This window comes from Meriones unguiculatus, chromosome 6 (assembly GCF_030254825.1).
Source record: "Meriones unguiculatus strain TT.TT164.6M chromosome 6, Bangor_MerUng_6.1, whole genome shotgun sequence".
Lineage (NCBI taxonomy): Eukaryota > Metazoa > Chordata > Mammalia > Rodentia > Muridae > Meriones > Meriones unguiculatus.
Window position 1 is genome coordinate 18499841 of NC_083354.1, and position 71466 is coordinate 18571306.

Here is a 71466-nt window from a genome sequence, read left to right on the forward strand (position 1 = left end):
CACCCCTATGTCTGGCTTAGAAAAATTTTTGTATTTATTCTGTGCAAGTGTGGGAGCCTGCATGAGGATACGTGTGCTTCATGAGCTCTCTCTCTTTCTCTCAAATGTAGCTTCTGAGGATGGGATTCCGGTCCCCATGCTTGCAAGGCCAGCACTCTGTCCATTGAGCCATCTCCTTGTCTCCCTCAGATATATCTTAAATGGTGGAAATTCCCACAGAGCCGTCTGCCGTAGGATTGAATTCAATACGTATTTACGACTGCGCACCAGGTGATACGGAAAGAGAAATAATCTTACTAAAGGAACGCTTTAAGTCAGATTTCCACGAGGCAGGGCTTAAGGCCATGACCTCCCGGTCACCATTGTCTTTTTACACGAGTCTAGTTATTTGATTAATGTGTGTTAGGCTGTAATGGCCAAGAGAAGAGCAGAGTCCTTCTCCCCTTCTCCTCCTCCATCTTCATCATCTCCATTTCTCCTTAGAGCTAAAGCATAGTTTATAGCATTTGGCAGACATTCAATATATACAGTTACTCTCTCTCTCTCTCTCTCTCTCTCTCTCTCTCTCTCTCTCTCTGTGTGTGTGTGTGTGTGTGTGTTGGGGAGTTATTACTTTACAGGTGAGGAAATTGCAGAACACACAAGACCACACATAAATAACTACACGATCGAGGATCCCAAGACCAGACCTGTCCAAGCGGCAGCACAGCCTGCGTCCCTCCCAGCCTCTCCTGAACTGAGGGGCTTGCGGAGAGGCTGCTACACAGAAGCACCCGCACCGGGGTAAGCTCTTGCCTCTACGTAAGAGCTGTGAACCAGACGCAGCGAGGCGAGCAAAGGTGGGATCCCCGACTCCGCACAAATCCCACCTACGGAGAGGAAGCGAAATTGTGAGTGGATCTGCTGAGAATCCGGCACCAGTGCGAAGGAGGGCAGAGCCGGGACTCTCTGGGAGCGAGCAGAAGGTAGGAGGAGGGATGGGAGGAGAAGCAGGGTCCTGCCTCTTGGGTTGATAACGCGCGCAAGGCACGGTGATTCCCTCACACACTTGTCGCCTGGAGGCTTCCATCACCTGTGCAGGTGGGGCGACGGAAGGAGCCGTTTCCCGGACCGTGGTCTCGGCCCTAACTTCTCCCCGGGTTGAGGTGGAGAGAGCAGTGAACTATTTTGGTGGGAATCAGGCTTTGGTACATGAGGGATGCTAGGATTCCCGGGAGAATGACGGGTGACATTGACCCTGAAAGGCTGGTTTCCGTCTGGAGCATCCTTCCCTACACCTACCTCTGCCTCCAAGTCCACAGGACCGAGGTTCCTGCGAGCAGGACCCCGCCCGCCGACTCCCTGCTGCGGCCTGGGTGGGGACCCGAGGCGCCGCAGCAAGGCTATTTTGGGCGTGGGAACGCGGCGGGAGGAGGGGCGCCGGCGGGCTGGGCGCGGGCGCGCGGGGAAAGCCTCCAGCTCGGGCTGCCACGGCAACCGCGTCCAGGCAACGCGCCCGGAAGCGCCTCTGGGCGGCGCGCGGCGGCTCGCGCCCTTCCCGGGTGGGGGAGCCGCGAACCCCGGGCCGGGCCGCGCTCGCGCCGATTGGAGCGCGGGCCCGCAGCCGGGTTCGCCCCGCACAGCCCCGCGCTCGCGGCCACCGCACCCAGGGCGCCAGCGACGACATGGGCAGCCGCGGCGCGCCCGATCCGCGCGCGGGTGAGTCTCCGGGGGTGTCTCCCCTCCCCACCGCGTCTGGGCGTCCTCTGGCTCCAAGCGGCGGGCGCTCGCACGGGGACCGTCGGTGTGACCTTGGAGCCGCCACGGATGGGCACGGGATAGTGCTGGGGAGAGGGGGATGAGGGGTGAAGCTGCGCGTGCCCCATGTGACACCCTGGGCGCGAGGGGGTTAACTGCATGCTGACGCGAAGGGCTGAAGTTAGGCGCAGAGCCCAAGTGGCATTGCATCTTCGCGGGGGCTGCGAGCTAGCAGACAGCAGAGATCCCCGAGGGGCTGTCTGAGAAGAGCCAAAGGAGTGTAGAGTTTGCCAGGACGGTCGTGGCCAGTTGGAGCTGAGTGACCTTGGGTGGGTTGGCCACACTGATCCTCCACGCGTTCCGTGGTTCTCACCCTTGAAGGAAAGACTCCGGTTCTTAGTGGCAGCACAGCTCAAGGCTGTTTGGCTGGTACTGTGATCTGAGGAAGGGCCCCTCTGGCTTTGCAAGACTTAACCGTGTTTATTCCGCTCCTGAAGTGGCAGGAAATGTTACCGTTTTATGGGAGGCATTGGAGGGAACAGTCTGTGGTCCAAAGAGCCCCGTGAAAATGCATAGGCTAAAATCCCTTCGGCGCCCTTAAGTCCTGAACCCAATCCGGAATCAAGCTACTGCCTACTTTTTTTTCCCCCTGTAGTTGATCTGATAGGAAACTTTGTGTCTGAACAGGTAAAATCAAAACCCAGTAGTGGCAGGCAGTGGCAAATGAAGTGAGTCATTTCTTCAATGTGCAGAAGCTGTGTGTGTGTGTGTGTGTGTGTGTGTGTGTGTGTGTCTCACGAGCGCATGCGTGCACTCAGCTTAAAGTCTATATGCTGTTGTTGGAGGTTATTTCACAGAAATAATGGCAGACTGCAATGGATAGAAGCAGGGGCAAACATTTGCATCTGCTCTTTAAAGGTTTAGGGGAGGGAGCTGGCAAGATGGCTCAGTGGGGTAAATGCCCTCACCACCAAACTTGATGACCTGAGTGTGATCTCTAGAACTCACGATGTGAGAGGAGAGAAGCATCTAACTCCCCAAGTTGTTCACACACACACACACACAGCACATAAGCTAAATGGATAAATGTAATAAAAATAAACGAATTAGGGCTTCTGAGACTAAATTTGTTCTTTATTAAGAAACACACATTATCTCTGTCTTGGGGTGTGTGTGTGTGCGTGTCTGTAGAGGTGACTTACAGGCTGTGGTATCTCTTCTAATTTTAGCACTGGCTGGTACTAAAAATTACACGGAGGCGGTTTCCATATTTTCCACCCATAAACTTCTCTCTCCGACAAAGGGCCACAACGGCGTACCCATGATTCTTGTCTCCGGACAGTCGAGATGCCTCTGACTCTGTGTTTCAAGGACACTCTTGATGTTTGCAGGAACCTGACTTCCTCTGTGTGAGAATGTGGGCTGGGGCGCCAAGTTTTCAGTGAGTGAGTAAGCTCCTGCCAGCTTGCCTACCTGAGGGCTTAGAAATCTTTAATGTTTACATGTTAGAAATCCGAGTAGCACACAGATACAAAAACCATTGTCCAAGAATTCCGCCACTGAGCCTTCAACCCTTTCATGAGACAGGCGTCCCCGACCTTAGAGCCTTCGTTGGCAAGGAACTCGTTTTCCAGCCTCTGCTGACTGCTAACCCAGGCCACCCTCTGCCAGTCAGCATCTCCTTTCTGCATCTTGCAGCCACACTCCTGTAGTCTCATTTTCCTGTCTCTGAGCCCATCTCCCCTTTTTCCTTATAGCAACGTGGGAGCCCTGGACTTCCCTCAGAACACCCCTTTCTGGATGGGCTCTATTCATCAGAAGAACCAGGATGACCTTGCCCTGGCTCCTTACTGTCTTCTCCAAGCCATTAACTCTTAGCAAGGACTGAGCCAGAAGCATAACTAGGAGGGCCTTGAGAGACAGTCCTACATTCTAAGCCTGGTGACCCTTCAGAATCACTGGGCACGTTTTGAAAAAAGACAGGGCTCAGATAGACTCTCACAAATATCAAAATGGAATCATTAGGATGGTGTGAGACCTTAAAAAGCCAAAACCAACCAGCCAACCACCAACCAACCAAGCAACCAACCAACAAACCCCTTTCTGTAGAAAGCAAGAAGGCTCAGCAGATAAAGGCACCTGCCATCAAGATGGACAACCTGAGCTTGAGTCTCAGAATGTTTGAGCAGTACCAGGAAAGAACTGTTTCTTCCAAGTTGTTTTCTGACTTACACGTAATTTCTGGGATGAACATACACACCACACACACACACACACCTTTTTGTTGTTGTTGTTTCTGTTTGTTTGTTTTTGCCTTAAAAGAAAAGAACAAGGAGTGAGGAGGAGAGAGAAAACGGCTTGTTGGGTGACTGTTGCTCACTCAGGCAGGGAAACCACTTCACCTGAGGCTGGAAAAGAGTCGTAAACAAAGACCCAAGAGCAGCTAGTTCTCTGTGGGTTCTGCTGGTGACTGAGGCTGGTCCTTCTCAATGACCTTGAGTGCCTCAGCCTTGACCCCCATGGCTCCACGGTGACCCGCAGAGCTCTTCCTGTATCTTCCCTCAACTGCTAATGTGCTGAGTCTCAGAAATTTTTCACATTTGAGAGCTAGGATTTTGGACTTCCTTCCAGCTACTGTGCCTGGCTTTAACCATCACCGAAGACCCCTTCATCCTTGGCATTGTAATGCTTCAGCAGGTCTTCAGGATGCCAAACCTCCCGTTAGCATACGGTCTTGACAGGTCTTAACATGTTGTGATTTTTTTTTTTTTTTTCCCTGAGTCAGGGTCTCACTATGAATTCCAGCCTGGCTAGCCTGGAATTCACTATGTAGAGCAGGCTACCCTCAAATTCAGAGATCTGCCTGCCTCTGCCTCCAGAGTGCTGAAATTCAAGGAGTGTGCTTCTTACATCAAAGGCCTTGGACTTCATATATTCCAGCTTCTCATCCTCAAAGCACCCACACTGTCTGTATGTTCTTCTCCTTGCCTGCCAAGTTATCCAGGAGACAGTCACAAAGACCTTTGGACTGGCTCTGTTTGAAATTGACGCTGGCTCTAATTTCTTGAAGGCTTGCTGTTTTATAAAACAAAAGAATTCTGTTCCTCAGGCTGCATCCGCTTTGCTCTGTACCACAGCTTTCTATCCCTTAGACTTCAGGTTCTCTCTCAGAAAGTGACCTTTGGTGGATAAAGTGGAGGGCATCCACACCCTCCATTATTGCCCTCCACCTTAGTGCAAATCCAGTTGTACCCTCCTTTGCAGCTCCAAGTACGTCCTTCTCTATCTCTCCACATCCTTATTTGTTTATTTATTTATTGGTGTGAAATTCAGGAGCATCTCTGTGTCTGTCCTAAGTCTAGCCTAAACCCACTCACTCTAGTCCTGCCTGTCCTAGATTGGGAACTTGCTCCACTATTCAATTTCTCGTTCTTGCCTTTCTTTGCTCCCTCTTCCCTCCACCCCAGACCTCATTCCATTATATAGTGGAGAGTCATCCTTCCTGTGAGACACGGTACCAGAGTCTCCGTTCTGTCCACCAGAGGCTTCTCCATGAAGGAAGCCACAGTGGTTACTAATATGTGTTAGGAGCTCACAGAACATGACCAGTGTGACCAAGGACCTGAATTTTTATTCCTTTATTGGCTTATTTTGGGACAGGGTCTCTCTGTTCAGCATGGGCTGTGCCTGGACTCACAATGCCTCAGCTTCCTATGAGATTATAGGCATGTGCTACCACACCTGGCTTGAACTGAGTTCTCAGTTTACATGAATTTCCAGCGAACTTAAACTCCACAGGGAGCAGTTGGCTGTTGTGCGGTGAGGGCAGAACCTGCTTTAAAGCCAGACCTGCTGCTCTGTTGAACTCAGCGAGTTCCTCTTTTTGTGAAAGCTGCCTCCTCACAGAGCCCCTAGAGGAGTCTTGGCCGAAGAACTGAGCCTTCTCCCTGCCCTCCTCCTTGCTGGGTGCCATGCTGCCCTCCTGTGCCCATCTGCCATCCCACCCCTGCACCGCCATCTTCATGCCCTGCTCTGCAGGTTCCTCTCATCCCTAATTTGCTGCTTTTCCTGCTGGCCCCTGGCTGTGGAGATTCTGAACTTGTGCTCCCAGCGGGAGCTCATGTTCTCTCCATCTCTGTGAGGCCGACGCTTCTTGTTTTGTGGATGAAGACACCGAGGTAGGATGACTGAGGCAGGATGCTCAGGATGCTGCAGGATGACTCAAGGCAGTACTCAGGAGCAGAGCTGAGACAAGAGCTCCAGCCTGCAGACTCACTGTGGTCTTCCACCTCTGCTTTGCCTCTGGCCCCTAACATGGTTATTTTATCATTCTGGTTTCCTTAACAATTTCCTTCCCCTTAAAAAATTTTTTTTTTTAAAAATCTTAACTGATTCAGATTTTCGGAAATGCTTCAACAATAAGCTGAAAAGTCCTGATCTCTCTTTCAGCCGCATTCTATAAATATGAACTTTCAGCCACACTTTGTTTTATCTTCCTGGCACTTTCTCCCACTCTCTCTTTGCATCTATTTGTGGATGTGTGTGTATAGACACACACTTAGCCTGTAATTTCTCCTGCACCATGTCAGGGCAACAGGGAGATAATTGCTTCTGCACTGTCCCAAATACTTAAGCATATATCTCCCCCTCTTTAAAAAAGACTTACGCATTTATACATATGAGCACTCTGCATGTTTGCCTGCATGGCAGAAGAGAGCATTACATCCCATTATAAATGGTTGTGAGCCACCATGTGGTTGCTGGGAATTGAACTCAGGACCTCCGGAAGAAGAACATCTAGTGCTCTTAACCTCTGAACCATCTCCAACACATAAGTCTTTTTCTTTTAAAAGGACATTTTCTTATATAGCACTTGTCAAAGTCAGGAAATTAAGTTTGAATCAGTGATATTCTCCAATCTACAGATGTAATTCAGATGTTGTAATGGTGCTTTTATATAGAACGAGAGGACACTCTCTTTAAAAGGCTTTGGTTTAGGAGGCAGGATCCAATCCAGGACTTAAAACAATCCATTTGTGTGTGTGTGTGTGTGTGTGTGTGTGTTCTGGGTTGGGGGTTTTCTTTTTCTTTGGGGAAAATTAGTCAAGTTTAATGAAATGTTCAGACTCACTGGCCTGGCTGGTGTAGACTACCAAGAAAGCCGTGTTTAGGCAGTGCGTGGGGTGAGGCAGTCACTGAGAGAATGCTGCCCCAGGCCTGTCTTCTAGAACTCTGGAGCTCTGAGCAGTCAGAGTAAACCCCTACACCATCCGAGGAATGTGCCGATGCCCGGAGCCATCATGCGCTCATGGAATCTCTGCCAGATTCCAGAAGGAGACTCTAGCCAGGTCCAGGGACACAAGGTTTGGGGACACCAAGCCTCCGTGGGAGCTTCCTGAGGCTCAGAAGACCTCCTGGTGGTTCTGTCCATCAAGGCAGAGTGAGTCACACCATGGTAGGCAGGAGGCAGAGAAGTGCGGCCTTTTCCACGACCTTCTCTTTTAAATGTTTCGATCACACATAGTAATTATACGTAATATACGCAGTGCCATGTTTTAGCGTGACATTTTTATACACGTACATAATATATCTCAGTCATATTCACCTCCCCCATCATGCTACATCCCCCCTCCGCACTGATTTCTTTCCTCTTTTTAGTGACACTTCTGCTGTGACGCCCCTCACTCTTCCTTATGTGTGAGCATGTGCATACGTGTGTGTGCATGTGTTGGTACATGTGTGCATGTGCATGTGTGTGTCCTTATTGCGCTTCACTGGGGTTACTTACAGGACTGCGAGCAGAGGTTTGTTCACAGGAGTATGGGTACCAGGAATCGTTTCCCCTTGCTAACCATAGACCCTCAGAGAGGATCAGAGCCTCCTGAGCGCACCCCCTCGGTATAGGAAGCTGACGGGCCTGGCCTTGCGCAGGCACCCGGAGCTGCTGTCCGCGCAACTGACCTGTCACGCACAGAAATCGGCACTCTACGCTCCTTCTCCAGCTCTTGCCTTCTTTTCATCCCTTCCTGAGCGACGGTCCCTGAGTTTTGGAGAGGGTGACGCAGAGATGTCTGGCGGCTGTGTCTCTGGCGGTCGTTTATTCTCAGCGCGTTGGCCAGTGAGGGGTCTCTGCTTTCACCACTATGTTCACAGCAGCGTTACCCGCAATAGCCAGAAGCTGGAAAAAACCTCCGTGTCTCTCACTGACCGCTGCAAAAGGAAGCGTCTCTGACCGAACCCGACTTGACTTTCATCTAGGCTGTCTCTCGCTTCCCTCCCTCCATAACGGCAATTTTCACGACTCTCTGATATAAAACCAGATAAAGTTTGGAGAAAAGGAAAAACGTTTTCTTTTTACCGTTGGACGATCTTGTATTGTTTCCTTTCCATGGCTTAGTAGTCGTATCTTCCTCTATTTTGTGGTTCTGGGAACTGAACTCAAAACATGCTAGGGAAGCAGTCCACCACTGAGCTACAGGCCCCCGCCTCCCCCCAGCCCCTTTGATCTTTTAGAAATGTAGTTATCGGTGATTTTTTTTAATAATTTATTTAATTTTACTTTATGTTCATTAGTATGCAGGTGTCAGAGCCCTTGAGATTGGCATTGCAGGCAGCTGTGAGCTGCTGGGTGGGTGCTGGGAATTGAACCCAGGTCTTTGGAAGAGCAGACAGTGCTCTTAACCACTGAGCCAGCTCTCCAGCCCCTTATCGGTGATTTAAAAAAAAAAAAAAGTCATCTAGTGGGATATTGTTTGTCCTTTCTGTTACCTCAGGAAAGTGATTGAGGACGCGTTGCCTGAGAAGCGTCAGATGGCTTGAATGAACCTTGGGTGTCTCCTGAGCAAACAGCACCTAGCTTACAGGGTGGTGAGCACAGGAGGTGGCTGGCTGCTGCAGGTGCCTCCCTCCTGTGGCTGTGGCAATGACGCCCTGTGTGGATGAAGCTGGGGGGGTGGTTGGGGGGAGGCAAGGAAGAAGGCAGAGATCCTGCCGCTTGACTGTGAATTAATAACAGGCTTGTTTGTGTGGGAGAGAATGTGTGGGGGCTGCTTTCTGAATTATGGAATTCTTAAAATTGCTTAACCGGGAAGATGTTTTTCAGAAACCTCTGGTGCCTTGAGCTTGTTTTTTTTTTTTTTTTTTTTTTCTTTTGGTTTTGTTTTGTTTATTTCATATTGCTTTTCTCCCTGATTTTAATTATCTGTGGAAGGGCTCAAGAGCCCTCCCCTTCACTTTCTAAATAGTTAAGAATTTAATGTACTTTGCTGTAGTCATCACTCCAGATAGATAGGAGAATCTCTGAGAAGGAGATTCCCGGGGCAGGCAGAGAAGGGCAATGGTGGTCCCCGAATGCCCAGACAAGGGCACAAGGCTGGAGGCTGGGGGTGGGGATGGTTCTTCCAAGCCCATACCCTGCGATTCTCTATTAGAAAGTCAGCAGACTGAAGCCACACCCAACTTTCAGCCTGCAGGAGAACCAGAAGTCGTGCCTCCCCCACCCCCACCCCACCCCCGTGGGTGAACCCTGGTGTGGGTAGAGAGTTTATACCCGCTTTTAATAATATTTTTTCTGTTCTTGCTGTTGCACTTGGCAGATTCCCTTTATAACATTTGGTAATGTGTCTTTGCTCATGCTAGAAAGAAAAGTCACCAAATATAGCTGTTGGAAAAAGTAATACTAAGACATTTGAGTGTGAATGCACGCTTGCAAGAGTGCCTGGGAAGCCTGAAGCTGCTGCACACTCAAGCTGGTGTCCGGTCAGCCGCTGCTGGGCCATTTGGATAGAGCACTGTCTTTGTGCTGTTCCATCACTGTGAAGAGACACCATGACTGAGGAGACTCCTATAAAGGAAGGCATCTAACTCTGGGGCTTGTTTGCCCTCTCAGAGGCTTAGTCTATTATCATGGCAGGAAGCATGGCGGCAGGTAGGCATGCTGCTGGAGAGGTAGCTAAGAGCTACATCCTGATCTGGAGAGGGAGAGGGAGAGAGAGAGAGAGAAACTCTGGTTTAATTCCCAAAACTGAGATGACAGCTCACAACTGTCTGTAACTCCAGTTCCAGGGAATCTCACACTCTCACACAGACATCCATGCAGGCAGAGTCCCAACACATGTAAAATAAAAAGTAAGTAAATCATTAAAAATAAAATAAAATAAAACCTCAAAGCCCACCCCCCAGTGACACACTTTCTCCAACAAGACCACACCTCCTAATTCTTCTCAAGCAGTGCTACTCTCTGATGACTGAGCATGCAAATGTATGAGCCTGAGGGGCATTCTTATTCCGACCACCACAAGCACCTCGGGAACTTAAAAGCTGGGCCTTTCCCCATTAGAGAAATGAGAAGGCAGATGACCCTGTATTCGCGAGCATCTGTGAAGAGGCATAATGCCTGGCCTTCTAGAGGTTGCAGTCCCTGCTGCCCTAAAGCCCCTCTGTTGGGGAGACACTATCCACAAACAGTTCAAATAAACAATGGAGACTTAAAAAGCATTCCAAACTAGCTGTTATTAATAGATGAGAACAAAGCAAATCTGTTTCTGCAGGGATTCTCCTCAAAACACTAGCTTCGAGTGAGCTAAGGCAGCGACCACTGTTTCCTGTGCTCTGGGGGTTTGGTTGTGAATCCACCTGCCCTGGCAGAGGTCTCTCACTGTTGGCTGGGTGGCGAGGAGATGTTTTAAGCATTCTAGAACTCCTTAAAATGTATTCGTTTTAGGTTGCACATTTTTCTTTTATGTATGTGATGTTTGGCCTGCATGTCTGTTTGTATGTGCACCACTTTCATGACCTAGCTGATCAAAAGAAGGTGTTGTGTTCCCAGGAACTGGACGTCGTGGATGGCTTTGAGTTACTGTGTGGGTGCTGGAACCTGAACCCAGGCCTTCTCCAAGAGCAACAAATGCTCTTTAACTGCTGAGCGCTCTCTCTAGTCCCTGCCTGTTTATTTGAGTAGCTTAGGTTGGCTTTACTTCGTAGTCAAGGATGACCTGACTTTCCTGGTTCCCTTTCCTCCACCTTCTGAGGACTGGGCTTGTAAGTGAACATTGCCATACTGGTTTGACGCTGTGTTGGGGGGTGGGACCCAGAGCTTCTGCGAGCTTGGCAAGCATTCTACCAACTAAGCTGCAGCTCCGGCCCTCCGAAACACGATTTCATCAATCAAATAGAAACCACCCCTCACCCGTGTAGCTCAAAGGCATTCCCGGTTGTGAATGGAATAGACGGAGGGAAAGAAAACAAGCCTTGCCCAGTGGATTCAAAGCCGTTTCCTAGGGAGCACTGGAAATACCTGCCTATCAGCCCATCCCTCAGCCCCCGGAATGGGGGTGTCTTGAAATGCCGTGGGTGGCAACTTAGGGCGGCTGTGTCTGCTGTATGCCCAAGTCCCCGTGGGCAGGTAATCCAGGGCACAGTCACAGCTGTCACTGTGATAGAGGCACCAGGCTCAGGTCTCATAATGTGCCCATGGGGGAATGAGAAGGTAAAGCCAACAACCTCTAATTGAATCGCATTGTCTTTTAAACCCAGCACGAGGCTTGCCTCTCAGTTTCTACAGCCTAAGGTGAGCAGTTTCTGCGCCTGCTCCTGCCCGCTGGCTCATCGCTTTATTTGAGAAGTGCCTATTCCGATTTTTGTAATTGTGAAAATAACATGCTTATTAAAGTATTTTGAAAATGAGAACAGAATAAAAATATGCTTAATACTACTGGTTACATTTTGACAGATTTCTTTCTGCTGTTTTAAAAATGTACTATAGAAAAGGGTGAGAGGGTGCATAGCTGTCATCCAGCACTCGGTCAAGCCAGAGGACTGGGGGTTTGAGGCCACCCTGGGCTCCATAGCAAATTGTTGGCCAGCCTGGATTAAACTGAGAGATCCTATGCCAAATGAGAACGCAAACAAGATTACTGCCATAACATTTATATTGTTGGAGCCTTTGTCCTGCCCTTTTCAGGGTGGTGTCGGGGGTTTTTGAGTTTCTGGGGTTGATGTAGGCTCTAGACAGTGTCAAGGTATGACAAATGAGCATAAGTCATCTGCCACTGGCTAGGTACATACAAAGCTGTGCGTTTTGTTTGTGAAGACACACATGCCTCTTAGACCACGTACGGTCCACCTCGCAGCCATAATGTTGCCTCCATCTTTGAATATGCTGGGCCAGAATTTATTTATTTATTTATTTATTTATTTATTTATTTGGTCGGGAATGGCTCACCTTGTTTCCAAACTTCTGATCCTGGGGTGAGCCAGGTAAGATGCATACAAAGAAAGAGGCCAGGCCTGATTTCTTATGCTCGCCTGTTATTGTTGGCCATGGTCTTTCCTTGGTCTGGTCAAGGTAGATGTGTTGGCTTTGGCAATTAGGCATCCTGGCTTGAGTTGCACAGTCCTTCTCTCATCAAAAGAGGTACTAGCCAGATACTGACCTTTCACACCTCAGAGACAGACTCAGCAGTGTGGCGCAGGGGGAACAGAGTGGGAACAGAGTGGGGTGTGAGGGATAAGAGAAGACAGACATCATGTTTAAAAGTAGTCTCAAACTGGCACTGGGGATGTAGCTCAGTGGATAGAATGCTAGCTTGGAATACACAAAACGCTAAATTAAACCCCCATGTTCTTTGTAAACCAGGTATGATATGAATATCCTTTCATGTCACCACCTAGAGGTAGAAACAAAATCAGTTCAAGGTCATGCTTGACTGCACAGTGAAGTCCACGCAGGTTTGGGCTACATGGAGTTTTCTCATAGCCTCAGGTCTGTTCAAGTCTGTGTATGGAGAAAAGGTCTGTGCAGTCAGATAGTTCAGAAGGACAGGAAACTGTTGGCCTATGCACACGCAGGACAGTGATTAGCTCGCTCTTGCTCTTGGGTCTCCTGTCCCAGGCATCTGTGCCAGGCTAGGTTAGCTGCAGGACAAGCAGGCATGGCACTGGGGCAGTGGAATTTCCCAAAAATGGGAAAATTTCAGGGTCTTTAAAACTGCAGTTAAGGGGGTTGGCTAGATAGCTCAGTGGCTAAGGCTATTTGCTTCCAAGACCGGTGAAACCCCAACTCAAAATAAAAGCAAAGCTCAGGGAATTATGGTACAATCAGAATGGCACATGACTCACTGTGCCAGAGATCAGATCGATCATCAGAGGGGAGGCGTTGACCGTGGGAAGATCTGGAAATATAACCTGGGAAGGGACTTAATCTAGAGGCTTATTCTTGGCCTCTCTTTCAGCTGCAATGGAGATCCTCCTGTGCCTCTCCCCTCCACACCAGAGTCCTGGTGCAAGCCAGCCAGGTGACTAAGCAGAAGAGCAGACTCTTGAGCATGTCCTTCCATGGACATGTTTTATGAACTCACGCCATCGGGGATTTTATATCATGGAACCAGTGCCAGATATTGGGAAGGGTTGAGGCTGAAAGAGCCTGTCTAGCAGTCAGACATGTTCTTCCATCTTTCCCAAAGTTCATCTGGTTGGGATTTCTGTAGCTCAGGCAAGCGGGTGGCGAAAGTCTCCATTCCGTCATGACACCTTCATTGCTGGCAGTTTTGACTGGGGGCGTCGGCCATGCATGGATGGTTCCTAATAGATGCCAAGTCAGTTTTAGGCTGAGCTGTTTCATTAAAGAAAACCTCACAAAAGTGATTGTGTAACCTTAAAAGTATAAGTGCTGTATGATTTCAAATTTCCACACGGGCTTAATTCTATGTTGTCTAAATGGTAGAGATTCTTTGACACCTAAGAACTGGCTGGCTGAACATCATAGCTTGTTCGACATGAGTTACTTTTTCTCCCCCCCCCCCCTTAATTGTAATTTGTTTAAAAAAGTTCTTTGTCCAGGAAAAGTGAAACGTTCACATTTTGAAAGTCTAAAAATAAAACACCGGAGAATTGATGCCAAAACAATGGTACCAGTCAGAAATGCTTTCTTGATCCAGTGTCGGAATGGGACTAATTACAGAATTAGCTCGTGGGTACCAGGCACCATTGTTTAAAGCCAATCAACCACAGGCTTGAGGAACCTAACTTCTAAAATCTTTTTAAAACTCCGGTTTTCTGATGAGTTGTGACAGCCAGATACTGAGTGTATGAAAGGTTTGGTGTGAATGGTACCTTTTATAACGAAGCTTTTTAATTGAGTGTATCCACGCCATTCTCTTGGTGGATGAAGGGGTCTCTCTGAATCAGCTTCCATTGAACGTGCATTGTTGCATTGTTTTTATTTTTGATTCATTTGGAAAGAGGCGTTCTTAATTGCTCACCCGGATCAGATTTACTAAGGTGGCTTATTGAACATTTCTACAGGGAAGTACAGGATTGAGTAAATCGATTTAGGAAATTGCTTTGGGAACTGGGATTGTGGCTAGGTGTCAGAGCACTGATCTAGCATGTGGGAGGAGCTGGGTTCTGGTCCTGGTATTTCAGGAGAGGTGGGGCAAGGGTTGTGCTTCTGGAAAATCAGTTTTCAAGCTCAAGATGCAGATGGAGAAAGAAAACTTCTAGAACCTTCATTTGATGGTCCTCGTTGCTCTGTCTGGTAGAGATTAGCAGCGCTTATTTCAGAAGCATTTTGTGTTTTCAAGGCTCTTTCTCCCTTCTTGGGAAACAGTCTCTGTTTATTTCATGTCTGAAGTTAGAAGCATTTACCATTAGAGGTGATCAGTGTATCCACACAACTTGTAAGCCTCCTGGTGTCTTAAATAATCAGAGTTTGAAGTCCTGTAAGTTTTAGCTATACACTGTTTACTAATTTAGCATTTACTGTTTTTTTTTGTTTTGTTTTGTTTTGTTTTTTCTTAACAGATGTGAATTACTAAGAAGAAAATGGCCCAACAGGACACTGTATTTCCTTCTCTTGTCACCCAGGAAGGGCATACTATCTGGAAAATATGCATCTAAGGTATACGTTTTCTTTCCACCAATCCCACGAGTGTTCCTTGAGGGTGGGAGGGTCGTGAGAGATGAAGCCTTGTAGCTGTTACATTATAAAGGGTCATCTTATTTAAGGGCAACAAAAGTGTTATCATGTGCCCCTCAGGACTCCTGTGGACCACTTCATTACCCCAAAAGGCAGAGATTTCACAGTGGCCCTGCAGTAGCTTCTAACTTCCTGCCAACAGCGAAATCGCCATGGAGCTCCAGGCAAATGTTCCCATTAGCTCTATGAAATCAGAAGTTGCATATTGGATGCCTCTAGGGAACTACTGGCCCACAGACATACATTACACAGCCTGCATATTATAAGCTCTTTCTAAATGAGCCATCATTTGAAGAGTGAGGTGATTTTACAGCCACATCTGCTTTTCCTGGCTCATTTTGAAGTATCATTTTGATGGGGGGGGGAACAGGCCTCATTTCTAGGTGGTCTTTTTATGGGTGGGACAAAATTATGGCACCCCAGGGGACATTCTAGTTCTTCAGGGTTCCCAGCCCTCCCAAGTGTGCCCTGTGTGGTGCTTGGCTTTCATTTCTGATACTGTCTGGCTGCTATAGGCACTGGAGCACACGGTCACTGCTTTAGGGGAAGGGGGAAGGCAGTGGTAGGTCAACAGACCTTTGGGATCAGCTGGCTCTGGTTATGACAGCTAATATAAGGGGAGCCGTGGTGTGTCCATTCTGCCAGCCTCCTGCTTCTTGGGGGTCACAGCCTGCTAGCTAGCAGCCCACTTAATTCCATTGGCACAGTCACCTGAAGTCCCGTCTGGCTCCCAAAGAAAAACTCTTTTACATAAGAAACTTTTCCTTTAATCCCATTCGGTTTACGGAGACAGGCAATTTGTAGTTCTTTCTTTGAGGAGTCTTCTATCTGGCTTGGAAGATTATCCTTTCTCCGCCAGCCAGTCTTAACACCGTGGCTCCCTCCTGCAGGCGAGTGAGGACCATGCCCCGACACAGCCAGTCCCTGACCATGGCACCCTACTCCTCCGTGAGCCTGGTGGAGCAGCTGGAAGACAGGATCCTCTGTCATGAGAAAACCACAGCAGCACTGGTAGAACACGCCTTCCGCATCAAAGATGACATCGTCAGCAGTTTGCAGAAGATGCAGAACAAAGGGGGAGGTGACCGCTTGGCCAGGCTGTTCCTGGAGGAGCACATTCGAAACATAACCGCCATTGTAAAGCAGCTCAATCGGGACATTGAGGTAAGGGGTGTGCAAGCCAGTGTGGACCATGCTCATCCTCCCAGACCTGGTCCGTGTCAGGCCACCCAAGTCTGAGTCCCAGCTGTCCGACAGTCGTGTATACATGCCTGTGTGTGTGTGTGTGTACTTGTGTGTTGTCTTTGCGTTTCTTCCCCATTCGCTCCCCACCTGTCCTCATTTCATTTCCGTTACTATGATAAAATACCCCAACAGAGTGCAGCTTAGGGGACAAAGGGTTCTTCATTTTAGCTCACAGTTCCAAGTTATGGTCCGTCACTGTGGGGAAGGTAAGGCAGGACCTTCAAACACACACACACACACACACACACACACACACACACACACACACAGGCCAACCCAATGAGAATAGCCCCTCACTGAGGCTCTGTGATTCTAGGTTGTACCAAGGAAACAACTGAACTATCACACCACCTTATTTTTTTGAGACAGGGTCTCTCGCTGACTCTGAAGCTGGCCTCTTTGGCTAGATGGGCTGGTCAGCAAACCTCAAGAGTGCCTGCCCCTACGCTCCAGCTTTGGGGTTACAGGGACACACGGACATACTCAGCTCTTACAAGGCTGCTGGGGATCCAAACTCAGCTCAGCACTTTGCACAGCCATCACTTAACCAGCTGAAGCATCTCTCCAGCCCTCCCCTTTTGTGATGTGGGCTCACTGTGTAGCATGGGCTGGCCTTGAACTTGCAACTTGTAGCGGTCCTCCTTCTTCTGTCTCACAAACGCCAGAACTTCAGGCCTTTGACACCAGACCTGAGCTATCTGTCTTGTCTATTATTAGTAGATATTTTTAGAACAGGATCTTATGTAGCCCAGGCTGGCCTTGACCTCTGTGTTGCCAAGGATTACCTTAAACTCCTTATACTCCCGTTCCTACCTCCCAACACTGGGATTATAAGCATGTGCCACCCTGCATGTACATGCTAGGAAAGCACTCCCATCTACCGAGACACATCCCCAGCCCTGGATCTGCTTTAGGACAGGCTCTCATGTGTCCCAGGCTGACTCCAAACTCACTAGCTAGCCAAGGTTATCCTTGAACTCCTGACCTTCCTGCTTCCAAGTCTGGAATTAAGACTATGTACCACAGGGCTGGAGAGACGGCTGCACAGATAAAAGCTCTCGCTGCCTTTACAGAGGACCTGGGTTTGGTTCCCAGCATCACTGGCGGCTCACAACCTCCAGTACCTCTAGTTTCATGGGATCCGATGCCTTCTTCCGGCCTCCTCAGACACCAGACACACACATGCACATTCAGGCAAAACACTTCCACACATAAACTAAAAATTAATAACAATTTCAAAAATAATATTGTCTTATCTTTTTTAACTGTAATTTTTTAAAACTGTAATTTAAAAAAATTACAGTTTATTTATGCGTGTATGTGTGTTCACATACATGGGTGCATGTATTGTGGGGCATGGATGGAAGTCAGAGAGCACAATTCTGTCCTTCCATTATGTCCTGGGGATCAAGTTGTCAGCCTTAGCAGCAAGCCTCTTTACCTGCTGAGCCATCTCATCAACCCTGCCTTGTCTCTTCTTAATGATCACCAAGGAAACTGTATTTGATGGCAATTTCTGTCAATGCTGTTTGTAACGTTTATTCTAAATTTACCTTGCTGATTACTGAATTATTTTGTTTTGTTTGGGTCTCAGTGGAGATGGAGAACTAGACAAAAAGTTTTCCTGTAAACCCCTTCCTGCCTTTGAAGACAGTTGTTAGCGTGGTTACTGGGTCAGCCCTGGCTGTTCCCGATGAAATATTTCTGCGCTGAAATGATACGGTGCCAATTATATCATCCGGGCAGCTCAGGCGGTGGAATGGCTTTTCACACTCCTCTTTATTTGCTCTGACATGAAACTAAGACAAGGTCAAGACTGTCTATTAAGTTTAATTCTAGTTTTGAATAACCACAGGGAACATGCAATTGAGTTCAGAAAGCTTAAGACCGGTGAGGCATAGCCTGGGTTTCCGTCTCTGCACAAGGCCGGTGTCTTTCACATGTAATTTTCAGCAACGTGAATAAAATGTGGATGGACAGACAGGGAAGCCTTTGTTCCCGTTGTGTTTTAATCATATTTCCCTAGGCAGATTTGTATTTTTGTTTGTTCATTTGTTTGTTTGCTTGGAGGCAAGATCTCATGGAGCCTAGGTTCTTAGTAGCCCAGGATTGACCTCCGGCTTCTGCCTACTGAGTTCTGGTTACAGGTGTGTACCACCACACCCAGTTTATGTAGCTTAGACTGAGCCCAGGACTTCATGCATACCAAGTCAGCATGAGATCAACTGAATTACATCTTCCAGACCCTGAATTTGTACTCTTTAAAATAGATTTATGGAAGCGTAATTTAAAAACCATGAAAATCTTCTGACCAGTACACAAGTTAAATGAGATTTAGCAAATGTATAAAATTGCACAACCATTAACACTCTCTTATTTTAGGACATTGCCATTATCCCTCCCCAAATTCATAGGAATGCTATTCCTGCTGTAGCCTCCAGCAATTCATTTCTTCAGGCATATTTTTTCTCTCTCTCCCTCCCTCCCCTTCTCCCTCTCTCTCCCTTCTCTCTCCTCTTTCTCCCTTCCTCTCCCCTCTCTCCCTTCTCTCTCCTTCTCTCTCCCTCTCTCTCCCTCTTTTTTTCTCCCTCTCTCTCTTTCTCTCTCAACAACATCACATGTTTCCCAGGCTGGCCCCAAACTCATTCTGTGGCAGGAAGATCACAAACAGGGCTTTGCAAATACAAAGCCAGTACTCTTCCCTGCTGAGCTGCCTGCCCAAGGCCTTACCTTGTTTTTTTCTCTTTTATGGTTCATGCTTTTAGTGGCATGGTCTAAAAACTGATTACTAACCGAAGACTGCAGAGGCTTTCTCCTGCGTCCTCTACCCAACTTTTAGTTTTCATTTTGATTTCTGTGACCCACTCTGAGTTAGTATTGGTAAATGCGGTGAGGTGAGGTAAGGCTCTTGCTGAGTAGAACAGACTGTGAGCTTCTCAAGTAAAAGCTTGTCCTGTTCATCTTCCCATTGTTCAAGCACAGCGTCTGAAGGCGGTTGGGAAGGCTGTCCGTGCCCATTTATGCTGCTGTAATAAAATACTACAGGGCGGGTGATTTATAAAGAATAGGAATTTATTTAATGCATGTGTGCACTTATGGAAATGTGTCTATGTATAGGTGGGCGTGAGGACATGTAGGGAGTCGTTCTTGTCATCCTTCAAGCTTTGTGCTTTTGAGACAGGGCCTCTTACTGACCTAGAGCTCCCTAGTAGGGTAGGCTAGATGGCCAGTGAACCCAATGGGTCCTTTTGCCGCCATCACCCCGTGTTGAGATTACAACTATTCAACCATGTCCAGATTTTTTTAAAAAGATTCATTTATTTATCATTTTTTACAATATCCTGTCTGCATGCCAGAAGAAGGCAGCAGACCTCATTATAGATGGTTGTGAACCACCATGTGGTTGCTGGGATTTGAACTCAGGACCTTTGGAAGAATAGCCAGTGCTCTTAACCTCTGAGCCATCTCTCCAGTCCATGGGTTCTGGGGACCAACTTCCAGTCCCCATGTTTAACACAAACACTTCAGTGACTGAGCTGTCCCCTAGTTTTCCGGGGTCCTTTTAAAAACGTCCAGGTTTGGTTCTTGAAGGCGCTGTCCCTGTGACTCAGCCTCCCAAAGTTCACCTCCTACCACAGGCACAATGAGGTCTGAGCAACACGTGGATGGGAGGGTGACGCCCTCCTTAACCCAGAACCAAGCTTTGTGTGATGAATAGACCCTCAGTTCAGAGCGAAGGCAGGGGAGGGGCTGCTAGAAAGCAATGCACCGCCTCTTCCTTGAGCCATAAAAAAGACCAGCTCTGAAGCTAGTCAACAGGAGTGCTGAGACTAAAACCATCCCCACTCCCCAATGTACTTTTTCCCCTTTTCCATCTTGGTCCTTGGGAGCTCTTTTAGAACCCCGGAACTTTTGTTTGTCTGTATTTAAGACAAGATCTCTTGTAACCCAGGTTGGTCTTGAACTTGTGGTCCTCTGCCCTCCACCTTCCAAGTACTGGCTGCACAATCCAAAGGGCAACATTTCAGAGTTAGCTTCATAAACTCAGGGTTTTAAGTGCTGGGGATGCAGGTCAGTTGGTAGGTGGAGAGCCAGCCTAGTGTGTAGGAAGCCCAGAGTTTGATCTCAAATACAGTAGAAACTGGCTGTGGTGGTGCACACCTGTAATCCGAGCACTTGAGAAGCAGAGACAGGAAAATCAGGAGTTCAAGGTCATCTTTGTCTGGATAGCAAGTTCATGGCAGGCCTTGGTTACATGCTACCCCATCTCCAAAAAAGTAAAATAAAATAAAAATAAATAAAGCTAACTTAATAAAGAAAACTAATTAAATGCATACAAAATTTACTACAATAGTGTAGTGAATTTGAAATCACAGTTTTGTTTTCTATGTCTGAAACACACTTTATGAAATGATATTTCTTGCTTCAACCAGACTGCACTCTTTTCTACTTCCATGCATTTTTAGAGTATACAAATTTTGCAAATGAAAAGATGATTTCTGTTGTAGAGGTGGAAAAACTGAATAAAATCCAAGTTGGGCAGAAAATTTACTTTGGGTATCCAAATGTTTACTTTCTTGTCACTGGTAATAACTATGCATCAGTCTGGAGTAACAGCAAGGGAATTTAGAAACTTAAGATTCCACTATGGAATGCCAATTATATGGATTCGGATATATTTTTAAACTAAGCATGTTTGCCCAAACATGAAGAAGCTTGATAAGACATTCAAATTGTTGCACTGCAGCCAAACTTCCTCAAACAAAAATCAGGCTGCAAGAGTCAGTCCGGGCTGCCTTGACAAATTGCTACAGGCTGCATGGCTCAAAGAGCAGAGATTTACTACCTGCCATTCTAGAGAGTAGGAGATTCAAGGCCCAAAGCCCTGCTTGCTGCCGCCAAGGGAGAGGGCAGAAGCATGTCTGTCTGTCTGTCTGACTGTCTATCTCTATCTCTCTATCTCTTTCTCTATCTATCTGTCATCTACTTGTCAGGGAATTATGTAGTCCTTGGTGGTCTCAAACTTGATGACTTGAGCTCCTGCTCCTTCGGCTTCCTCCTCCTAGAGCCGGGATAACAGGTGTGTACAGGTTGTTGTATTACAGTGCTACCCCTAGAGCCCAGGCCTGCTAGGAGCCCTATGCATGAGGCTGCTTAACCCTCCAGTCTAATTACATTCCAAAGACCTCTTCCTAGCAGTGGAGATTGGAATTTAAACATATAGATTATAGGAGGACACAATGATGGGAAATAAAAACACGTAAGTCCTAAAAGGAACTCTTCACCTACCAGCAATATAAAATTGGGGTATTAGGGTGGCTCAAGAGACAGCTAAGTATTGAAGAGCACTTGCCGCTCAATCATGAGGATTGGAGTTCAGATCTCAGCACCTGCACCAGGTGGATTACAACTGCCTGTAATTTCAGCTCCTGGGCACCTGCACGTATGTATGCTCATGCACACTCATGCACACATGCATACATGTGCACGCATACATATATGCATGCACACACAAACGCACACACCTGCACACACACACACACACACACACAAATAATAAACATTTAAACATCTTTTAAAAGAGTCAAGTTGTTATTATACAAGATAATAGTAGCAAGAAAAGATAATAGCTGCATATTTAAAGTGGAGAGACAATGTATTCAGCTTGTATTCAAAGATGTGGTAGGTGTGTTAGTATTTAGGCAGCCTGCTTCTGGGTTGCCTAGCAACCTATGATGTCATCATGTGTCGCCCGCCAGGTAGCCACACCTGGAGGGAATGGTTCAGTTGCTCCTTTTATAGGGCCAACCCGCCACTTTGTCGCTCTCTTGCCATCTTTCTCTTGCACTCTCTTCCTCTCTCCTGCTCTTCCCCTCTCTGTCGGGGAGCCTCTCCCCCACCATGTCTTTCTCTCCTTCTCTCTCTCCTACCCTGCCCAGAGACAGTCTCTGTGATCCCCTCCACCTTCCCTTAAAACCTCCCACGTGGAACTAGTCTCATGGCGTGATTTACGAACCTGCCGAATAACTCGCTGCACAATTCTAACAAGGTGTAATTGTGTCAGAGGGCTAGATTCTTGCTGAGTCTCCTCTGTAAATTGGTTGGCTTTCTGTTATCTTTTTTATTTATGTTTTACACTTGTTTTTCAGTTCACCCTAAAATCTTACTGGATATTGTTTTTTTAAGAATCGTGACTGTAGGTAATTTTTTTATATTACAAAACTGAAGCTAAGGCCTGTGTCAATATCCGAATTGCGCTCCAGTGGGGCGAGAGATTTGGCTCCTGGATTTTATGTAGTTAACCTGAAAAGGGAATTCCAACGTGCAGCTAAGTGAGCTGGCTACAGTCTCATCCCTGTTAGGGAGATGTGGGGGTTGGTTATAACACCCCACAAAAACATCAGAAGTGGACGGTCCCAAGGGTTGAACTTGGGACCTTGCACATCCTAGGCTCTGCCACTGAGCTACATCCTCAACCCTCAAAATTTATGCTGTTACTGGTTTCTTTTTTGTGTCTAGGTGTTTTGCCTGCATATATGTCTGTGCATCAAATACCCGGTGCCCACAGGGGCCAGAAGAGGGCGTCAGGTCCCTGGTGGTTGTGAGCTGGAGGTGATTGTGGTTGTGAGGGTTCTGGGACCAGAGCCCTTCTCTGGAAGAGCAACCAGTGCTTTGAGCCTCTAAGCCATCTCCTCAGCTCCCCAAATTCATAATGTTTTTACTCTACCCACTGGACTTGTCTCACTACGAGGAGAGAAACAGAAATGAGTGTTCATTAGCCATTCATCCTGTTGACATGGCGTTCTGAGTGGGCATTAACGTTTTAACATTTTATGATATTTTTGAGAATTTTAGACATGAGTACTGTATTTAAATGTCATTTCCACCCCTCCTCTCCCCTTCTCCAACCCCTCCTACATCACACCCCACTCCCTCTCCACGTCATGACCTTTTCACTGGTTACTATTACATCTATCTTGTTTATCTTTATTCTGTGTCTATGCGCATGGTGGAGGTCAGAGGTCAACTTTCAGGAGTCTGTTCCTTCTGTCTTTTGGGAAGTGAATGTAGATCGTCAGGCTTGGTGACAACTTCTTTAATCAGCAAGCTACCTCTCTTCCCCTACTATTTATATGTAACATATATGTATATATTAAGACAGCATCTTATGTAGCCCAAGCTAGCCTTGAACTCCCTGTACGACCAGGGATAACTTTGAACTCCTGGTCTTTCTATTGCCATCTTCAGATTACTGGGATTACCGGTAGGTGTCCCCAAACTTTGTTTCTATTACGGTGGAGCCCGAACCCAGGACTTTATGCTGTACCAGGCAATCACTCTGCTAACTGAGTTACATCCCACCCCTTGCCTCCTAGACATTTTGGCCTGTCTGGGTTCGTCATTGAGGTCCTGATCGCCAGTGGGACTATGGTAATCTGTGAACCTCCTACCTGGTAGACCAGGCCTGAACCACAGAGCTAGGAGCTACATTCATTGATACGGAATTTCGGGTGAGGCAGGAACCGTTAGAGTGACAGGAGCCAACATGCTTACCCAGGGATACAAGGTTTGGCCCTTCGCCCCTCACCGCATTCCAGCGGGCATGTGGGCAGTGAGGACTGAGTAGCCGTGGTAACACTAGTTTGCATCAGTGAGCATGAGACAACGGGATGGAGAGTGATGATGGGTCTATTTAGAAAAAATGGTAACATGTGAAGGGCAACCAGAGACGCGGGGGCAGCTGAGCTAAGGTGAGGAGGTACTCAGGGAGCTTGTGCAGAGGCAGAAAGGACGAGAGTGAGGACCAGCAAGCAGCCTGGAGGGTCTTGAGCTGAAGGAAGGGACCACTCAGAAGCCTTGAAGACTTCTGATGATGTTTGGGGTTTGGCTACAGCCATTATTTAGGGCTGATGAGATGGCTTGGAGGGTTAGGGTACTCGTCCAGCCTGATGATCTGGATTTGGTTCTCTGAACCCACAGGGTGGCTGCCTGCTCTTGAATATTGTCCTTTGATCCACACAAGTTCACCATGACATAGACACATCCATGTATATACACATACACAAAACATATATATAATTTTTAAAAGCCATCATGTGAGGTTTTTTTGTTTGTTTAGAGTTGTTTTGTTTTCCGAGTTGAGTGTCTTGTGATGTAGTCCAGGCTGGTCTTGAACTCACAATTTTACCCCAGTTCCTGCGTAGCTAGGATAATAGATATATGCCACCACAGCTGTCTTCATTACTTGATTTTAAGGTAAAATAATTCATCCATGCTGAGGCTGCATTAGTGGATAACAAAAGCGACAGAAGCCTTCCCAGGTGGAGCTTACGGACTGATGGGCTCTGGCTACCGGGAAGAGAAGAGGTTATTCGGGACCAAGAGTGGAAGCAAGAGGTCTGTGGATGTAGCTCAGTGGTAGAGTGCTTGCCTAGCCCGCCTGGAACCCTGGGTCTCCCCAAACTGCAAAAACAGGGATGGAAGCAGGGAGACCCGAAGAAGGGTAGACCTGTGACAGCAGCTCAGCTTACGGAAGCCGCTGCAGACATGGGGGGAAGTGGGCAGATTTGGGCTTATTTTGAAGGTAGGGGTGACAGGGCCCTCTGCATGTTGGAGGGAGAGACTTCTGTTTGGGAGTTGGCAGGTTTGAGGGGTCCGTGATGAAACTAAACACCAGGTGGAACGAAACACCAGAAAATCAATTCCACACACAGAGCAGGACCTGGCAAGCTCTAAGCCTCAGCTTGGATGAAGAGCCAGGCAGGGAGGTCCCGCTTGACGAAATGCTCCTGCCCTGGGTGGGGGCGCCTCTCTCCACTGTGTGTTCATTTTTAAATCCCTTCTCATCTGAGAAGAGGTGGGAACACTCAGGGGGACCTCTCTCCTCGTAGGCTCCTCGGCAGGGCCTGGGCCATCACCTTGCATGCATAAATGTCATCTTGGCTCCCGCACAGTCGATGCTCTATGCTGGTTTTGGGGTGGGGGCTTCTTCAATGATAAGCCTGTGCCTTTTTCAAAGTGACGAGCCTCTTCTCTCTCGGAGAGGGAAACATCTTTACCGGAAGGACTTGGCCAGATAGCTGCCCACCCTCTGTCCTTTCCTGATGTAACCATGTCTCCTAAGGGCATGTCTGGTACCCTGTACACACTGGCAAACTAGAGACAGTTTCTCAAACTGACAATGAAGAACAGCTCACTCCTTGCCGAAGGCCAGCACCATTCTAAAGTTAGAGCTCCGATGTGGCAGATCGGGGCACATTTCTGACATTTCTGGCCGCCTGCAGCTTTGCTCTAGAGTCTCTTTAAACAATAAGCCCCCTAATGACTTCCGTCTTCACATAACTTTTTAGTAATGTGAATACCGTGTTAAGCTCAGACATTTTTTTCCGTATTCTTCAAAGCATTGCTAGAGCAATACCTCACTCATCTGCATAAGAACTATAAAAGCTAAATGTGCTTTTCTTATTTATAAGCTGTAAAAGCAAAGGCCACATACTTTTTTATTATTATTATAAACATAATGTGGGAAATACAAGAAAGAGGAACCCACCCTCCCCTTGAACTAGACATAATAAGGAAGATGTTAGCATCCCCCTATTTTACGAGGTTCTTAGCACACAGCAGGAACCAACCTGCCTGTTTATTTTATGCTCTTTCTTCTTGCTCAATATTAAACGCTACATATCTCCTCTTGCTTTTAAAGTCCTCCGGGACAGCCAGGCACAGTGGTGCACAGCTTTCATCACAGCACTGAGGAGACAGAGGCAGGTGGATTGATGTGAGTTGAGGACGACCTGGTCTATGTAGCAAGTCCTAGGTTAGCCAGGGCCGCATACTGAGAGCTGTCTCTGAGTAAACAAGTAAATAGTTAAGTGAAAGCTGTTCGAAGTTCTCATCACGGTTTCATAAAGATGCAACAGTTGTAAAAACTGTTGGTGTGGGAATCACATGGGAACCCATTTTTATGCTGACACTTTTACCATTTTTTTCTTAAGATCAGTTCTAAGAAGTAGAATTACTTGGTCAAAGAGTTGAACAATATGGATACATTTTGGCTACCTCATCAACCATGCCTTTTGAGTTTTTTGTTTTTTTTTTTTTTTTACTTTTGAATTACAATTAAAATACTTGATTTTTAGTTTATTTTTATAAAAGTGATTGTATGTATGTATGTATATGTTCACGCATGTGTATGTAGTATGTTTGTAGAGAGGTCAGAGGTTGACATAGGTGTGTCTTCCTGAGTCCATCTCTATCACAGTTTGAATCTAGACCACCCAGGATCCTGCTGTCCCTGCCTATCCCATGCGGGTATCAAAGCTTGGGTTATTTTCCTTGGGTGGGAAGCACTTTATCAACTGAGCCGTAATAAATAAAAGATTTTTTTAAGTGGACTTTGGGCTGGGTGTATTTGTAAATGCTAAACGTAAGCCTCTGTGTTCAGTCTCCAGCATAGCAGAACAAACAATCAAACACAGGCCTTATTTTGTTTTGTTTTTGCTATGTCGGGCTCTCAGCACAACAGAGCAGAAAGCATAAGAAGCGTCCATTCAGCTGCTGCCCTCATATCTAACCCCCCCAAGCCACACCCCCTCAGCCATGTCCACTAGCAGCATTCTGCATCAGGGTGGTTCAGGATCTTTCAAATTCACTACCTAGTAGCCAAAAAAGCTCTAGAACTTCTGACCCTCTCTCCCCCACCTCCAGATGTGTGCTGCCATGTCAGGTTTATGCGGCGCTCTGCCCTGCAAGCACCTAGCAACTGGGTTACAACCCCAGCCCCTCTGTGTGGTTCCTGTTCTTCTGGTTACTGGAAAGGTTACTGGAAATGTTCATGATTTTAAGCACCTCTTCTGTGAATTCCTTTCCATCTTCTTCACTTAGGGATTGAAAACCAAAGCAAAGCCTGGTTTTCCTAGCATCTAATTCAGTGGTACCCAGGAGAGGCCTGTGTCTGTTGTGCATCTGCCTTCAGGCCCACTCCCTAGCTTTGGCTTGCTGGGGACGGGACCTGGGACTCTGGGTGACATCTGTGCACCTCAAAGGCATTTGCGCACCATGGCCTTGTGTCTTATTACTATCAACAAATGTTTGAACAAGCTCACGCGGAAACCATGAGGGCTTCTTTCCATTTTCTGCTTCTAATTAGGTGTCACTTGCTATTGCCCATTGAGGAGAGAGAGAGAGAGAGAGCTCCGCCAGCGCCTTTCACCAGTGGGAGAGTGCGCTAGGGATGAATTAGTCAGATCTGCAGTCTCCTTGCAGGAACGAGCTTCGATGAGTAACATTTTGTCATTCATAGGTGATTGTAACTACTTTGCATTCTTCACAGAGCAGGTTCCTTCATTCAAAAACTGGGAACCATGGGAAGTAACAGGTCTGGCAATTGCAAATTTCGTTTTCGGTGGCTATAAGACGTAAGTGTCACCAACCTGAACAAAGACAGGGAAGCAAGTCCCTGTACCAGTGCAGGAGGTAAGGGACACCCGTCCCTCAGTGCCTGCCTCCTCGCCAGCCCCAGTCCTTGTCCGCCTTCTTGTGTGCCTGGACTGCACTGGTCTTACAGCAGTGCCTGCAGCAGGGAGAGCCAGAGTGCAGCCTTAGGTAGGAGGCCAAGGAGGAGGAGCCAGGCTCACGCCTCCCTCTACTGACCGAGCCAGTCCCTTCCTCTGTGAAGGAGGTGAGGAGACACTGGAGGCCCACTCTTCCTCTTAGTGTTTACCTAGGACTGGCACAGGCCCCTCATTGGCTGTACCTCGGCCTACTGATGCATCCACATTGTCAGGAACACCTACCTGAACACTTCCATGAGCAGAGAAAGAAAAGCTCATCACATCCAAGGACCCAGCAGCTAGAGGAGGAGGAAGGGAACCAGTGGGCCAGGGAGAAAAGAGCAGTTTGCATATTTAGGACCCATGAGCACAGCATGAAACCGCTGCCTTGAATTTAGAGTTCAGTGGGTCCCAGGAAAACAATGGGAGAAACTCCAGAGAAAGGAGAGTCCCATGCAGAGTGGAGCTGTCAGGAAGGGCAAGTGGGACAGCCAAACCCCAGCATATGAATGACAGACGCTCCGGGGGGAGGGAGCCAGAGGGGAGAGGAAATGTTAGTTACACTGAGTAGCTATAAGGGAGTTGAAGAAAAGAGTTTGAGAGGTTCACCAAGCTCCAGGGTTAAAATGTTGTTTTAAGCAGTCGTCGATGCTGGAAAGATGGCTCAGAGGTCCAGCTTGCTTCCGTTTCTAGCACACACCTCAGTCTGTTCCCAATTACCTGTAACTCCAGTTCCAGAGCATCAGATACCCTCTTCTGTACCTCATGGGCACACACACAGGAGGCACAGGCTCACATACATGTATACACAAGTAAAAACGCAAAAAACTCAGTCATAGAGCAAAACTTAGCATATTAAAATTTGAAGTGTCAGGCCAGGCGTGATGGCATGCCTTTGAGAGAGAGAGAGAGGCAGGTGGATTTCTGTGAGTTTGAGGCCAGCCAGGTCTACAAAGTCTGGGACAGCCAGGACAATGCAGAAAAACTCTGTCAAGAAAGAAAGAAAGAAAGAAAGAAAGAGAGAGAGAGAGAGAGAGAGAGAGAAAGAAAGAGAAAGGAAGAAAGAAAGGTCTTATAGACTTTATGAGAATTAAGACAGAGTGAGATGGATCAGCAGGAAAAAGCCTTTGCCATCACTCCTAAAGACCCGAACTGATCCCCGGGAGCTGCATGGTAGAAGGAGAGGATCAATTCCTTAAAAACTGTGTTCTCACACCCCACTCATCAGTAAATAAAATGTAAAAAAAAAAAAAAAAAAAAAAAAAAAAAGAGCAAAATATTAACAGTTTGAAACAAAGAAACAATATCTTAACTCTGCTTTTATTTTTATTTTTTGAGACTGAATCTTGGGAGGAATTCTCCTGCCGCAGGCTCCTGAGTGTAAGGTGCTGGCCAGCTCTAATTGATTTTGAGTAGTCCTTTGGTAGGCAAACATCCTTAAATCAAAGAGAAACTCAAACTGAAATGTAAACAATGTAAAATAAAATAACGGGGTGGGGGGGCTGGGTATGGTGGCATATCTCTGGAGTCCTCAACACTGAGGAGGCTGAGGCGGGAGGGGAAATTGGAGGCGAGCCTTGGTCACACAGTGAGATGCTGTCTCTAAAGACAAACAAACAAACAAGTCTACACTAAATTTAGGGCATAACAGACGCTGTACTGATAATAAAACCTCTTTTATACTAAGGAAAAGTAATAAAAAAATAAAATAGTTTTATTGGTAAATTAGGGGACTCTTAGTTAGGAGTGGTGTCTCTAGGCCTCCTGGTTTTCAGCCTCTGTGTTCATCAGTTCAGTGCTAAAAGGAACTCCTCATGCAGGTGGATCTCTGTGAGTTCGAGGCCAGCCTGATCCATGGCAAGCACTGGACCAGCCAGGGCTAATAGTGAGACTTTTTTGAAACAAACAAACAAACAAACAAACAGACAGACAAAAAAGGTCTTATGAAAAAAATGAATTGAGCACTCACGTACTTTCCGGAATTATGAAGTGCTGTGTGGACGCCTGTGAATTTGCTAGTGACCCCAAGCATCCTTGTGTCCCCCAGGTTCTCCAGGAGCAGATCCGCGCCAGGGACAACATCAGCTATGGGACTAATTCTGCCTTAAAGACGCTGGAGATGCGCCAGCTCTCTGGCTTGGGAGATCTCCGAGGAAGAGTTGCCAGGTAGGCGTACCAGTCGGTGCCCACTGCCCGCAGAGGCCCCTCGGAGGCATCTCGAGGAAGGCGGGGTTCTTTGTCCTCACAGTCCATCGGGTGAGGAGGGCGGGTCGGCAGGGGCGTGAGGTGACCGTTCCCGTGGGGTCCACAGTCAAGAAGCGGAGGGAGCTGGCTATGCTAAGCTCCATCTCCCCTTTTTATTCAGTCCGGGACCCCAGGCCCTGAGGAGCCTCTGTCCACGTTGGGGGGTTCAGGGTCAGTCTCCTCTCTTCAGTTTCACCTCTTGGAACCGCCCTCACAGCCAGGCCCAGAGGTGCGGGATTCCGAATTCAGCCCGTCGCCGCGGGTCTCCAAACGGTGGAGGCTTTACTCCTTGAGAACAGTTTTCACTTGGCTCTGAGATGGTGGGGGGCTGGGGAGGCAGTGGGGGCGGCGGTGTAAAATGCTCGTTGTGGAAGTTTGCTGAACTGAGTTTCACACTGGTATCCAGTAGGAGGGCACCAGCTCCACAAAGTTGTGCCCTTTTCTTCATACTCACCCACCCACCAATAATGATGATGATGGTGATACCCAACTTTTTGTTTGTTTGTTTGTGTGTTTCGTTTTAGTTTTTCGAGACTGGGTTTTTCTGTGTAGCCTTGGCTGTTCTGGACTCTCTTTGTTGACCAGGCTGGCCTCAAACTCACAGCGATCCTCCTGCCTCTGCCTCCCTAAATGTGGGGATTACAGGAGTGTGCCACCACGCCCGGCTCGATGCCCAACCTTTTTATGAACTCCAGTTCAGTGAGGAAGCCCCAATAAATTCTTTCACTACACCCCTCCCGGCTCTGACCACAGAAGCTAGCAGTAGACTTCAACCCTGGGGTCAGCCTGTCCTGTTTTCCTTTCCAAAGCTGGCCGGGTGTTCTTGGGAGGAGATGATCGGAGGGCGCCCTCTGCTGGCTGAAGTCATTTGGCCGGGTAACCGTGTGGTCACTGAATCAATAATCTCAGGGCTTACTGTTCGTGTGCCTTTTATAAGGCTCATCTTTGGGACAGCCACGGCTACGCACAGGGGAAACCTGTCTCGAAAGACCAAAATAAGTGTTCATCTTTGTTATAATTAATTTTTGTCTTGTTTCCTGGAAGTATTGGTTTCCCATAGGCTGGAAAATTTAAGATGTGTTTTCCTGTCAGCCTGGAAAGTGATTTTCTCTTTACTTGGGTGTGTTCCAAGGACACAGACCCTCAGGATTACCTGGGATTTTGAAAAGATATATATTTCATTTACAGTTACATTTATGCATTTGTGTGTGTGTGTGTGTGTGTGTGTGTGTGTGTGTGTGTACGCGTGTGTACTGTGGCACGTATGTGAAGAACAGAGGATAATCGCAGAAGTCGATTCTCTCCTTACACCACCCGTGGCCCAGGGAACTCAAGTCATCGGGCTGGGCAGCACGTGCTTTCACCGGCTGAACCATCTTCCAGGCTCACGCCTCGGACCTCGTTAGCAATGTCCACGCCCACAGCTACTGAATTAGAACCCGTTTCTCATGAGATCCGTGGACTCTGGGCACGCTGACAGTTAAGAATCTTGCACCTTCTTCTCCAAAGAAGCCCATTCTTGTGCCGCTGGGCTTTGGCCCGTGGGTACCTTTCCACTTCCTCTTACCTTTAAAGTGTAGTGCAAACGTCTTCTCCTCCAGGGGTCCTTCCCCACTCTGCAGAGTGTCGCCTCCTCCCCCACCCCTGACTTAAGCTCTATCCCGTCACTCTGGTGTCTTCTTCATTGTCTTGGAGTGAGGCTCTGTATCGTTTACTACTGTAGTCAAGTGCCTAGAGCCCGCTGGAAACAGTAGAGAGTCGACAAATGCTTGTTTGGGTGAATGGCTGATCTAGAAAAGTCGCTGGAGCAGGACTGCAAAATCCTGAGTCTTTGTTTGGCTTTTAAAAGACCCCGAAGCTCAGAGAACAGCAGGGACTCAAAGCTGAAGAGTGTCATGGCCACTCTGGTGACGGTTCTGTTGGTCTATGCAGTGAGGTCCTGCAGTCACCTCCTGGCTGGAGAGGCTGAGGACCGAGCAGCTGCTAGCTCAGTGTGTCAGGAGCCCCACCCAGGGCCTGGAGGGTTCCTGGAGAGCCACTGGTCTTCAGTCCATGTTGGAAGCCTGAGAAGCCTGTGTCTGTGTCTGGAGTGGAGCGGCAACAGCAAGGGGGTAGGCCCAAAGGCAACGAGACAAACAGCACAGCTCCCCCTCAGAGCTGGGCTCACAGGAAGGCGCTGCCCGCTTTAGGATGGCTCTTCTTACTTCTAACGGGCAGGGCAGGAAGATCCCTCACAGGAGTGCCCGGTGGCTGGATCCGGTCAGGATGATTATCAAAATTAGCCGTCACACAGCTGTGGGAGCAGGTGGGAGGGAGGGAGCAAGGCACAAATGGCAGCTGTCCGCCCCTCCGCACCTCAGTGACACTGATGCCTCCTTTATGACATTGTATCTAGACATCGAAGAACTCTCTCCAAATACCATCAGGAGTCTTTCGTTCTGCTTCAGGGTTTCATCAGCTTCTCCACCCAACTTGTTCCTCCCCTGTTGACAAACGCCTTGATTCTAAAACCGACGAGTGTTTGTGATAGGCACCGGATACCTTGGGCTTGTTTTGTGGCTATATCTGTCTCTCTCTTGGAAGGCTAATGAGATTTTGTTGTAATGAATTCGTGTGAGAGAAAGTCTCCTTGGCAAGATTTTTGACTTTCGTGCGTTGATTACATAATTGTGTTGGAGCAGTATAGCTTTTAAAGCGATGATACTAGATTGCTAGGCTGGCCTATGCTTTCCTATCCGGGTGTGTAGCTTTTATGGATCTATTAGTAATATAGTGAACAGCAGACAGGCCCTTGCTTTTCTCACTTGTAGATCTAGGTCAGGACATGCATCCCTCTCAGCACAGCGCCCCTCACGTAGGACAAGGCTGGAGATTTTTCCATTTCTTCCAGAAGCAAAGCTCATGTTTGGCTTCCCAATTCCTATTGCACTGTTTGGGTCTGTGTTTGGCACACTGTCTGCATTTTCTCCAGACTCCCAGAATTTCCTTCTTCTTCTCTGATAGGTGTGGGTGTGCCTGGTGGCAGTGTTAGAGGGAAAATATCTGTATGCCAAGGCATAAGCTCCCAATACCTGCGAACTGGGAATTAGAGGGGGATAATACTGGGACCGTCACAAACGGAACAGTGGCCCTAAGAGAACTAGCTCTCCCTCCCCCTCTCTTCCTCTCCCTCCTTTTTTCCTTCCCTCCCTTCCTCTGACTCTGTTGCTCTTTAAGAAGAGAGTTCATGATATATAATTCCCATATAAACAAACTGGGGAAGGGCCTGGAGAGATGGCTTAGCACTTAAGAGTGTTTGTTGCTCTTCCAAAGGATCCAGTTTTGCTTCCTAGGATCCATTTCAGGTGGGCTTATGACTGCCTGTAACTCCAGCTCCAGGGCACCTGACACCCTCTTCTGAACTCTGCAGCAGGCATTGCACTCAAATGGACACACACACACACACACACACACACACACAGAGGGGGGAGAGAATTTAAACTAAAACTTTAAAGCATACAGTTCAGTGGGTTTTAGTATATTCACCGTGCAAACATCACGATTAATCATAGAACACTTGAACAATTCAGAAAGAAACCCTGTGGCTTTTGCTGTCACTCTCCCAGATTCCCTCAAACCCTGTCCATGGCAACCACAGAATTCTTTCCATCTCTACGGATTTGCCTCTCTGGATGTTTCCTGTGAGTGGAATCATACACACGGGTTCTTGCCCTCAGCGTAGGGCTTTCAGGGTTCACCTGTGTGTGGTGTGTCAGTGCATCATGGCTGTCTAGGGCTAAGACACACCACACTGTGTTTCTTCCTAAGCTGAGCAGATGTGCTGTTTCTACTTTGTATCTATTTAAATCATAATAGAATAATTCTTATAAATTATATATAAAAGATAACCATAAATTATAAATGAGGCTGAGAATATTTGTTTATGAGGTCTCGTGTGTTTACGTTTTTATAAGATCAACTGATTTTTATTTTCCGTGTACAAGCGTTTTGCTTGTGGGCATGTATGTGTACCACATGTGTGCAGTGGCCATGGAGACCGGAAAAGGGTTCAAGTCCCCTGCAGCTGGTGTTAGAGGCAGTTGTGTACAGGCCTATGTGGGTGCTGTTAGCTGAACTCTGGTTCTCTGGAAATGTCTGTGACCACTGATCTATCTCTCCAGCCTTGATCTGTGTCTCAGCAGCTTCATATACATGGTGTGAGGTAGGGTTCCGAGTTCATTCTTTTGCATGTTTAGTTATTTTTCAATATCACTAGTCAAAACTCTATTCTATCTCTCACTGACTATCTTGGCACCATACTTGAAAATCATTTGGGGGTGAGGACACTTAAGTTCCTTTCTTTCTTCTCCCTTCCTTTTGCTCTCCACCTTCCCTTTCTGTCCCTCCATCTTTTTCATTATGTGTGCACAGGTGTTACTCTCTGGAGCCATCCACTTTTTTTAAGCTTTATTTATTTTATGTATATGAATACTGTTTTCATGAACAGCAGAAGAGGGAATCAGATTCCATTACAGGTAGTTGAAAGCCATGTGGTTGCTGGGAATTGAACTCAGGACCTCTGGAAGAACAGCCAGTCCCCTCAACTTCTGAGCCATCTCTCCAGCCCCTGTTTTTTTTTTTTAACTGTGGTGTGTGTGTGTGTGTGATGTGCATTTTTGGGTACATAGGCATGCGTGCACCGTGGTGCCAGTGTGGAAGTCAGAGGGCAGCTATTGGCAGTTGGTTCTCTCCTGCCACTGTGTGGAATCCATGCATTGAACTCAGGCCTCTGGGCCTGAGTACACATGTACCTCTGTCCTCTGAGGTGTCTCACCAGCCACTTTAAAACAAAATTCAAGAGCACGTGCTGGCCAGCTAGGCTTCACGGGCAGCCAGTGAGCCTGGGAGATTTGCTTGTCTCTGCCTTCTCAGGGCTGTGATTGTAAGTGTCTCACCTGGTTTAAAATATTAGTTTTTAATTTTTCAATGTGTGTAGGTGTGTATGCGGGTGCAGGTACCTGCTGAGGCCAGAGGTATTGGATCCTCTGGATCTAGAGTCATACATGGCTGTGCTGAGCCGCTGGGGACTGAACTCCAGTCTTCCGCAAGTACTTGCTCTTAACCGCAGAGCTATCTCTCCAGCCCCACAGAACCTGGCTTTTTTTTCTTTTTTTCTTTCTTTACATGCAGTCTGAGCATCAGACTCAGTTCCTCATGCTTTACTGCCTGAGCCTTCTCCAAGCCCAGGAGAACAGTTTCTGAGGAGGCCTTGCCTTTCACAACGCCTTTTATATTATGCAAGGCAGCCACTTGTGCTTTTAAGCTTTAAAGAGTGTGTGTCGTTTGCCTGGGTAGGTGTGACGCCAGCATAGCCAGACTCTCTGCAGAGCATAAGTCAACCTACGAGGGACTCCAGCACTTGAACAAGGAACAGCAAGCAGCCAAGCTGATCCTGGAAACCAAGATCAAAGACGCCGAAGGACAGGTAAGGCCCGGGCAGACACCTCTTAGATGCAGGGATTTTTTTTTTTTTTTTTTTTTTTTTTTCCCTCAGCTCAGAATAGCTCTGTGTCGCTTGGTTTTGTGTCTTTGTGTCGCTTGGTTTTTGCAGGAGTAGCCAGCTGGGGTCCCCGGTATGGGTTTATGCAAATCCTCGGCTCTTTCTGCTTCCTTTTCTCTGTCTCACTGAGACAGAAGGAGTGGCCCTTCATGAAGCCAGATCACAGAGAGTTTTTGGTACAGTGCCAGTTTAGAGAGTCTTTCCCCTTATTCGAGAGACAGCTCACATACCCCAGAAATTCTAAACTATAGCTCCCAACTACCTGTTACACAGGTGAGTGACCCATGGTCGATTTGTAAGCTGCTTATCCCAGTGTCTGATTCAGGAAATACGTTCTTTCCTGACGGCAACTCATTGCCTGTGCTGACTCATCACGTGGTCTGAATGTGGGACCCAGTTAGACCTAAGCTAGAGAGTAAGCTGACCAAGGAATCTTAGGGGATCTCACCTTGAAAATCCATAGTTTACTTCACAAAGCAAGACTCAGCATTTCACTAGCTTGGAATGGTCTCTTTTAAGATTTTTATTATCATTCTCTGTGTGTGTGTGTGTTTGTGTGTGTGTGTGTGTGTGTGTGTGTGAGAGAGAGAGAGAGAGAGAGAGAGAGAGAGAGAGAGAGAGAGAGAGAGAGAACTTAGATCCCCCTGGAGCTGGATTATAGGCGGTTGAAAGCCATCTGACATTGGTGCTGGGACTGAACCCTGAAGAGTTTGTGCCCTTAACTGCGGAGCCATCTCTCCAACCCTACTTTATCAGTTTGTTTGGTTTGTATTTCTTACACGCTCCCTCTGTCATAACAGGGCTAGCCTCCTAAGACTTTCCACAGCATCTTCCTAATTTACCATTCTTTCCATAACCAGAGACTGTTCTAGGAAAACAGGGACAACTGGAAAATAGACTGGACTAAAAAAAATACTTCTTAACTTCAGCAAGTATTTGAAGCTGCTCATGTTAAAACAAAGGGCATCAGAAAACTTTGAAAGAAGGGCAAGCCTTTGGGTTGTTTTTCTTTTAAGATGAGCAGGGCCTGGCTTGATAGCATGGGTCCACAATCCCAGTGAGTCTGGAGGCTTAGGCAGGAGGATCCCACATTCAAGTCTTGTATGGGCTAAAAAGTGAGTTAGGCCAACCTGAGCAGTTTGCACATCTCAAGATGAAAAGCAAAGGCAGATGGCTCAGTGGGGTAGACGTTCATGCCACCAAGCCTGCTGACCTGAGTTCAATCTCCAGAACCCACATAATGGAAGGACAGAACTCACTCCCACAAGTTGTCTTCTGACATCTGGAACCTCGACACACTTGTAAGCCGTAGAAACTCTGCCCTCCGTGACTGGCAGCCACGGTGCCGAGGTAACCATGGCTGCATTCCGTGAGAGCTGGTAGAGGTGCCTGCCCCGGGCAGGAGCTGGGCTTGCTCATAAGAGAGCTAGTAAGCTTGGCACTCACTGTGTGGTGAGTATTTTGGCAGTCACCCCTGTCTTGACTTTCACTGGTGGATAGTGTAAGAGTTAAAGAGCCCTAGGGAGATGGCACAGGAGTTAAAGTGCTCATGGACACAAACAGAAGGGCCTAGGTTTGGGTGTGAAGCACCCACTTAAAGGCTAGATGCTGTAGGGACTGGAGAGACGGCTCAGCACTTAAGAGTACTTGCTCTTCCAGAGGACCTGAGTTCAAGTCCCAGTAACCCATGGGAGATCGCAATCGTAATTCCAGTCTTAGGGACTCTGATACCCTCTTGTGACCTCAGCAGGCACAACACACACACACACACACACACACACACACACACACACACACAGTGCATATACATACATTTAGGCAGACACTCATGCAAATAAAATAAAATAACCTAATTTTTTTTTTTAAAAAGCTGGACATTTGTGATACACCTAGTACTTGGTGGTAGACAAGCAACAAGAGCTTATTGGCCAGCCATTCTAGCCAATAGGTGAGCTCCACGTTCATCAAGAGACCCTGTCTCAAAAAGTAAAGAGGAGAATGATTGAGGAAAACAACTCCTGTTGACCTCTGGCCTTCATATGTACATGTGTGCATATGCACCTACGTACACACACAGATACACACACACACACACACACACACACACACACACAGAGGTGGAAGGAGGAGGAAAACTTCTAAATGGACTGTGTAAAGTGACTCTTAATGCCACTGTCCAGCATTGACATATGAAATGCTTTCTGAGATGGCGCCTGAAGCCATGACCTGAGACCTTTATAACTCAATCTTCTTTTCCAGATTTCTCAGCTTTTGAACAGAGTAGACCTGTCCATCTCAGAGCAGAGCACCAAACTGAAGATGTCCCACAGAGACAGCAACCACCAGCTGCAGCTCCTGGACACTAAGTGAGTCATCAGCTAGTAAAGAGTTTTCTCAAGTTCTTTCTGAGCTCATGACATTCACACTTTCCTCCTCTTGCTTTTATTTTTAAAATACAGTGTCTAAACTTTGCTGTTTAAAATTTTTATTTTTATTTCTATTTGTCTGTGTGGATATGTGCACATGAGTGCAGTGCCTAAAGAGGCCAGAAGAGGGCATTGGGTCCCCTCGAACTGGACTTGCAGGTGGTTGTCAACAGCCAGATGTAGGTGTTAAGAACTGAACTCAAGTCCCCTGGAAGAGCAGCAAGTCCCTCTTAAGTTCTAAGCCAACCCCCCTGCACACCTCTTGCTTTTGATTTATCACACAGAGTGGAAGTAATAATGAAAGCTAAAAGAAAAAGTTTCCATGTGGCACATTGTCACCTTTCCTTCATAATTATTGCTTCAAGTGGTTGGATGATGGCCCATCTTTTCACTCAGTGTGTATTTGTTTTATTTATTATATTTTGAAGTGTCTATATATGTGTGTAAATGTGCAAGGGTGGGTTGAATGTGCCCATGAATGAATGCATGAGTATGTGGAGGTGATGGTTAACATTGGGCGTCTTCCTCTATCTCTCTTCATCTCTTTCTTTTCTTTTCTTTTTTTTTTTTTGAGGCAGAGTCTCTCCCTGATTCTGCTAGATTAACTGGCCAGTCAGACTTTCTTTCCACTTCCCCAGTGCTGGGATTATCGATGCAAGCCATCATGCCTAGCTTTTTACATGGGTTCTGGGCATCTAAACTCAGGTCCTCATGCTTGAGCAGCAAGCACTTTATCCATTGAGTCATCTTCCCAGTTTCGAGTATGTGCTTGTGGAGCACTTGCCTAAAAACTATGGATCTAGTGATGAAGAAAACACAAAACAAAGCAGACATTGTTCTTGATCCTGAAAAGTCTCTAGTTTAGGGAGTTGACAGCCAGGTCCAAATGAAGACATAGGCAGAGTGCTCTGTATTATTTATTATTAAACATGCGTCAAGAGATAAGTATGTGGTTATGTTAGGTTAAATAATGGCTCCCCATGCCAGGCATGGTGGTGCATGCATGTAACCCAGCACTTGGGGAGGCAGAGGCAGGCAGATATGAGGCCAGCCTGGTCTACAAAGTGAGTCCAGGACAGCCAGGGCCACAGAGAGAAACTGTCTCAAATAATAATAATAATCATCATCATCATCATCATCATCATCATCAATCAATCAATCAGTAAAGGTTCCCCCAAATTCTCCATGTGAATATGTTAACTTTTATGGATAAAAGAAACTTGGCGGGTGTGTTTAAGTATCCTCAACTGGGAATAGAGGTCAGGAGTAAAGTGCTTGGCTAGCAGGAGTGAGGTCATAGGTTCAATTCCAGTATTAGGAAATAAAAACCTTTTAAAAGATCTCTGTGTGTGTGTGTGTGTGTGTTAATGTGTGTGTGTGCACACACACAGACACATGTACATACTTTGGGTCAGTTCTCACCTCCTACGTTGTTTGAGAGAGGGTCTTTGGATGTTCACCACTGTGTACTTGGGGATAGATGACCAGAGAGCTCCCAGGGTTTCCTGTCTTTGCTTCCCATCTTCCATAGGAGTGCTGGAATTATAGACCACCTCTGGCTTTACATGGGTTCTGAGGACCTGAACTCAGGCCCTCTTGCTTACACAGCAAAGGCTTTACCCACTGAGCCTTCTCCCCAGCTCCCTGAGGAAGGTTTTAAAGTGGGTGGGTCATCCAAGCAAGCCTGACATAATCACTCGAATCCTATGAGAGGAAGGTGCCGGTAAAGAATAGCCAATCCTGGCAACGCTTACCCGTACGTGGATCTTCTGAGTCCCGGGGGTGGCCCGCTGTATAGATGGCTGCGTTAGTTCAGCTACGGGATGTTTCTATGTCCCGCGGTCAGTGTTCTAGGACAGACAGGACAACTCTGAGGACTGTGTGGAGCCCCTACAGCTCCAGTCCTTGCTTTTCCTCAGCTGCCACAAAGCAAAAATCCAGGGCAACAGTCGTGTTTTGAAGGATGCGACCAGACCATGTTCCCCTCTCCTTCGTAGACTGCAGTCACCTGACTTATTGGTGTGCTGCACTATAAACGGTTATTTTTCTCACTGCTGTGACCTGACCAAAGCAACTTGAGTGATGAAGGTGACAGATGACAGTTTGGCTCACGGTTTGAGGGAATACCATCCACTATGTTGATGAACACGTGGTAGCAGGAGCATGAGGTGGCTGGTCGCATTGATCTATAATCGGAAAGATGAGTTCTGGTGCTAAGTTTACCTCCTTCTTCCCCATTTCTTATTCAGCCTGGGACTCCTGTCCATGAGACTGTGTTTTAGGCATTCAGAGTGGGTCTTTTCTCTTCATTAAATCCCTCCGGAAACACCCTTACTTACATGCTCTGAGGTGTGTCTCTTAGGTGATTCCACATTCGGTAAAGATGGCACAGAAGACTAACCACTGCATACACTTAGCTGCAAGGGAGGCTAGTAAATGTGGTCTCCAGCTAGGCAGCCATGTATTCCAGTGACATATGAAGATTCCTTATATAAGAAAAAAACATAGACATTTCAGGACAATTAGTGAGTCTAATGGGTGTTCTTCTTATTTAAATCACACCTCTACATCCATCACATCTCTACATCTATCACATAATGAAAGTATAGTGTATAATATATATAGTGTATATATAATATATATACACTATACTTTCATTATGTGATATTATGTATTATATATTATATATATATATACTTTCATTACATGCTAATACAAATAAGAAAGTGATTAAGGGAAGCAGCATACATTCCATTGATAGTTCTTTTAAGGATTACGGAAGAGAGGAGATTAGAGGAATGAAATATTATGAGGGAGTACTTTCCATTTTCTCTCTGACTTTATTATTATTATTATTATTATTTATTTTTTGAGACAGTCTCAGGTAGCTCAAGCTGGCCTTGAATTCACTAAGACCTTTAACTCCAGATCCTTCTGTCTCTGCCTCCCAAGTGCTGTATTTCTGTGTTACCTTAGTTTCTGCACTGCCAACTCCTGCGGGTTGTATGTTTTCATCCTGCACCAACTTCATGTTGCAAATGATCCTAAGAGAAGGTGCGGATGCCATTCTCAATAAACTGATATTGTTTAATGTTACTTAAAACTGTTTACACTCAGCTTGTCTACATGCCTTTTCTTTTCTTCCTTTCTTTTAAATTTTTTAGACTTAAAGGTACAGTCGAGGAGCTCAGCAACCAGATATTATCTGCACGGAGTTGGCTGCAGCAAGAGCAAGAACGGATAGAGAAAGAGCTTTTACAGAAGATCGACCATCTTTCCTTGATTGTGAAGGAAAACAGTGTAGGTATTGATGTTCAATAGATAGCCAGGCCTGTGACATCTGACTATTACCTAGGGGCCTAACACTTGCTTATTCGGTGCCACCTGACCCTGTTCTTGCCTTTGAATAATTTGTGTTCCTTCCTCCCCCCCTTCTCTTTTCCTTCCATCTTCTCTCTCCCATTTCCCCTTTCTCTCTCTTCTTTCTTTTGTTCTGGGGATCACAGCCACATTTTCTCGTAACTGCTGTCTTAGTTTCTTCTCCTGTTGCTATGAGAAGATATTCTGGCAAAAGCAACTTAAGGGAGAAAAGGTTCCTTCATAGTTTGGTTCGTAGTTTGAGGGTGCACTCCATCTTGCCAGGGAGCCAGGGCAGCAGGAGCTTGACACAGCGGGTCTTGTTGCAGCCACTATCAGGAAGCAGGGAGGGATGCACACAGGCCGCACTGCTAGGCCCTCTTTCCCAGCCAGGGAATGGTGCCATCCACAATGGTTTCCACCTCACGCAAATAAAAACAACCCCTGCCCCCCCAACCCCCAGGCAAGCCCAGAGCCCCGGCTTCCAGTTGATTTCTGGATTCTGTTAAGCTGACAATTAACACCAACAGTCATATCTGCTTTTCTTGAACTTTACCACCTAGCCATGCTCCCCGTTGCCTGTTCTTCACATTCTTCATGAAGACAGCGAGGGCTGTGACTCATGCTGGTTAGCAAAGGCCGAAGTGAAAATTTCAGTTCATGTTTTATGCTGCAACTTTCATCGTCCCCAAAGTCTATCACACATCTCTAAATAAAGCTGTCAGCTGCTTACTTGACCATGTTTTTCTGTTTGTTTTTAATGTTGGGACCCAGTTCTGCTTTCACCCCTGCTAAGTGGCTCTCTGTCCCTCCAGGCCCCTCCAACGCACTGTGACAACAGCGTGCCTTCGGAACAGATCAGGATTCACCATTTTTTTTCCATCTGCTTCTGTTTCCTCCCCCTTTCTCAAAAAGCTAAGGTTTGAAGAACTGCCAAAAAAAAAAAATTCTTCAAAAAGTCTTGCATTTATCGCATTTAAAACCAGCATGCTTGGAAGGCAGTGCTAGACAGGCAAGTTGTGTTGGGTTCTCTTTTCTTTGCCCCGTTTCCTCCCGTGGGGCTTTAGTGAGCACACGGGGCTGGCGTGGTTTGCCTGTCGCTTGCTCCAGGTGCTGAGCCGGTCATCGAGTTTCAGGCTCTGCATCAACGCCATCGCAGGAGTGTCAGTCACACCTGATGAACGCTTGGTGTTCTTAGTTTTGGCCGCTAAGGCCTGTAGATGCAGGGTTTCACTAAACCCAGGCACAGCGGGCTGCAAAGACAAGGAAATATTCAATATTTCAACGCTTTCCTTTGGCTCTTCCCCTCCTTCCCTCAGATCTCCCCATTGTTGTGCCTTGACGCATTCTGACACATCTGTGGATTTCCGAGACTGTGGCTTAAGCTAACGGTGAATACGGGAGCTTCTCTATGATGGAGGCTTACTGCTCTCTCAGGAAAACAATTCCAGGGGTGCATTCTTCAGACCCCGCATGAGTTGAGAGAGCCTGTCAGTCTTCAGCCACTCAGAATCCTTTTAGGTTAGATTCCTGCCAGCCTCAGAGAGAAACTCTTGTCCCCACAGTTCAGGATGGCTGCTAAAGACCCAGCCATTGACTGAATAGTGGGAACAGAAAAGGAAAGAGTCAAGGATCTGCAGCAAGTGTACTTTAACTTTTTCTGGAAGCAGTTACATTCGCTTGTTCTTGACTTCATTGGTTAGCTCACATGGCCACACCAAACTCAGGAGACAGAATAAAATGTAGGTTTTTACTCTGGGTGACCATTGAGAATGGATATGGGATGGACAACAAGAAGCCCCTGTGATTCTGGTCCCTGCAGACGGTTAAGTGCTATGGCCAATGGGAGACAAGGCACACTCTTCTTTTGCAATAACCAAGTGGTCATCTTATCACGGATTTCAGGGAGCCAGTGAAAGGGACATGGAGAAGAAGCTCAGCCAGATGTCGGCCAGGCTCGACAGAATCGAAGAGAGTCAGAAGAAGAACGTGGAAGGGCCGAGAACGAAGCCGGAAGATGAGAAGGTGCACGGGCGGATCAGCAAACTGGAGTTACAGATGAACGAGGACCTGAAGGAAATGAAAGCCGAGGTTAACGCTGGTAGGCCGAACCCCACACGGCTCGTGTGGCTCGTTTATCTGAAAAGCTATTCAGTGAGATCTCCCCCGAAACCGCGTCTGAGCCGGCTAAAAAAAAATCAGCAAAATGTCTTCTCTAAGTAGCTGTGCAGATTTACTTGTTGAGGTTGTGGGGATTGAACTCAGCACCTCATAGCTGCTAGACAGGCACACCACCAGTGAGCTATACTCCCAGCCCTAAAACACTAGTTCAACTGCAAGTCCTTAAAGTGTCTCTATGAGACACAGGCAAACAAATGCTGAACCTGAAAAATGATGGACCTTTCCTTCCTCCCTCCCTCCCACCCTCCCTCTCTCCCTCCCTCCCTCCCTCCCTCCCTTCCTTCCTTCCTTCCTTCCTTCCTGTTATATCAATAGCCCGTACTTTCTGGAGAGAGACTGAGGCCTTGGCGCCAGGTGCAGGGTCGGAGCCCCTGCCGAGAGGCCGGGAGGCTGCTGGTGAGGGTACAGACTCAGCTGTAGTGACTCCTCCTGCATGTTTTTTTTTTTAATTAATTAATTTATTTTAATTCCGATTTCAACTTCTCCTTCCTCCTCTCCTCCCAGTCGCCCCCTCTCCCCTCCCTTCTCCTCCCCGCCATCCTCCCTTTCTCCTCAGAAGAGGCTCAGAAAAGGGGGGGTCTCCCATGGATATCAGCTGGTCTTGGCCTATCAAGTTGCACCAAGACTAGGCCCCTCTTCTCCTATTGAGGCTGGACAAGCCAGCCTGGCTAGGGGAAAGGGAGCCTAAGGCAGAGGCAGGTACAGCTCCTGCTCCCACTCCTAGGAGAATGGACATTTTCAGTGCTACCTGCTGATTCCTTCTTTTGCACTGTTGTCCATCCGTGTGGAGTCATGTCTCCTCCACCTGTGGGGCCTGGGGGTGGGGCTTCAGCCCTCAGGCTTGGCAGCAAGTGTCTTTACACTGAGCCATCTCACCAACCTCAATCCAAACATTTTTTTTTTTTTAAAGATTTTACTAATTCCTTTTGAATGCTCTATCTGCATGTGCACCTGCAGGCCAGAAGAGGGCAGTAGAGGATATAGATGGTTGTGAGCCACCGTATAGTTGCTGGGACTTGAACTCAGGACCTCCGGAAGAGCAGACAGAGCTCTTAACCACTGAGCCATCTCTCCAGCCCCAATCCAAACATTTTTAATGAATAATCTTTATACTTTTTCATGAACTGTCACATAAAACTTTCTGAGAAAAAAAAATAAGATTAAAAAATCCCTTTATTTGAAAAATCAGTGAAAACAAACAATAACTTGAAATTCTTCTTTGGTAGGCATTTTTTTAAAACCTTTTCTCCTAGTCAAAGTTTCATTTAAAAGATTTATCCCGCACAACTCCCCCCCGCCCCTGTGTGTGTGTGTGTGTGTGTGTGTGTGTATACACTCACGGAGCCCAGAAGGGGTGTGTTAGATCTCTAGGAGCAGGGCAACAGGCATTTGTGAGCCCCCTGCTGTGGGTGCAGGGATCTGAACCCCAGTCTTCTGATAGAGCAGTAAACGCGTTCTTAACCACTCTCCTAGTTAGGGTCACCATTGCTGCAGTTAAACACCATGACCCAAAGCAAATCGGGGAGGAAAGAGTCTATTTGGCTTATACTTCCACACCACTGCTCATCCTTGAAGGAAGTCAAGACAGGAGCTCAAGCAGGTCTGGAGGCGGGAGCTGATGCAGAGGCCATGGAGGGTGCTGCTTACTGGCTTGCTCCCTATGGCTTGCTCAGCTGCTCTCTTATGGAACCCAGGACCACCAGCCGGGGATAGTGTTGGTCTCTTCTTCCCCGGGGCTGTTGGCCTTCAGCCCATGAGGGCAAAAGGAGCAGAGGCAGGGCACAGGGCTTGGAAGACTGTGAGCCTCTGGGAACCACTTCATCAAGGTAGCTCAGCTTTATTCGGGGTGAACGAAGACTTTATAGTCCTTGGGGAGTGGCTGGGGAGCCCCGGGGATAGGTGTACATAAATGCTTGGAGCTAGGAAGTCCAAGGATGCTTGATTTGCATTTGGCTGCGTGATCCTATCATACCAACAGGAACACGGTTACCTAATTATCCTGTAGGTGCAGGGAAGAGGGAGAGCAGGGGAACTGTGCCAAAGGCCATATAGCAGATATGGTTAGAGGCACCTATGCCTAAAGACTCTATGCAGATGAGGTCAGGCAGAGCGTAGGAGGCCCTGCTGGGGAGAGGGTGTCCTCCATCTAACACCACAGAGCCCACAAGGCTATCTGGACTGGGGGGACTGCAGGCCCAAAGAGGACCTCTAACAAGATAGCACCCCCGACAATGGCCCGGACCGTCCTCCATCAATCCCAAATTTAAGAAATGCCCTACAGGCTTGTCTAAAGCTCCATCTTACGCAGGGACTTTCTCAGCTCAGGCTCCCGCCTCTCTGCTGAAGCTGGCTTGTGTCAAGTTGACACAGAATTAGCCAGCACAACCGACACGTCTCTCCAACCCTCACAGGTTCTTTAAACTAAAGAAAGATTATTTGTACGTTTAAAGTTCATGTTTTGATATGTGTAACAAAATGGTTGCTATGTTCACACAAATTAACCTACCCTCATCTCTATGGGGGGGGTATGTGTGTTTGTGTGTGGTGTGTATGTCTGTGTGTGTAGTATGTGTGTATGTGTATTGTATATGTATGCATATATGTGTATGGCTTATGTGTATTCATATGTACCTTGAGTCCAACTCTTTCATCAAAAATCCATATACAATATATTAGACTTTTTTTCATTTTGTTTTGTTTTTCAAGACAGGATTTCTCTGTGTAACAGCCCTGGCTGTCCAGGATTTTGCTGTGTAGACCAGGCTACACATAGAGATCCACCTGCCTTTGCCTTCTGAGTGCTGGGGTTAAAGGCTTTTCCAACCCTTTGACCTGAATCTCCTTCCTCCCCAACTATCCACGTCATGCCTCTGGTTATCGGTTATTTTAGTCTGCTTTTATATATTTAATTTTTTTTCCTTTTGTGTCACCTTATGAAAGCATGCAGCGTTTTTCTTTCTGTGTGTGTCTTCTTTCATTGAGCAGCGTTCTCTAGCCTCCACCGTGTGGTGGCAAATGGCAGGATCTGCTTTTGTAAGGCTGGATACTTTTGATGGCACACACTGGCTGTCTATTCTCATCTCTTGACAGACACTGTAGGTTGTCTCTGTGGCTCTGTTATGGGAAGCAATAAGCATCAGAGTGCCAGGGCTGGAGAGATGGCTCAGCAGCTAAAAGCACTTGCTGCTCAAGGAGAGAACTTGGGTTCAGTTTTCAGCATTTACACAGTTGCTCACAACCATCTGTACTTTCAGTTCCAGGGGCCCTGATACCCTCTTCTGGATTCTATGGACACTGCCTGCATGGGGTGCACACACAGATACATAGGCATATCTGTGTATATGTGAATATATATGTAAATATATATTTATATATATATGTAAATATATATATACATATATATATGTAAATATATATATATTTTTTCCAGGCATGGTGGCATACACTATCAATCCCAGGATAGCCAGACCTACATAGTGAGACCCTGTCTCAAAAAGAAAAAGCTGGCAGGCATGGTGGTACATGCTTTTAATCTTAGCACCCGGGAGACAGAGGCAGGTGGAGCTCTGTGAATTCCAGGCCAGCCAGGATTATTACGCAGAGAAACCCTGTTTTGGAACCACCCCCTCCACCCCAAAGAAAAGGATCACCAGAACGAGGGTCTCTTTACAGGGTGGTAGTTCCATTCTCGGGTGTGCACAGTAGTGTCATTGCTGGCTCATAGGATGCTTCTGTCTTTAGGGGTTTCTTTACTCTTTCCACTCCTGCTATGACATTTTTTGTATGTATGTATGTACGTATGTACATATGTATGTAGCCTTGGCTGGCCTGAAATTCACTATATAGACCAGGCTGGTGTAGTGCTCATTTTTTAAAACTCTATTTTTTTTGGGTTCCTTAAATCCTCTCCCTTCTAATCCCCCAACCCTAGGCAGGAGAGAGAAGTTTAGTGGGGAGACGGGGCACAGACCCCTTTACTTCCCCTGGCTATTTAGGATCCATGAGTTCTTTTGGGGCCTTACCAATCCCCATCAACAGCAAACACAGCAGGCATCTCCAAGCTGCTGCATTCAGGCGTTCCTCTCCATCTGTTTGCTCCAAACTGCCACAGGCCATCAGTCTCTGGTCTCTCTAAACTGCCACACACCACCTCTCTTTCCAGGCTGGAATAGTTATATCCATCAGAGTCCTAGACCACACCCCTCCCCGAGTGGCACGAGGCAGGCTGTTACCAGCTGGCAAAGACCACGCCCCGAAGGAGGCAATTATCAGCTGTGGACAAAACTAAAGCCCAAACTAAAATCCCACACTTGGGATTAAAACAAAACAAAATATTTACGTAACATCACTGAGTTTTTAAAGAAACCAAAAACTTCTATTACATGCTGGCCCAGAATTCTTCTTCCCAGTGCTGGGATTCAAGCCTAAACCACCACACCGGGCCTTGCCTACACTGTGTTGGCTTTCCAACGGTCGTCAGGACTCCCCTGTCCACATCCTCAGCACTGGGTAGTCTCCTCCGTCCCAGAGCCTTCCTGAGAGTGTGAGCGGCACCTCAGTGCGACCTGCATCTGTGCTTTCTAATAAGTGATACTGAACTTTTCTTATACATCTTGCCCCTGCCTCCCCCTCTGTCTTTCCTTTTTTGACAATGTCTTTGGTCCAGGCTGGCCTCAGACTCTGGAGGGAGCCGAGGATAGCCCTGCACTTTGGGTTCTTCCGCCTCCAACTCTTGAGTGCTAGCATCACAAGTGTAAGAGACCAAGCCTGGTCGGGGATGGAACCTGGGACTTCATGCATGCTGGGTGAGCACCCTACCCCCTGAGCCACACCCCCAGGCCTTCACACTGTGGGAATTCTCAGCTAGGACTGCACCCAGTCCTCAGCTCTTATGTTTATTTCCTTAGTCTTGTCCATCTGGATCAGTTCCTCTGCAGTGCTGTCTTGTTTCTGAGGGGGAGTCTAGCTGTGTAGATGGAAGAGGCCGGCCTCAAGCTCACAGTCCTCTGGCCTGAGTCCTCCAAGTTCTGGAAAGTAGGCAGGCATATGCCACCATGCCTGGCTGAGCCTAGCGTTTTTCTCAGTGAAGTCTGTCTTCTCTCTAGGGTCCCTGTTTAGGGTGACAGGCCCAGGGTAATGTCTTAGAGCACAGCAGTGTAGACTTCAGGTCTTGCAGTGAGGACTGAACCTTTGGAAATCAGAACTCTTCACACACACACACACACACACACACACACACACACCTAGAGATGGCTGGAAACAAAACAGTCTCTCAGGTGACCAGAAGACCACTGGAGCCAAAAGCCTGCCCTGACCTTTGAGGTCACTGCGTTGGAGGGTCTTGCTGTAGCGTTCTGACAACCTATAGGGTCACCACCCCTTAAGAGACTGCATATCAGAGATTTACATCACAATTCATAACAGTAGCAAAATTACAGTTACGGAGTGGCAGGCGTAAAATCATTTTATGTTTGGGGGGGTCACCACAATCCGAGAAACTGTATTAAAGGGTCGCAGCATTAGGAAAGTTGAGAGCCACTGCCGTAGAAGCTGGAGGCCGAAGCGCCCGGTGCTCTCTTGATCCCCAGAAACTTCTGACCTGGTATCTTTAGACTACAGGGCAGTGCTTTGCAGAAAGCCCCTCCGTTGGGGTTCAGCTGCTTCCTTCTGATACAGAGACGCTGCAGGAGGGATGGGCGCCTGCTCTGGCCATTTGATCAGCAGCTACATGGTGTGATTTCTCCCGGTGATAGTGGCATGGGCCTTGGTAACCGGGCAAAGCTGCATCTACCATATCTCTTGACTTCACTAGACCCCCTTGCAATTAAAAAGCAGCTTTCATGGAGGTCTCCATGCAGCGCTGACCCCTGGAGTTTCAGCGTTTGTCAGAACCAGCCAACCGTTGCCGTCACTGTGGGATCTGGCAGGACGCCGCTTGTTAACTGTTAACGCCTGTGACGTTTGCCTCCTCCTTCAGGGTTTACGGCCATCTACGAGAGCATAGGATCCCTCCGACAAGTGCTGGAGGCCAAGATGAAGCTGGACAGGGACCAGCTGCAGAAGCAGATTCAGCAGATGCAGAAGCCAGAGACTTCCATGTGAGGACGGCCGGGACGAGGACCTGACAGGAGGCGGCCCGCGCGAGGAGCCCAAACCCCGGCCGCCTGACCGTGGCTGCGTTCTGGATTCCATCCAAGGGTGTGCATGTGCAGGAAGCGTGCTCTCATGAGTCTAAATGTTTACCTTTGGTCTCGAAAACACCCTTTCTTTAAAGATCTCAAATACAGTTTTTACAGTTTTATTTCCCTCTCTGAGTGCAGTTGGGCCTGATCTCCTCAGATTTTGAAAGGCTTTTATGAATGAAAAGAATTTATTTTCAATGCTTGATGCTCTAGCCAAGACTACTATTTTGGGAAAAAAACAAAAACAAAAACAAAAACAAAAACCAACAACACCTGCCATGGTGATTTTTCTTTTTAATTAAGGAATGAATGAGTTGCTCCGGGAATGTATTGCTCCTCATCCTACATTCAGAAAATGCCCTGGTAGATTAGAGTTCAGCTTTACGTCCACATCCGGATTCTATCACTGTTGTCTATGCATTTTATTTTTTTATGTTGGGTTATTTTTTTGTAAATCATCTGTCTTTTGTAGAGAAGAGGTTTAACACTAGGGGGGATAACCCTGCCATTTATATAACAAAAACAGTTTTTTAAAATTGATAATTGCTATACAGATTACAAATTAAGTGGAAACTCAAGACATGTATCTAGATCCCAAATAGCACAATATTTATATCCACCTAGAGGTACCAGCTTTTAATATTTAAAGCTATTTTTGGAGCCCGTCACAGCCTGTGTATCGATAGCCATATATTTAATAATGTGATGGTGGCTAGGCAGTCTGCTCATCGCATAACTAATTGTTCATTAACTGTAATGAATGTGAGACTTTTTCTAACTTCACGATTTACCTAAATGTTCCCTAAATAGGCACTAAGTGCTAAGGTTTATAGACATTTGTTGTAACTGTATATTCGTGCCTTGGTTTCTATCACATTGCTGTACTGTCCCCTGTTTTGTCTTTTTTTTTTTTTTTTTTTTAATTACCAACAAAATAGAAAGTGTGATAAACACATCAGGGTTGGGATGTAAAACTGGGATCCTATGTATTTTTTAAACGTCCCAACGATTTTATCATTGTCATGATGGCCCGCGTTCAGCATCATTCATGGAACAGCCCCACGCACCTCTGTATGGACAGAGTCAGACAGATACTGCATTCACAGTACCGTGACAGGACTTGCGTCCCGGCACCTTTGTAGATGTCATGTTTTCAGTCGCCATGTTTGAGTCACTGACGACTTGGGCCTGTGCTGTTTGCTCGCCTGCGCTTGTGTCATGCTTGACCGAAGACACCCTGTGTTGCCGTGTGAGGGTACCCCAGGAGAGAGAGCAGGAGCACTTAACGGTTCCCAAAACAACACCCTGTCTTTTCCTCTCCTCTCTCATTTGCAAGGACTCAGGAAAATAAAAAGCGTCTTCTATTTCTAGAATAAATGACAACGAGATCCTAACTGGCTCTTACTGTTGACCCATGTAAAGTATGCTGCTCAAGAACTGACCGTTTTCCTCTCCGTAGCTCGGCAGCTTTGGTTGCAATTTGGACTCATGAGACGTTATGTGAGGACTGTGTACCCATCATGCATTTCTTCACTTCCCCACAAACGTTTTCATCCCTAGGTCGGGAGTCCTTTCCACCTAGGAGAAGTCACTGGTGTTCTGTGATTAGAAAGTGCTTTCCTTTCCCCCCCTTAGCGCTAGGCTGGCCTTGCTTCACGGAGTGATTAAGCACACGCCTCAGGACAGGGCCGTGCCCCCCCAGTGTGTCTCCCCTCTGGGGACTCTGTGGGGGAAGGGTGAGCACTATGACACCTGGGAAGTGGGGGGCGGGGACACCGGCTGACTCTGGACTAGCAGGTGACACAGCCGCTGCTCGGGTGCTGAAGATGTTGCCCAGCGTGTGTGATGAGGAGCCGAGGCAGGGACTCTCCACCCTGGCTGCTTGGGGTCCCTTGGGGGCGTTTAACGAGCGACTGCTGCTGAGCAGCCTCCAGAACAATTCTTTCAGAGCATCTGGAGGGCAGTCACCTGTGCGTGACACACCCCTAGGCCCCGCCCCCAGTGTTTTGGTGTGCAGCTGGGAGGCCGGCCAGCCAGCGAAGACAATGGAGTGTTCTTCTCACCAAAGTTTAAAGGAGAATCAGCTACCCTGTCTTTTCCTTTACCAGAGATTTGCAATAAAAAGAATAAAATTTCCAAATAAGTGTGGCATGGGACTTTGAAATGGGAAGAGGTGTTTGTTTGTTTAGGGTGGGGTGAAAACTGTTGACCAATGGCCTTAGGTGATGTTTTGCTTTGTTGAGAAATCTGATCCTGAAGTCCTGGCCCGTGCCTTACAGGGCCATTGCAGACTGCACCACACTTGGGTCCCATGGACTCAGGTCCCTGCTGCCTCTGGAGTCATTCCAGTGAGCAGTTCCTGACTGGCTGGGTGCGATGGACCTGTGTGGAGACTCTTTTTAAAAATAGTTTTAATCACATGGGTGCATGTGTGCGCATGTGTGTGTGTGCTTGTGTGTGTGTGTGTGTGTGTGTGCTTATGTGTGTGTGTGTGTGTGTGTGTGTGTGTGTGTGTGATGAATACGTGAGCATTGGCTCAAGGGAGTCAGAAGAGGGCATCGGATCCTCTGGAGCTGGAGTTACAGGTGGTTATGAGCTACTTGGCATGGGTGCTAGGAACTAAATCATGCTCCCCAGAAGAGGACCAAGTGGTCCTAGCTGCCATACCATCTCCCCAGTCCCTGTGCTGAGAAATCTTGTGTGCACTCACTCATTTTGTTTAACAGTATCTAGTTAGGTACCGGTTGTTCCCCATTTTACAGGGAAAATTGAGTCACATAAAGACGAAGCAACTTGCCTCAAGTCCTATACCTCATAAGTAGGAACCCTGATTCTGGCCAGCACCTGGATTATACAGCCTGGCTTTCCCATCTGGTAGGTGCTCCTCCCCTGCCCAACCCCCCACCCCCACCCCCACTACAGCCTCTGCCTAACCATCTTGTCTCATTACCTTTTTTTTTTTCCCCCAAGAAAAAGTCTCATATGGTCCAGGTTGGCCTTGAACTCACTATGTAGGTGAGAATGACTTTGAACTCCTGATCCTCCTGCCTCTATCCCTCAAGTGTTGGGACTAGAGGGGCAAGCCACCATACTCACACTTACCTTGCTGTTTTAAATTACATTTTTTATTTATTGGATTGTGTGTGTGTGTGCACAGCTACATGTATGTATGTATGTGTATGGGGTGTGCCACAGCCCACATAGAGAAGTCAGAGAAAAACCCATGGGGATCAGTTCTCTCCTACTCTGTGGGTTTTGTATAAACTGATGACTGGACCACTCCGTGGTATGGTTAAGAGGAAGAAGAGGAAGGCTAATATTGTAGACATGAGAAAGAACAGCCAAAGACATCTGGAAAAATCTAGGTCAGAGGCAGAAAGAAGTAGAATGAACATGGCCAGGGTGGTCTTTGTGAGAGGGAGGAATAACAGGAGACAGAGAATAAAGAAAACAGAGAGAAGCAGGAACAGAAAGGGAGGGAGGGAGGGAGAGAAAGAGAGAGAGAGAGAATAGAAAGAACAGCAGAATTATAAGGAGAATTTGTAGCTGGGGAAAGGGAAGCCCATGAGCTAGAGGGAGGTTAGGTTAGGGGAGGAGGTCAGAAGCCTAGGAAGGTAGCATGGACTTTGGAATGTATAACAGGTACTTCTGATACTTAAAGAAGCTTGGAAGCCAGCATGAATGAGCTTTGCTAACAGGCACCACAGGTAGCCATGTATTTTCACTCCAGAGATAAGGGAAATTTCTTCTTTAGGTAGAAAGGAACAGGCTGAGCTATCTTGCTGGTCCTAAACTCACCAAATTTTCCATATATCATTGATTAGCTGATTGAAAAAGAAGTCAGGATGACATTCATTCATTACAACCTCAAAATAACCAATCCAAAACCTAGGAATAAACCTGCTGGAGATTTTAAAGATGTCTGCACTAAAACTATAGACCACCAAAAAATGAAAGAAAATACTAGAAAGGTGTAAAGTTCTCTTCTGTTCATGAACTGGCAGAATTAAGATTGTGAAAGAAGCCATATTACAGAAGAACTTACCGATTCAATGTAATTCCCATTCACAGAAATAGAAAAATAATTATAAAATGTACACGGATGCACAAATGACCTTGAGTTGCAAAAGCAACCTTGAACAGAGCCAGGCTGAGATAAACACCGTGACTACCGATGATTCGAGGAACTTAAAATCTTCAGGTCGTGCTCCGTTGCCAAGGGAGAGCAAGACAGGAACAGGAGCAGAGACCACCAAGGAGGGGGGCTCTTGAAAGGCTTGCTTCCTGTGATTTGCTCAGCTGCTTTTTTATAGATCCCAGTACCACTGCTAAGGGGCTGCTCCACCCACAGTGAGCCCGCCCTTCCCACATCGGTTATGAACCAAGAAAACGCGACACAGACTTCCTCACGAGATAAGCTGATGGAGACAATTCTTCAGTTGAGGTTCTCTTTCGCTGTGTGACTCTTGCTCATGTCAAGTTATCAAAAACTAACCGCTACTAAGTGGTCAGTTGCTAGTAAGTCTCGTGACCCAGGGCCTACATACTAGGAAGAGTGAAACTGAGTCCTCTGACCTCCACATGTGTGTATTTGCGTGAGTGGCCTTTTGTGGGGTTGATGCATATCCTGACTGAGGTTTATTGATAGAGACATGGAGACCTCTCTATAGATTAAGGCTGTCGGCCTTTTGATGGGGCAGTCTCTCAGCTGGCTACTAAGTGACCGGACTTCTCTGCCACTGCCTCTTTCTCTCCACGTGATTCTCACTGCCTGCTTTCCGGCAACAGTCAGTCTCCTGAGGCTGTCCAGGTCTCGCTGCCTCTCCTCTGCCTGGAAGTCTCTGCCCTAGCTCTGGCAGCCAACTCTTTACTATGCAAAAAGCCACGTTTCTTACTCAACTACTAGGCTGAGGAAGGATATCAGCTCCCCTGACTCTTAAAGGCAGGTGAGGTAGTGACATTTACCTACCCTGCCAGCTGGGTGTTGCTATCTTCAAATACCAATTAAGAACACATGTTTCCATAACCAGAAAATACAATATTTGTGGGTCACCCCCACAGTGGCCCCCAACTAGAGGAAACATTTTTTTTTTTAAAAGGCCAGGTGCATACTTTTAATCCCAGAACTCATGAGGCAGAGGTGGGTGGATCTCTGAGTTTGAGGCCAGCCTGGTCTACATAGTAAGTTCCAGGCCCGGTGGAGTTACATGGTGAGACTTTTTCTAAAGTTAATAGATAAATAAGCAAACAAACCTAAGTAATTGCCAGATGATATTGTGTTGAGTTAAAAAGCTGCACAACAAAGCCATCGATTGACTACTAGAGTCAGAGCCTGAAGAATAAAAAGTTTTGCATTTTTCTTGACTATTCTTCTAACAGGGAATTAATATCTAGACTCTAAAGAACTAAAAATATTAAATGCCTGAAGAACAAATAACGCAATCAATCAAACAAATTCAACAGAATGTTTAAATGAAGTTCAAATAAATGGCTGTTAAAGTCATAAAAAAAAAAGTTCCTAGTCACCATTAGCTGTTAGAAACGAAAATCAAAAGTACATTGAGATTCCTTATCACCCCAGTCAGAATAGCTGTTGTTAAGAAAATGGACAAGGGGCAGGAGACAATGGCCCAATGGTGAAGAGTATTTAACTGCTCATCCAGAAGACCCAAGTTCAATTCTCAGCACCCTTATAAAACACCTTACAACTACCTAACTCCAGGGGCTCCAACACCCTCTTCTAGTCTCTAGGCACTACACACAGATGATACACAAACATATATGCAGGCAAAAATATCTACACACATAAAAAATAATGAAAAAATGCCCCAAAAATATTTTTTAAAGAAACATACTGTTATAGGAAGAATGTAACTAGTTCAGTTACTCTAGAGATCAACAGAAAATAATTTCCATATGATTCAGCCACCCTACTTCTGGAAGCAAAGGCCACATAAAGCAAAAATGCCCGCACATCCGTGTTTATGCTGGCACTGAACAGTCGAGTCATAGACTCAGCCCAGGTGCCCGTCAATGGATCAGTGAATGAAGGAGAGAGGAGTTACACCATTTGCAGGAAGATGATCGAGATAATCCCTGTAAATCAGACTCAGGAAGGCAAGTATCGCCTATTTTCTCTTATGTATAAAATGCAGATTTTTTTCAAAGGTATTAAAGTAGAAGGGAGACAGATTGAGGAGAAGAAAGAAGAAAGAGAGGAGAACGAGGGATGAATACCATCGAGTGCATTCTAGATATGTAGGAAAACCTCATGATACATGTTGGACAATTAATGTATAGTAATTTAAGATTATTGAGCCGAGCCTGGGGAGGTGGTTTGGTGGGCAAAGTGCTTGCGTCACAATCAGGAGAACCTGAGTTTGGATCTGCAGTCCCCGGACAACAGGTCAGGGTTGGTGGCATGTGCTCCTGACCCCATCTCTGAGAGAAGAGACAGGCGGATCACAGGGACTCTCAGGCCAGACTCAGTTTCCGTCAGTCCGAAACTGAGAGATTTTGTTCACGAGAGCCCCTGCCACAAAAAATAGCCTGGGGACAGACAGAAAAAAACATTCTTAGATCAACCTCAGGCCGCCACACAAATGTGTGCATATGAGGGAGAGAGAGGGAGAGGGAGAGGGAGAAAGGGAGAGGGAGGGAGGGAGAGAGAGAGAGAGAGAGAGAGAGAGAGAGAGAGAGAGAGAGAGAGAGAGAGAGATCCTAAGTAAAGCTGTAAAGGCCAGGGGCTGGAGAGAGATGGTTCAGCATTGAGAGCACCTGCTGCTCTTCCAGAAGACCCAGGTTCAATTCCCAACACCTCCAGTGGTGGCTCCCAACCTACTGTGATTCCAGTTCTGTGGATCCAGTGGCCAGCCGGGCCCACATTTGGTATACAGATATGCCTGCAGACAAAACACTCACACACATTACCTATGTTAGTAAATATGACTATATTAAGTATGCACGCAATGTGTATACATTAAAGTCTGCACGCGGAATTTAACCAGTCTGTGTCATCTGAGGCCGTCGCCTGATGCAACAGTTTATAAGTATTTATATTTCCTTGGTTAAGTTTTGGGAAACGTTTTAGCCAAGCGCTGATTATCTTGATGACTGACACCTCTGGTTCTCCCTCCTTTGCACATGGCACTGAGGTCAGAGAGCCCCTCACGCCTTGCCCTAACCCTGATCTGCCCGTCGCTTTGGATGGTCTTCTTTGTTTACTTTGATAACTTTGGATTCAGCTTTTCTCGGGACTAGGTTGGGTCACGGATTGTGACACCCGTTAGCTAGGAAGGCCGAGAGAGAAGTGACGGTGTTTGCCGCCCCCACATGGCAGGAATGGGAACTGCTGGGGAATCTGCTCTGGGAGAGCCCAGAAGCAAAGGGCTCTTTCATTCCAGCCTCAGTGAAGGCGCCTGGGAGAATCGCTGGGCTCAGCTCTCTCTGGGGCGACCAACTCATGGCAAAGAAGTCAGAAGGGGCCAGGAGGTATGTACGGAAGTACAGGAAACCGGCTGTAGCGATAGGAGGGACAGAAGCAGCCGTGCAGACTAACGGCCCTTGCTGGACCAGCTACGTTTCATAGCTAGAACCCAAGTAAAAAGTAGAAGGTGAGAACTAACTCTACACACACACTGTGGCACGCCCACAGTGCTAATACACAAAAAGATTTATAAACTAGAAAGGACGGGCTGGAGAGATGGCTCAGCTGGTAAGAACACTGCTCTTCCGGAGGTCCCGGGTTCAGTTCCCAGCAAACACATGGCGGTTCACAACCATCTGTACAGAAATCCGATGCCCTCTTCCGGCGTGCAGGTATACACGCAGATAGAGCCCTCACACATAAAGGAAATAAACAAAACCTTTAAACATAAAGAAATAAAAACTAGAAAGGAGATTGTGAGACATTAGAAAGAGATTTTAAGGTGGGGTGATGGTAATGGAATATGTGTGATGTGAAAGCAGAAGTAGGGGCTATCTGGGGAAAAGAAGAGAATCATCTAGAGGGAAGTGGGACAGTGGGGGAGGCAGGAAAATTAGGATGATTGTAACGACACAGATGCATCAAAATTACATAACGAAACCCATTACTTTGCATGCTAACTAAAAATATTAAGTAAAGGGTATTAGTGAATTCACACATGGCTGTAACAAAACACCCATGCAAAAGCAACCCAAGGCAGGGAGGTTCATTAGGGCTCGCAGTTCAAGCTCTTTTGGTCCATTAAAAGTACAGGGCATCCTGGCGGCAGAGGCTCGAGGCTGCTGGTCACTGTGTCTGCAGATGGAGGAAAGGGGCGAATGCTGGTGCTCAGGCCTTTTCTCCTCTTTATTTAGTCCACGCCCCTAGCCCGTGCTTAGGGTGTGTCTTCTCCCCTCGACTAACTTAATCTAGAACCTCCCTCACAGGCAGGACCAGAGGTTTGTTGCCTAGAAACAACTTGGCTGTCAATATTAACCATCATGAGTAGGGAGGCAGAGAAGGAAGAAGGGAGAGAGGGAGGGAGGTAGTGAGGAAGGGAGGGAGGGAAGTGAAGAAATATGAAGGGATATGTCAGTGTTTAAAAGCTTCCCTTGCAGAGGGCCTGCATTTGGTTCCCAGCACTCATATCAGCAGCTTACAACTTCTTGTAACTCTATTTTCCAAGGGATCCAATGCCTTCTCTGGCCTCCACAGGCACCTACAGGCATGTTGCGCTCATACACAAAAATAGGCACACACATATTTTTTTAAGACAGAATTCACAGTCTGATGGGATGGTTCAGTGGGTAAGTGTGCCTGCTACCAAGCCTGACCAGCTAAATTTGATCTCAGGAACTGCATGGTGGAAGGAGAGAGCCAACTGTAGCAAGCCATCCTCTGACCTCCACAGATACCAGTCCACGGACATGCACACAAAATAAGTAAGTAAATGTAATCCAGGAGGCCGGAGAGATGGCTCAGTGGTTAGGGTTACATACTGTTCGGCTCCCGGAAGCCACACGTGGGGTCTCACAAATGCTGTAACTCCAGTTCCGGGAGGCCAGCACGCTACCTTCTTCTGGCCTCTGTGAGAACCCGTGTACAGATGGCGTACACTCAGATACACACACATACGTAAAAACAAAACAAACTGGGGCTGGGGAGGTGGCTCAGTAGTTAGTGCACTTGCTGCTCTTGCAGAGAAGCAGGGTTCAGTTCCCAGCACCCACACGGGGGCTCACCATCACCTGTAACCCAAATTCTAGGGGACCCAATGCCGTCTTTTCACCTCCAAAGACACTAGGCATGCACCTGATACACAGACACATGCAGGCAAAACACTCACACAATTTTTTTAAAAAAATACAAAACAAAACAAACAAACAAAAAAAACAAACAACCCAACAAAATCCCCGAATAATTAAAACTAAAATAAATTTTAAAATAATGAAAAAATAAAACAAACAAACTAATTAATGTAATCTTATTAAATACTCTTCCTGAGGAGTCTGTATTTTGGGGTAAAATTCTAAGAGGAAGGTAAAAATATTAAGCACGCTGAACAAAGCCCTCCAAACTCCTGCCAAGTGTTTTGGGGGCTCTTCACCTGTTTTGGACATTATTCTGTGTAGCATGAAAATGCATTTTGTGTAGATTCCTCTTACAGCTGTTCTGAAATCTAGAGAGCATAGGTTTATCTAATTTCACAAGACCCAGGAAGCAGAAATCCTTGTTTCAGCTGTCTGCAGTGAATTTGGAGCCACAGTGTTGACCACCAGATGGCAGAAGGAGTTCAAATGTCAGGAACCAACTCGGCTCTTCAAGTGTTCTAAGGATAATCTAGGTGCAAGACTTCGTGATTCACAAACCTCCCCACGCCCCAAACACACACAGACTGGGTTTCTCTATGTAGCCCCGGCTGTCCTGGAACTCCATCTGTAGACCAGGCTGGCCTTGAACTCACAGAGACCTCCCTGCCTCTGCCTCCCGCGTGCCCACAAACCGTTTTGACCTGAGAGTTAGCCCTTCTAAATCCACTATGTAACTATGCTTATTCTCATTCTTGGATGACTCATTCTCATTCTCAGAGACCAAGCTTACTTCTTTCTAAAAATTTTTATTATGTTTATTTATTTGCTGTGTGTGGAGAGAGGGTCAGATGGAGACAAACAGGCCACATGTGTGGAGGTCGGAGGGTAAGTTTTGGGAGTCTGTAACTTCCTTCCGTCACGTGGATTCAAGGGATTGACCTCAGTCCTTTGGTTTTTATGGGCTGAGCCATCTGGGTGGCCCCGAACTTACTCATTTTAATTGACTGCCACCTCTGTGTCAGACACTCTAAAAGCACTTATCTCGTTTCATAGCCCTGTGAGTGAAAACTCACTGTCTCCATTTTACAATAGGAAACTGTAATCTCAAGCTCGGTTCAGGGCGGTCAGCAAATGAAGAGGGGCTGGACACCCAGCCCTTGGGCTTCAGGCTTTGTGGTTTCCTAGGATTTATGACATTCTGGAGGCGTCTAGGGAGAAAGTCTTGTGTTAGGACCTTGTGCTGTGCCGCAGGGCACACGGGTCCGCCCATTTCTTAGACCCTGAGAGCTACGGAAGGCGAGCAGGAGAGCGTGGAACTTCTGTGTGATGCCTTCTGAAACCACAAGCGCAGGGGGAGGGGGGCTTCATGTGAAGCAGCAGAGGAAGAGCAGAGAGAGTGGCCTGTGTCTCCTGATGTTCAGAATGGCGCTCTCACACCCACGTACCCTAAACAGAGGGACTGGATCTGCACCAGACCTGATGGCATTGCAACATCACTTGCCTTGTGGGCTTGATGTGCGCCCCTTTTGTGGCCTTTTCTAAGGGTTCATGGGAAGAGAGACCTGAAAAGGGAAATGTGGTCCACCTCGATTTGGGAAGGAAAAGAGATCACGTTGCACCACAAATATATCGCTCATTTCATAAAAACTCTTTTTACAACTCACAACACTGGACAACTTCCCGAACTAGCTTTGGAGTGTCTGCTTTTTTTTTTTCCCCCCAAGACAGGGTTTCTCTGTGTAGCCTTGGCTGTTCTGAAATTGGATCTATAGAGCAGGCTGTGATACCAGGAAAATGCCCAGGTCCTTGTTTTTTGAGGTAGCAGGAACACTGTGACTGTAGCTTCAAGGATGATTACCCACAAAGGCGCATCTGACCTTCAGACACAGTTACCAAGATGCAGCAGCAGCAACGGTCCTCAGCTGCCTCATATCTAAGTTCTTTTCTGCTGGGCGTCACTTTCAGCATCCTTCCCAAGCACCCCTCTTGCCCATTGTGTCCTCTACTGCCCTTGTAGGTGGCTGTGGGACGCTTGGCTCTCTTCACAGAGCCTCTCAGGTGGCCTTTTAGTTGGAATTGCCCTCACTGAAAATGCTTGCTGGTAAGATGGCCCCTCTTCAACTTGTCAACTCCAGGTCTCCCAACCATGACTCCTTCTTAGAATGAAAACTTATCAAGTGTCCACGTGTTGGTTTGAACAGGGATGGCCTGCATAGGCTCATGTGTTTGACTGCTTGGTCATTAGGGAGTGGTGCTCCTTGGCAGGAGTTAGGAGGTGTGGTCTTGTTGGAGTGGGTGTGGCTTTGTTGGAGGAAGTGTGTCATTGGAGGTGGGCTTTGGGGTTTCAGAAACCCAAGCCGGACCCAGTGGCGCTCTCTCTGCCTGCTGCCTTCTGATTCAGATGTAGGCCTCTCAGACACCATGTCTCCTGTTCCCCACCATGACGATAATGGACTAAACCTCTGAAACTGTAAGCCAGCCCCCAATTAAATGTTTTCCTTTAGAAGAGGTGCCATGGTCATCGTCTCTTCACAGCAACAGAACATTTGACTAAGACTATCTAGAAAGTGGGTGATAACTAACAGGTAGCCAATGGACACTGTGAAAGAAATGTTTACAGCAGGAGAAAAGAAGCTGAGGACTTCCTGGAGAGCCCGGACATGACCTTAGGTGCACTTCCTTGGGTGAGTGGGTGGGTAGAGGCTTAGACTCTGTTCAGTTGTTGGCCATGGGGAAAAAGAGACCCAAATGGTTAAGGGAACACTAGCTTTAAGGTCAGAGGGGTAGAAATGCAGCATCAAGGGATAGAGCAGGAGGTGGTAGGTGAGGGGGGGGACGAGGGGGGTGAGGTGGGGGTGGTTATGATGACGCCAGAGTTAGAGCTAGAGTGGGGGAGGAAAGCATTCACTGTTTTTGGAGGTGACATCTCACTATTCGGTCCAGGCTGGCCACAAACTAAACATCCTCTCAGACTCCTGAGTAAGTACTGGGCACGCTGACAGGTGAAGGACGACTTTCAGCAGTCAGTTCTCCCCTTCCCTCACGTGGGTCCCAGGGATCAAGCTCACTGTTGGGCTTGGCAACAAGCACCTTTATCATTGAGCCATCGTGCCAGCCAGACTAACATTTGTAATCATTGTTCTGTACTGGCCGCAAAAGAAATCCATAGTGGAGGCAGCTGCCAAGAACAAATGGGCCCTGAAACCGACTGGAGAAGCTCCAGGGAATTGAGCATGCCCTCTGTTAAGCTAAGCAGTGCTCTCAGAGGGCCTACACACCAAGCCTCTGAGGCAGGGTTCTCCATCCTGGCTGACTCTGTAATCTCCTGGGGAAGCTTTAGAGCGGATGATGCTTCACTCATACTGTCTAATGAAATTGATTTTGGGGTGTGGCTGGGTACTGGGATTGCTTTCGGGTTTCCTAGGTGACTCTGATGTGCAGTCAGGTCGCAGACCTTCAAGGCATCTCTTGTACATCTTTAGATCTCTTTTCCCCATACCTTTTTAAAATTTTAATTTATTTGTTTTACATCCCAATCATATCCCCCTCCCCTGTCTCCTCCTGCCTCCCCCCATACCAGTCCACTAGTCCTCAGAAAGGAGGACTCCCTTACCAACTGAGCCCAGGCTATCAAATCCAATCAAGACTGGCTGCATTCTCTTCCCTTGTAGCCTGGCAAGGCTGCCCCTCTCAAGGGAAGTGATCATAGAGCAGGCAACAGAGTTCATGTCAGAGTCAGCCCCTGTTCCCCTTACTAGGTAACCCATATGGAGACTGAGCTGCCTATTGGCTGTATTTGAGCGGGGGCCTGAGTCCTCTCCATGCATGGTCCTTGGTTGGCACATCAGTCTCCACAGGACCCCCTGGGCCCAGATTTGTTGGCTATGTTGGTCTTCTTGTGGAGCTCCTGTCCTCTCAAGGTCCTTCTATTCTTCCACTCTTCCATAAGACTCCCTGTGCTCTGTCCAAAGTTTGGATGCTTTAATACTATGCTGGGTGAAGTTTTCAGAGACATCTCTGGAGGGCTCTTGACCGCTTCCTTCCCATCAACCATGTCCAGTGTCTATTCTATTTACCCATCTGAAGATTTCTTTAAATCTACAGGATACAGGAGGCCTGCTTCTAACAAGCTCCAGCTAATTCTGAATGGAAGCCTGACCACTCAAAGGACCAGGGACACATCAGCTTCACCCTGGAACCTGTCAGAAACTCAGATCCCAGTTACAGCCCAGGCTTTGAGGGTCTCCAGAAGAATGTGAGCAAGTGGCCTGGTGGTTTCCATACATGGTAGGATGAACATTGCTCTGAGGTCACTGCGGGTAGGAAGCAGGACAGGAGAGTGAGGGGTTCAGAAGGGAAGGATCTGAGCAAGGATGAAAGGAACCGGAGGGATCAGCCCTGGAGAGGGAAAGAAGAGAGGAGGAGAGGCATGTGGGTAAGCACTGCAGTCCTGGGATTCGTGCTGAGAGAAAGATCAGGAGCTAGTCTGTGTTCCCAAAATGTGTTAGCCATGTTTCTGTCGCTATGACTTGAGAGAAAGCCAAAGAAAAAGGTTCATTTTGTCTCAGTGCAGCCATGGCTTCAGTCCATGGTTGCCTGGCTCTTTCCCGTGGACGAGACTGGGCATCTCATGTTCAGCATGTGTGGCAAAGGGCAGTGCTTCCCTCACTGCACCCCTGGTGATCTAACTTCCTTCCACCAGGTCCCACTTCTTCAAAGTTCCATCTCCTCCAGACTGTGCTGTCTTCTGGGTGCTAAGCCTTCAGCACAGTAGCCCTTAGAAGCCATTTAGGAACCAACCTCCAACACAGGGAAGAACTGGAAACTCAAGAGGACCCTTTCAATGCCATTATCTGTGGTGCCGAGTCTCCCTGGCTGTTTTAATTTGGTTTCTTTTTGCTGCGATGAACTCCACGCACCCCACACACACCCCGAAATAACTTGGAGAGGAAATTATTTGTTTGGCTCATGTGTTCCGATCACAGTCTGTCGTTGAGTGAAGTCAGAGCAGGAACTAAAACAGGAACCCAGTGGCAGGAACTGAAGCAGATGCCACAGAGAGATACCACTTACTGGCTTGCTCCTGTGGCTTACTCAGCCATGTAATCCAGGACCAGCTGCCTAGGAGTGGTACCGCCCACAGTGGGCTGGGCCCTCCCACATCAAGTGTCTATCAAGAAAATGCCCCATAATATTGCCTACAGGCCAACCTGATAGGGAAGTTTTCTTAATTGAGACAATTTCTCAGTTGACAAGTTGACAAAACAAACGAACAAACAAACAGAAACAACTGAGGTTCTGGGGAGTCATGCTTGTCGACTCACTTTTCAATTGGGAAACTACACAGATAAAGTCAGGTGTGACCTCCCTGTGTCCTCCATGTTCTGCGTTCCTGAGTTTATGCAGCTGAAGTGCAGGGTGCTGGGGTGCCCTAGATCTATGGAGCACTGTGACTCTTCTCATGGCTGAGACAAAATACCCTAAAAAGGGAGTTTTAGGGAGGCGGGGTTTATTGTGGTAGTGGGAGCATGAGGAGCTGGCTACGTTGCGTACCCAGTCAGAAAGCACGGAGCCCGGAGTACTGGTGTTTGGTCCACTTACCCCCTTTGCCCAGTCTTAGGCTCAACCCCAGGGAGCCGTGCTGCCGATCTGCCTTCTTTAAGCCAATCTAGAAAGTGCTTCACAAACCTGCTGAGGGATATTTTTATTTGGTGATTCCAAATCCCATCAAGCCCTGGAAGGGGACCATCACATGGTCCTCAGTGGTGCTGAGGTAAGAGATGTGGGGTCAGGGAGAGCTGTGACATTGAGGAAAATCAGCTTCAGTGGTGAGAAGTTTATTCATGGAGGAGAGCTAAATACCTCACACAAACATGTGTGGGGGAGAAGTCTCCAGAGAGCCCCAAATCTAGCAGAGGTGGCTCAGAAGGCCCTTTACCCACCCTGCTGTCTGTTGATATCTGAGGTAAGTGGACAGGAGTGGACCTGTGGGCCGTCAAGGCAGAGAGAATCCAGGAGGTTATGGACGTCAGGGCTGAATTTGTCTGCAGCAGCCAGAGGGGCTCTGGTGCCGGCAACTTAAACAGGAAGGGTGAGACTGTGCCAGCTTGGGGTGGAGGGATGTCGGAGAGTGATTTCAAGGGACATAGAATCATTGTGAGAGGAGCCCGAGGAAAGATATCTCCACAGACTTCAAAGGATGACTTTCTAAATCAATGTTCTCAATCCCTCTTGGGGGAGGTCACGTATCAGATATCCTGCGTATCTGAGGGTTGCTAGAGAGAAGGACGGGGGTCCGCTTGGTTCTCGCCTTGGTCAGCCTTTGTCAGACAGAGGAATGGAAACAACTGAGTGACGTTAGGTGTGTTTCTTACCTTCACAATCTCATCGACTCTTTATAAGACCCCACACTAAAGATAGGTGTGGTTCATGGAAGAGCAACTTTTCTGCTTGCCATCCATGAGTGTCTGGGGGAGGGAGGGGACCACAGCCTTTTCCTTCTCATCAGTGCCTTTCCAGAGTCTTGGGCCACCTGCGGTGAGCATTTTCTAGGTACTAGGACCCAGGGAGACGCTCATCACTCACCTTTGGACCAAAACAGAAAAGTATTGTTCTCCAAGCTTATACCATGTTCAAGGCCGCTTGGCATTGGGTCTGTTTTTCTTGTAGCTGATTATCGTAATCCCAGGAGGCTGGTTATTGATTGCAGTTACTTTCCTGTTGGTTTTGCTGATGGTTTGTCTTGGAGGGCTCACAAGGAAGTAACTGCTCAGAGCTGTGTCCCCCCAGATGGCTGAGAAAAACCATTGTTTGGTTCTTTGGCTCCTTGGATGCCTGCCTTTCGGCAACAGGTGCTTGCAACTGCACGGGGAACGGTCTCCGCCCTCTGCCCCAGAGACCGGTGCCTCTGTGCGTTTGTCTCGTTGGTCACTTCCTCAGCTTAGGTTCTTAGGGGCTCAGGTCTACCAGTTAAATCCCATAGCTTTTCTGGAAATGGCGCCATGCCTGGTGTTTGCTGGAGGCACTGCTATCAAGACTGCAGGAGGCTACTGTTGTGGGAAAACTCTCGGAGAGTGGTTCCTTGCTCGTTTTTTGTTTTTTTTTTCCAAATAAGAGACCGATGGCCACATACTTTCTGTGTGACTCCCTCCCCCTCTCCCTGTCCGTTTTCTTCTCCTCTGCCGGGGCGTGCGCAGCCCCACCCCATATCTGTTGAATGACGAGATGAATGGAGGGTCCCCAATGGTGGGATGTCTTCACGGGCTGGTCATGCAGTATGAATGTATGAAGTGGGTGGGCCGAGAGGAGCTGAGGCTCCTGCCTGCCACGGCCATTCTTGCCTTTGCCACAATAATCAGAAAAGTCCCAGCTGAACAAAAGCCCTCTGTGAGCAGCGAGTGCGTGCAGTAGCAGGTGTTTGGAGCTGAGCGGGAGCACTGTCAATGACCACCCCAGCGGTGAGACCCCGTGCTTTCCTCAGAGGACACTGGCGCGCGGCTCGGTGAAGCCTCCCGCTTCCTGAAGAGGGATGGCACCAGGGAGGTGTTTCTCAGACATCACTTATTCATTTTTAACAAAAGGTTTACTTTAAAAAAATTTTTTTAACTTTGTGTATGGCTGTGTATGTGTGTGTGCATACATGCAATCACTTCAGGGGCCAGAAGTTAGAGGCATTGCCTCCTCCCAGAGCTGGTGTTGGGGTGATTGTGAGCCAGTGGATGTAGGTGCTGGCAATGGAACTCAGGTTCGTTCCTGAAGAACAGCGAGTGCTCTTAACTGCTGAGCCATTGCCCCAGCCGTCATACTCAATTTGAAGTGGACAAAGCCCTGAATCTGTGCTCCTCATAGTGTTTTAGATATATGAGTTAGAAGTGAATTTGTGGCTTTCTCTCTTGAAGGCATTTGTGAGTGTGCATGCTTGTGTCTGTGGGGGAGGGGGTCAAAGGTGATAACACGTGGTTTCCTCTATCATTTCCTTCCTTCCTTCCTTCCTTCCTTCCTTCCTTCCTTCCTTTTCTTTCTTTCTTTCTTTCTTTCTTTCTTTCTTTCTTTCTTTCTTTCTTTCTTTCTTTCTCTCTTTCTCTCTTTTTTCCTTTCTTTCCTTCTAGACAGAGTCTCACTCTGTAGACAAGGATGGCCTTGAACTTACAGAGATCCAATGCGCTTGCCTCCAGTGTACTGGCATAAAAGGCTTACACCAGCACAGGAGACTTCTACCTTATTGTTTTATGTGAACCTGGAGCCCAGTGATTGGCTAGACTGGATAGTCAGTGAGCTCAGGCATCCACCTGTCTCTGCTTCCCATCTATGGGATTATAGATGCCTGTGGTTATGCCTGGCTTTTAAATGGTTCCTGGGGATTCGAACTCAAGTCCTTATGCTTGTGTAGCAAGTACTTTATTCTCTGAGCCATCTCTACAGTCCCATTATCTTTCTTATTTCTAATTCTTGTTGTTATGGTATGCTTGATGGGTATTTTAATAAAATCCCCATTTGAAGACAGGCTTGGGTATAAGGGTAAATAATGAACTGAATGAATACTGACTTGCTAAGACTCCAGAAGAAAGAAATTTCCTTTCTTTCCAAATGAACTCAAAGTCATTCCATGTGAGGGTCCCTGGAAACAGAAGAGAGAGAAATAGAAATGGATTAAAGCACTTTTGAGATCTAAGAGGGGGAAGGTGGACGAGGAGCTAAGGATGGGCAACAAGGAAGGTAGGGTTCCGTGATGGGAGAGGAGGACGTGAAAGCTCCTTAAAGCAAAATGAAACATCTGTTATCTGAGAGCTAGATTCCACATCTCTCTGTCAAGAATCCCAGACCCCAAGCAGCAAAAAACCTTTCCCACAATGACCCAGGAGACCACAGGTGCTGTGTAGCATCGTGCTGAAGGCAGTATATCTCCTCCTCTTTGATTGCTGGGGTGTGTCTAATGATCCTTTTCCCCCCCGTAATTCCCTACCCAACAGTGACGCATGGATAGTGTCATTCCAGTCATGCCATGACCGGTCCACGACACCTGTAAGGCCCTGATAGTGCATTCCCAGAAAATCCATATCTAATCAGAACACACACGATCACGTGTCCAGCCATGAGCTGGGCAGACATGGCTGTAAACTGGGCAGTTAACGATGCCAAGGCGGAGGGGCAGTGATGATGTCAGAGGAGAGGCAGTCCCTGCTTCCCATCTGGCCCCATTGACACAACAAATTCCCCAAGGTTGCCCCAGCCTCTGCGTCCTGCCAACACATTTATCTCTCACATTTGTCTGCTCTTGTCTTTTTTGTTGTCTATATACCTGTATTTATTTTAATGCCTCTGTGGATTCCGTGTGTGCTGGTTGAATGAGTCGTTCTTCTTCCTCCTAATGCCGACATCTGGGGTTGCGCCCTGACAGCTGTGTGGTCTTTCAAACAATGGGTTGCTTGTTGTGACACAGGCCCGCCCATAAACTCTTGTCTGCTTTACTGAATGATTATACTACCTTTCCCTGTTGACTCTCTTCCCAATATCCTTAAATATACTTGTGTGCACTTTGCCCCCTCCCAGACTCCTCCAGTTTTGAAAACATCCCTCCGAAGTGTGATTGCCCACCTACAACTTGTCTCTCCTTTGGCAGGTAGCAAGGCAAACTACTTCAAAAAAAAAATTCCGTCCCTTGCTACCCATGAGGTCCCATGGCCAGAATTCCATCAAGAAATGCCTATTAAACGTTTACTGTGTGCTACATTTTGCTCCTGGCACTGTCATAGATAGTAGGAGAAGGTAGGCAATAAACAAAAGTGAATCAGCATATTAACAGGGAAAGAAGATTGACCATAAAGTGGGTGAGTAGCCAGTGGAGAGCCTGTGAAGGTGATGATCAAGGACTGAGTCATTTCCATCACTGAAAAAGAACATTTAGGGGTCACCAAGATGTCTCAGTGGGTTCTTGTTGCAAAGTTTGATGACAAGTTTAGTCCCTGAGTCCTGTAAACTGACTCATGTACACACACACACACACACACACACACACACACACAGACAGACAAAAAGAGAGATAGAGACAGAGACATAGAGATAATGGAAATAGAACACAGGTGAGTACAGAGACTTTGAGGAAGGAGAAGCTAGAGGAGGGGAAATGGCCAGGGCATTCCTGACCAGAGCTGAAGGGACAGGAAAAGAAGAAATGGTCATAGATATGGCAGAAGGCAGACTATGTAAATAATGCCTTGCAAAGCACCAGCCTTTGCCTGGGACAGGAGCCAAGGGATGCTTGTCAGCAGAGGAGAGATGTGATCTGATTGATATGTTAACTTGGTCTCTCTAGATGCTCTGTGGAGGATGATGAAGGTCCAGGCTAAGGGCAGGAAATCAAGTAAGGAAGGTGGTGGCATGTGCTCAGAGTGTTGATGGTGGCTGGTGGCTACAGAATGTTGAGTGTTGAGAAAAAGATTTTGAACTTGATAGAAAGCCATGGGAGATGAGAATGGGATTGGGAATTTCTATAATCTGTTTGTTCTATGGCCTTGTTTTATGGGAATTTCTATAATCTATTTGTTCTATGGCCTTGTTCTATGGTCTGTATATTTGAGGATCAGCATTCAGGTAACATTTTAGGGGTTGCAGAAATGACTCAGCAGATAAAGACACTAATCTTGCAAGTCAGGCTACCTGAGTTCAGGCTTTCCACCTGAGTGAAGACCATAACTGACCCTACAGAGCTTAGATCTCCACATGTATGCTTTGGCATATACACCCAAAGCACCCCTCACCCCCACACACTCACACACATGTACTGTCCCTCTAACAAATAAACGGAGAACATCTTAGAACATAATTGCTTGCAGGGTTGGGTAGATTTCATCCAGAACACCTCTCTCGGGTAAGGAAAGCAAGGCATACCATCTATGGCACAGATGTAACCCATCGGGATCAATCTTGGATCTATAAGAGGAAATCAGGGCAGACCCACAGTGCTGTGTACTAGGTCTGAACCCATCTGTGTCCTGGTCCCTGCCACACCAGCAACTGTTTGAAAAGCTGTTCTAGATTAACTATTCAACTCACTCATAGCAGTGCCATGAAGGCTTGGTGAAGCCATTGAGAAGCATTGAGAAGCCAAGATTCTAATCTAACTCCACCTGGCTAAAAACTCCAGTCCTGCCCAGACTGGCACTTTCTAGCTGGTAAAATGAAGATGCTAGGCTAGATCCACAGATTTTCTTCACCCTGACTGAGTAATTTTGAAAAATTTGTTCTATATAACGCATTCAACCCTTAACTGGTTGTGAATACAGTGAAAAGAGGGTTATTTGCTACTACAGGTGAGGCAATCAGGGCACAGCCTTTGACACTGTGACATAATGTTGTCTTCTACAAAGTTTACACTCAAGAACCATGAAATGGAGCTGGAAGGTGAAGAGGAGGAGGAAGAGGAAGAAGCAGCAGCTAATGAGATGGCTCAGCTGATACAATCTGATGACATGAATTTGATACCAAGGACCCAAAGGATGGAGAAAGAGACTCTATTTCTGCATGTTGTCCTCTGGCCTTCACACATGTGCCATGACATGCATGCCCTCATAAATAAATAAATTAGTAAAACATATAAAAATAAAATATAATAAAAATTACCAAAAGAGTAATAAAAATGGCCAGATAAAGAAAAAAAACCTATCGCCAAACCTCATAATGTTTAAGCAAGTTTACAATTTTGTGTTGGGTCTTTTTAAAAAGATTTTGTTTATTTATTTCATGTATATGACTGTTCTATCGTCATGTACACCTGCATGCCAGAAGAGGGCAGTAGAGGGTGTAGATGGTTGTGAACCACCAGGGGGTTTCTGGGAATTAAACTCAGGACATCTGGAAGAGCAGACAGCACCCTTAACTGCTGAGCCATCTCTCCAGTCCTAGGGTTGGATCTTATTCATAGCTATCCTTCACCTTATGTGGTCACAGGCCAAAGGTTGGACGTGCCTGGAAGTGACTTAGTTTACTCGGTGAGTAAAGAGAAGATGGCTTGGCAGGTAAGGCTTGTTGCTTTTACAGGGGACACGAGTTCATTTCCCAGGACCTATATGGTAGTTCATGGAGAGCAGTAACTTGAGTTTCAGGGGATCTGATGCCCATTTCTAAACTCCATGGCCACCAGGAACATGTGGTACACAGACATCCATGTAGGCAAAACACTCACACACATAAAATAAAATAAATCTCAAACAATTGTAAGTAGAACTCAGAATTTTCCAAACTCTCTTCCTACTTTACCTTATCACTGGGAGAAAGTTCTCTTTAAATATTTGTTCATTAACTAAGTTTCCTTCAAACAAGATATACCCATTTGACCTCTTGATAGAATGTAACAGAGAATGAGCTAAGAGAAAAGAGATTAAAGGAAAAACCAACAACAAGGAACTAACTAGCTTCATGAACATGCTTTATAATCTCTACATCTGACTGGTTTAAGTATTTTTGTTTTATACTATGGCTACACCCATTAAATCAATGAAATATGTTTGTAATATAATCACAATCTTGCTTAAGCAAATAGAGCTATAGTTGCAATACATTGTCATTGTATTTTACAGAAAAAGTAACTAATGTTAAAGGTAATATTTTTGCAATGTAAGAATAAGTTGGTTTGGGCAGTCAGAGGTATCCCTTGCCTATCCTTAAGCTATCCAACAGAACCATAGTGACAAAGACAGCAAAGTAGCATAAAAGACAGTACTAGAGAAAAAGTAGACATGTGAACCAACAGAAC

The 71466-nt window shown here is 47.0% G+C and overlaps 1 protein-coding gene across 3 annotated transcripts; it reads left to right on the plus strand.

The window, feature by feature from the left end:
* The first annotated feature begins 747 nt into the window (after nucleotides 1-747).
* On the plus strand, nucleotides 748-50833 carry Fam81a (family with sequence similarity 81 member A). Of its 3 annotated transcripts, none has more exons than XM_021634393.2 (9): nucleotides 748-965; nucleotides 14539-14635; nucleotides 15604-15877; nucleotides 29558-29676; nucleotides 35089-35218; nucleotides 37553-37659; nucleotides 40884-41019; nucleotides 42982-43177; nucleotides 49235-50833. In XM_021634393.2, the coding sequence occupies exons 2-9, from the start codon at nucleotides 14625-14627 to the stop codon at nucleotides 49357-49359; spliced, it is 1098 nt and encodes a 365-aa protein (XP_021490068.1). In that variant the 5' UTR covers nucleotides 748-965; nucleotides 14539-14624; the 3' UTR covers nucleotides 49360-50833. The 3 variants fall into 3 exon arrangements, with proteins under 3 accessions (XP_021490068.1, XP_021490069.1, XP_021490067.1); XM_021634394.2 differs by lacking the exon at nucleotides 748-965 and adding an exon at nucleotides 1011-1080; XM_021634392.2 differs by lacking the exon at nucleotides 748-965 and adding an exon at nucleotides 1515-1698.
* Nucleotides 50834-71466: the final 20633 nt, after the last annotated feature.

Excerpts from the sequence above, each read along its gene's own strand:
- Fam81a (XM_021634393.2), top strand. Across the intron at positions 35,219-37,552 it reads TCAAAGACGCCGAAGGACAG|ATTTCTCAGCTTTTGAACAG; the intron begins GTAAGGCCCGGG and ends CTTCTTTTCCAG. Across the intron at positions 43,178-49,234 it reads GAAAGCCGAGGTTAACGCTG|GGTTTACGGCCATCTACGAG; the intron begins GTAGGCCGAACC and ends CTCCTCCTTCAG.